Source organism: Phodopus roborovskii, unplaced genomic scaffold, assembly GCF_943737965.1.
Source record: "Phodopus roborovskii unplaced genomic scaffold, PHOROB, whole genome shotgun sequence".
Lineage (NCBI taxonomy): Eukaryota > Metazoa > Chordata > Mammalia > Rodentia > Cricetidae > Phodopus > Phodopus roborovskii.
Window position 1 is genome coordinate 3,327,660 of NW_026126442.1, and position 60,948 is coordinate 3,388,607.

The 60,948-nt window shown below is 46.7% G+C and overlaps 2 protein-coding genes and 1 non-coding gene across 3 annotated transcripts; 2 read left to right on the top strand and 1 right to left on the bottom strand.

The window, feature by feature from the left end:
* Positions 1–10,901: 10,901 nt before the first annotated feature.
* On the top strand, positions 10,902–12,237 carry Foxe1 (forkhead box E1). The gene has a single exon (XM_051187744.1). The coding sequence runs from the start codon at positions 10,902–10,904 to the stop codon at positions 12,030–12,032; it is 1,131 nt and encodes a 376-aa protein (XP_051043701.1). The 3' UTR covers positions 12,033–12,237.
* Positions 12,238–43,723: 31,486 nt separating this feature from the next.
* LOC127224648 (small nucleolar RNA U3) lies at positions 43,724–43,939 on the top strand. The gene has a single exon (XR_007834732.1). It is a non-coding gene; the product is annotated as a small nucleolar RNA U3 (small nucleolar RNA).
* Positions 43,940–47,786: 3,847 nt separating this feature from the next.
* Positions 47,787–59,083, bottom strand: Trmo (tRNA methyltransferase O). Its single transcript, XM_051187743.1, has 5 exons — positions 58,958–59,083; positions 57,408–57,582; positions 56,609–56,766; positions 52,233–52,850; positions 47,787–48,144 (listed from the first exon to the last, which is right to left on the bottom strand). Exons 1-5 carry the CDS (start codon positions 59,031–59,033, stop codon positions 47,885–47,887), a joined length of 1,287 nt encoding a protein of 428 aa, XP_051043700.1. The 5' UTR covers positions 59,034–59,083; the 3' UTR covers positions 47,787–47,884.
* Between the last annotated feature and the right edge of the window lie 1,865 nt (positions 59,084–60,948).

Below are 60,948 nucleotides of genomic sequence, written 5' to 3' on the forward strand. Positions count from 1 at the left end.
TGTGTGACATCAGCAACTTTAAGATTTGCTTCGTCTTGTGTATGACATCAATTCCTGAGAAGGCTCCAGACCAGATCTTTGAAAGGTGTAGAGACTGACCACTAAAGATGCCTCTAACTGGTCATCTTTGAGGAGGAGCATCAACTGTGTATATAATATGTTATCAGATCTACGCTGTGAACAAACCCTGACAAATTCTGACCTCCTTCCCTTGTTTTCACAAGTATTTGCATGGGTTTATCTGACCCCTTTTTGTTTCCTCAAATTTTGTATTTCACTGATGATATTCCAATGCTACCAATCCTCACTTCATATCTACTTCCAGAAAAATAATTGGTAAAAATAACTGTGTGAAAAAAAAGAAAAAAAGAGAGAGATCTAGGGGAAACTGGAGAACTGGAGAGGAGGACTAAATAGGGAGGGGAATGTGGGGGCAGTTTAGAGAGAGAACTACAGGGAAAGACAACTGACACTAAAGACTCCCATATATTTTAAAGGATTGAAACCATTCAAAATATAGTCTGTGGCTCCCACAGAACTAAATTAGATGTCAGTAACAAGAAGATTTACAAAAATAAAGAAATGTGAAGACTAAACAATATGCTCTGAGATAAATCAAGAGCCAAAGAAGAAACCACAAGGACAATTTTCAAATACTTTGGAAATGAAAATTATATACTAAAAATTATGTTACATTTTAAATATTTTAATTGTTAAAGTGTATATGTATACATATGTGTCTGTGTGTGGCGGAGGGTGTGCTGGCGCATGTGTGCTAGAGAAAGTGTCAGATCTCCTGGAGCTGGAAATATAGACAGATGGGCACCAAACTCAGGTCCTCTGCAAGAGCAGCATGCATTCTTAACCACTAAGCCATCTCCCCAGCTTGCAACATGTTGTATTGTTTTTAAAAAAAAAAAAAAACAGTTTCTCCAAGTCCTGTGGAAATGGAAGAGATTCAAAACAACTAAAATAATCTTCAAAGGAAAAAAGGAGTTTACTTCAAAACTTAGTGACGATCAGTGGGTGAGAAGCTATTGCAATCTGAATGTAAAATGCCCTCCACACACTTGGGTATTAATGCTTTTATTCCTTAGCTTAGCACAACTTTGTGGTGTTGAGTACTGAACTCTGGGCCTCTGGAAGAACAGGAAGTGTTCTCAAACACTGAGCATCTCTCCAGTCCCCAAGAAAAAAATATATTACATTATGTATTTCTCAAAACACACATGCACACAGACACACCACACACAGAAACACAACACAAATACACATGTACACACATGAACATGAATAAGCACACACAGAGACATACACACTCACACATACAGTATTGTATAACACAAAATAAACCCTTCTACATACTATAGGTTTTAGTTAACAAATATATCCATGTAGTCTTATCATGTGTAACAAATGGATTGCTCTGCTCTAGAGGTTAATAAGGAACTATGTGACAGGGAAGGGGTTACATGGACACTGTATCTCTTCATTGATCTGAAAGCCTAAAAAGATTCTAAAACTGCAAGTCTTTTTTTTTTTTTAAAGAATAACTATCTTAGCCAGGTGGTAGCAGTACATGCCTTTAATCCCAGCACTCTGTAGACAGAGGCAGGTAGATCTCGGTGAGTTCCACGACAGCCAGGACTACACAGAGAGACCCGGCCTCAACCTGCCTCAAAAAAAAAAAAAAAAAAAAAAAAACTATCAGTGTAAGCTGGACATGGTGTGTCTGAACCCTCTACTGCTCAGAAAGCTGAATTCCAGGAGTCATCTTGTATTCTAGAAGTAAATTATTTAAAAGAAATTAAGACAACAACTAATGGTTAAGAGCTCTCTGGCTGTCCCTGCAGAGGACCAGGGTTCAATTCCCAGCACCCATATGGCTGTTCACAGCTGCCTGTAGTACAGCCATCTGAAATTCCAGTCCCGGGGGATCCGCGCCCTCTTATGGTCTCCAAGGGCACTGTACAAACACAGTGCACAGACATACATTTGGGGAAAGCACCCAACCTACACAGAGTAATAAAAAAGTTTAAGACTGAACATGCGTCAGTGGGGAGACAGAGCAGCTGGAAGTCCTGCACACTGTGGGGGATATGAAAGTTTGCTCAATAACCTAATAGTTATTTAAAATGCAAACCCACACACCATAGCACATGACATTCCAAGAGAAATGAAAGCATGTACCTACACACAGATGTTGCACAAATGTTCACAATACTGTGTTTGTGGCAGCCAATATTGGGAACAGCCCACCTGTATACAAATGGAGACATATTTATATGAGAGAATACCATTTATGCCAGTGAAAACGAATGGACATCATACCACAACATGGATGAATGTCAAAAAAAAATGTACTAAATGAAAAACAGTAAGATGTTGCACTATTTCGTTCTATATACTTCTATAACATGCAAACTCCTCTATAGCAACGTAAGGTGGACCAATGACTGCTTGCAGTTAGTAATGGGATGACTTGGTCACAAAAGGACAGCAGGACACTTTTAGAGGTGACAGATGTGTTAACTACCTTGATTGAGATGGACTGCAAAATATACATAAAGACATTCTGGTAGCATTGTATTAAGAACCATAAAAATGTCTGTGACAGATTGCCTGAGTAAATTGGGAGTGGGGGGTAGGTGATGGGGAGAGGGGAGAAGGGGAGAGGTGAATGGGGGAGAATGTACAGCTCAATTCAAAAATAAACAAAAAAAATATCTGTGACCCCATAGATCTTGTTCTTGGAAATTTCTCTTGAGGATATTTCAAAAGAAAAAAAAAGCTCCTTGTACATTTTCTTGTCAGCATCACCTATATCAAAAACTACTGCAAATGACCTAATTGCCCAGCTGCCGTGCAAGTGCTAATAGACCAACACTGGTCAGTTTCATTCACAGTTACAAATGAAAAGAAAGCAAAGAGCCAGGAGTGGTGGTGCATACCTCTAGTCCCTCCTGCTGAGGCCAAAGCATCATGAGTTCAAGGCCAGCCGGGGCTACATCGTGAGTTTGAGGCCAGTTTGAATTCCATAACAAAACTTAGCTTTAAAGGTAGAAGCCCGTGGTGGTGGTGCACACCTTTAATACCAGCTCTCAGCAGGCAGAGACAGGCTGATCTCTGTGAGTTCAAGGCCAGCCTAGTCTACAAATCAAGTTCCAGCACAGCCAGGGCTACACAGAGAAAGCCTGTCTCAGAGCCGGGGAGGAGAGAAGTAGAGGATCTGTCCTAACAGTTCACTGGATGAGGTGCTTATGTGCCCTGTAAGCACAGGACCTGAGTTCAATCCCCAGGCCTCACAGATATCACTGGAGTGATGGTGTGCACTTGCTATCCCACTGCCAGAAGGATGGAGAAAAAAGCGCCCTGGAGCTGGCCTAATAAATGAGCTCCAGGTACAGTGAGACCTTGTCTCAAAACACAAGGTGGACAGCAACAGAGGAATGAGAGCAAGTGTGCGCACACACACACACACACACGAGATACTTTACATTTACGTTTATTTATAAATGTACTTATATTTATAAAATAGTACAAACACCCTGTGTGCAGAAACGACAAAGTTACACCTACACTGTGGCAACCCTGTGTGAACCCTGTGTTCCTTCCATGCACAAGAACGCAAAGAGGGGGGAAACACGGAGGAGAAATGCCGGGAGATGAATGACAAGTTACTGGCATGTGGGGAATGTTTTCTTCTTGGTTTGTCTCCTGTAAAGTTACAATGTTTTCATAACAGCTTTTAAATGACTTCGTGTTGGTTTTGGCTCAGTCTCTCCACCTGGGGATTACTGCCTTCTGGTCTGTCAGCTACCAGCATCAGCACCTCAGTGTGGTCAGCCACAGCTCAATCAGCTTGCCTTGTAGCCATTGATAAAATGCTGACGACCTGCATGGTGGTGAGGACACCCCCTTTCGTCCGTCCCTTGGAGTAAACCCTCCATTTCTGCCCATGTTCTAGTGACAGGTTCGAGAGACCCAGTCTCCAAAGGAGGAGGACGGGAAGGTGGGTCAGCAGAGAGTGTCTCAGAGCCTGGACCATCTTGGTCATTGACCGGCTGAAGCTAATGTGAATCACCTCTGACTGGCAGGTGCCCCGAAGGTGACACAAACAGAAGCAGGGATACAGTGGATTATCTAGGAAAGGGTTAAGACCTGAAAAGGGACAGTGACAGAACCTTGCAGGGGCTGTTGTCAGGTGAGTCAGCAACTAATTGTCAGGTCCCTGCTTCCAGTACAGTCCTAGGACACTAACACCCAGTGTGGCAGCTAACTAATAGCCTTTCCCAAAACCTGCCATTTCTACCTCCTGCCTATCTCCAAAGAGTTTCCCTCTCCTCCATCACGTCTCCACACAAGTCTTGTATTACTTTATTACTGTTACTCAACTGACCTGAAGCCAAGCTCTAGCAAACCATTTGCCCCACCCTCTGGAGGTAGTTGACTTGGCCAAGGTTCAGGGACAGTAAGAAGCCACACAACACCCACCCAGGCTGAGGCCTCCTGAAGGGACCCCAATACCAATCTCTTGCCTTCCCTCACTCCTGAATTATGCCCACACTAGGAAAGAAGGCTGTTTCCCTAACTACCCCCAGTGGAGACCTACCTTGCTGGTTAATGGGCATAGGGTGTGTGTGTGTGCATGTGTGTTTGTGTGTATGTGTATCTGTGTACCTGTGAGAGTGTATGCATGGTCTCTATTCCTGAACTGTGCTAGTCACCGGGGCACCCAGTGGCATGAAGTCCTACTTCCCATCCTTAGCCTAGAAAATCGGGAGATCAAATATTATCTCTCCCCCTTCAGGGAATCCTTCTGAGTCTACCTGGAGGAGGCCAAACACCCTGGCCTGCCCCAGCTTGTCTGAATCTTTTTTCTCATGTATTTGGTGGGATTGTGGTTACATGTCTGCACTTTTCTGGAGCTCTTGGAGAGTGCTCTCTTTAGACTCTGGGAGAAGAGGGCTGGAACCAGTTGGTAGAGTGCTTGTCCAGCTTGCAGAAGCTTCGGGTTTGATCCCCAGCACCATACAGACCAGATGTGGTGATGCATGCCTGTGACCCCAGTCATCCTCAGATGGTGACTCTGAGACCAGCCAGGAACACTTGAGACTCTGTCTCAAAGACCACAATAAAAAATGTTTTATTTTAAGAGGAAGGAAAGATCAGGGGAGAGATAAATGTGGAAAGGGTTTGTGGGAAGGGCTCTGAATGGCAGGCCCAGCAAAGCACCCTTGACCTTCAGTTGCCTGGGAAAGAATGACGCCCCTTGGGCAACCAAGTCAACCTGGGTTGTGCAGACTGAGGAGGCCCTCTGGGGAAGGCCATTTGGAACCTTGGATACATGCAAAATCTGGTACCGGTACTCCTTAGCCTGGATCATGCCCCTCCTCACACAGCAAATGATCCAACTCCAAGCATTCTCCTGGGCAGATGTGGATAGACATCCATCTGCCCTGCTCTTGCCCCTCCAGGAGGTGAGAGGCTGGTATGGGCCTTAGGACCCGACTGACTTTCCTCTTCCTGTCCCAAGTCAAGAGCCAGGAGTGGCTCTGGGGGGACACTAACAGGTATAATAATTGAAGGTGATGTCAATACACGCATGCACCCCAGGACTCCAGACAAAAACAAAGCAAACACAAAAATCTCAAAAGGCAGGCGCAGAGGATGGGTGCAGACACCGACCCAGACAGCACCCACCCCACCCCCCACCATCACCACCCAGGATATCCTAGCTCAAATGTCTTCTGGCCTCAGGTGCTACCCACTCTTTTCAGCTGGGACAGAGCTGCAGTGAGCAGCCCTGGCCACTGGATCAATTGGAGGCATCAAGGACCCAAGAAAAAGGGGTTGGTCGAAGCATCTTCCCGTGCTTCTGACAAGAGCTAGCATCTAGTCTGGGTAAATCTCTCCTGAAGGGGAAGTGGGTAATGTCTGGTCATTTCAAGACTATCTAGTATTTCCACAGCAAAAAAAGACAAGCTGCAAAAATGTTAGCCTGTGCCACTGTGGGCGGAGGTGAGCCACTGGCATTAAAGAAGTACCAAGTACTTCTGTATGTTTTCTGTAGCCTAGCTGAGATTTCGAGTCTCCGCAGGGGCCTGCCAGTGTTCAGGGACCTAGACTCGGGCTCCCAGGGGAGTGTGGGGACCCCTGAAGCTGGCTTAGCTCATTCATTTAAATAATATAAACAGAATTACACTCTAAAGGGAGTGGGATGCTGGAACCAGGGCCCAGGGAGCAGACCCTGCCACTACCTTAAAGAAGTACCTTTCTATGGGTGCTGTGTAATTAAGTAATTAAGTTTATTTCCTCTGAAAGAAAGACAAGCAATCATCCCTGCAAATTCTGGGCTTTGAGGAGTCTCCGAGCCTCACACAGAGTTCCATCCCAGCCCTAGAAACTAAGAGGCCGATCGCGTAGATCGTGTACCTAGGATCCAGGAATTGAATCAACCTGCGAAGGCGCTGTCCACCCCACCCTGTCCCTCCCCAGTCTGCGGGGTGTGATGGAGCTGACGCCTTTGATGTCCTGGGTGGAAACACTCGGAGCCGAAAGCGTGGAGCGCCACCCTAGGGCGGGAGCGCCCTCAAGGTCCAGGCCTGGATGGCCTCTGCGCCTCTGCCACATACATGTCATACAGAGCAGGCTGTATGATGTGAGCCCACTCTGGGTCGCCTGCTCCTTCGCAGCAGCGCTGCAGAGCTCCTAGCTGATCCAGGCAGCTTCTGCTCTCCGAATCCGCTCTGTAGAATCCCAAAGCCCTTGGCCCTGTGGCTGGTGTGGGGCGAGGGCTTGTGGCACTTGTAGAAAGGCGCTTCCATAAGTTAGCGGCGGATCCGCTTCCTGGACCTCGGTTCCTGAATCCCACTCCCTCCGGAGTGATAATTCTGTTCACAGTATTTAAGTGTATGAGCTCTGGGAAAAAGCTTTTCCTAAGCCAGCTCCCAAGGGTCCCCACACTACTCTGGGAGCCTGATTCAAGATCCCTGCACGCTGGGGGCCCCCGCCGAGACTCGAAATCCCTGCTAGGCTACAGAAAACATTTTACTTAATTACTTGGTACTTCTTCAATGGGAGCATCTCACCAACGCCCACAAGTGGCACAGACTGGAATTTTTGCGGCTTGTCTTTTCTCTGCACCCGTGTTTCAACCTGAAAACAACATAAAAGATGAAGAAAATGACTGCGGGGTGACTATGAATCCCAACCCTATCTTCTCAACTCTGAGGAGAAAAGACAGAGGTAAGGGAACCCTCATTTCACCCAAGGGGAAACTGAGGTCTCATAAGGCCCCAAGCTGGCTCCCAAGCACTGGGCCTCAGAGGAGTGATCTGGGTTGGGGCAACCATACTGAGAGGTTTTGTTTGTTTGTTTTGTGGCAGCTCAGGGCTCTGTATGCTCTCTGGAGCCATATGACCCAGTGAGCCTGGCAGACTCCCCTAAAATAACCTGATAATGGTGGCTGTGTGGCTCTGAGATGTACAAGCATCTCCTGTTGCTGCTGAGTGAATCAGAAGGGCTAAAAGAAGCAACCAGAAGGGTTGACTCTGGAGAACATCAAGGGACCACCCCCTTAGGTAGGAGCCAGAGGCCTGTACCTCCCGATCCAGGGTCCTTGCCTGGATCAGGCAGGGTCTCCCTCCAGCCCTAACCCCCAAGAACTCTAGGCAGAGACACATGAGTCAAGGAATATGGAGGAATTTCCCATGATCCTTGGATTTCATTTACAAACCCTCCTGGGAGCTCCAAGTCTAAGAAAGTCAGTGTTGCAGAAGACTTCCAGGTCGTCTGTGATACCTCAGTAACCAACACACATACACACACATACACACACACACACACACACACACACACACACACACACACACACACACGAGCGCACGCATTAATGGAGTAAGTTTCCCCAAGGGGTGTTGGAGACACTTGTGGTTGAACACTGGAAAGAAATAAACTGGCTTATCCTCAGCTACGAACCCCCACCTCTGCTTGACTGGGAGAATGATTTTCAAGTCACAGAAATCCATCAACCCCTAGCATTCAATAGATTGCCAGTGTGGAATCTGTGGCCCCACCTCAAGAAGAGGGGACTTAACCATTACCAACCTACCCCTGCATTTAAAAAAAAAAAACTGAGAAGGCAAAAAGGGGGGGGAGCAAGGAGGAAATTGTTACATAATGACCTTTGTATTAATCAAATAATTGGAATTTTGCATCATGGGTGGAATCCTCAACCTACAGGATGTAGAAGTGCATTATCTGAATAAAATTTTATGTGATCGAATCTCAGGAATCTTTTGTTCATCAAATATGGCAGGCCTGATCTTGAGAATTGGAATCCCAGAAGGCCAAAGCACTGCCCTCAGCAAAGGTGCACGAAAGAGGAGATGGAACTCTAGAAGAAAGAGGCATACTCCACCAGAGCCCTGAGACTGGGTGGCTTCTAGCAACAGACAGAGGAGCTGGGAAGTTGGGGGGGGGGGGTTGTCAGGAAGTGGTAGGTCAATTGTCAAAGCATACTGTAACGAAGATTAGACAAATCACAAGAATGAGGTTCTTTTTAGTCCAGTAAAAGATAGCCTATCTGCTACTCACATTTTGGAAGTAAGGAAGATAATAATTGTGGATTTACTAAAATCCAGATCTTCAAATAAGACATCCCTGGGTGTGATTTCAAGTTAAATATGATAGAAAAGAAAAGAAACCAGAGAAATAGCAGCTTCCAAAAGTGGAGCCAGTTCCAGGCACAAAACAAAGTCTAATTCTAACATCGTTATTTATAGTGGCCTTCTATTTTTGTTTTTGTTTTTGTTTTGCATGTGCGTGTTGCTCTAGTCCTGGCACAGGCACACACCCACCTTTTTGTACAGGACTTCATCCAGGTGTCTGTCTTTCTCAGGTCCTCAGACTTTGTGGAAAGTCCCTTCACCCGCTGAGGCACCTTGCATGCCTCTTAACCACCTTTTAGATGCTTACCAGATATTTATAGCCACAAGGATATATAGAATCCCACTGAGATAATGGCTCAGGATTTAAAATCTGGAAATGCAAATCTTGGAATCTTGGGAATATGGAGAACCATTAGTTTAAAATTTGCTTTGGGAAAAAGAAACAGGATTATCCCAGCCTCTTTAGAAGAAGGGAACTTCAGGAAGGGAGGGACGGCATCAAGTGGGAAGCCCCTCTGCGTTCACTGGTACCCGGTCAACTGAGGGAGAGGGGATCTGGGCTCTCTGCCTCTTTTTTCCCAGTGTACACTGAAGAATAATAAAACCAGAAGGCCGGACCACCCACATTAGGCTTCAACCCAGCACAGTGTTTCTCTTCCCAACAGAGCACCTTCTAGGCTCTGTACCCACAGTTCCCACCCCTAGGAGAGGTCCTTCCTGGCTGGTGTGTCTGGCTTCAAGGTCAGAATCTTAAGACTCAAGCCTTAGATTCTTGAGATGGGAACGGAACAGGTCCCAGAAAGCGAACTAGCCGGTGGGGCTGTACCACTGGGATTCTCGTTCTAGCACTCACTCGCTCGAATCCTGCCAGAGAATGGCAAAAATCAGACACCTTAGAACCGTCTTACCCTCTGCAGCGGAGTTGTGAACTGCATGCAGCAGCCTTCACTCTCAGGGCTCTGGAGCGGCTGGCCCACTCTGACCTGCCGTGTAGAAGAGAGCTGCCTGCTAGAGTCAGGAACCAAGTGGCCTCTGCCTAGGCAACACTCTCCAAGATATAGAGAATGATCCCAAGCCGCTCAAACATGGGTGCGGTGGGGAAACTCTTCTAAACACCTTTAGAGATACTAAACCTCCGGATAGCCTAGGAACCTGGATCCAAAAAGGTGAAGTGACTACCTGTGGCACATTCTAAAACCCGCGCATGCTGCTGGCGTCTAAGGGCAGCGACGTTGCTGTGGATCTGGGAAACCTCTTCTGAAAAAGAACTGGACCGAAGGGAGAGTGGGCCGGCCGGGTTAGGGTTGGGAAAACATCCCAATAACTTCCTATTTCCTCCCCACAACAAATAAACGCGCCCCACCCTCGCCCAGGTCTTACCCTCTCTGGACAAGAAAATGCGGTGAGCCCTCTTTCCACCTGAGACTCCCAACTTTCCGCAGAGACCGACCGAAATTTGGATGTATGAGCCAGACACCGAGATCTCCGGGACTCGCAGAGCCTCAGTCTCCCGCTTGGCGCGCAGAGAGGGCCGCCCCCCCCCCATCTCCAGGCGCCCTCTGCGCTCTGACGTGTGTGGGGCTCCCGCTGAGCCGCCGCCGCTACCTGGAGAGGTGTGCCAGCCGGCGGAGGGGGGGCAGTCGGGGGCGGGCGGGTAACCGGTTACGCCCCGTACTCGCTGGCGCCTTTAAGGAGGAGAAGCCGGCGGAGGGAGGAGCTGGCCCAGGTGTGTGCAGGAGAGCGCCTCGCCCGCCCGCCGAACTCCGGGCTGGGGGACAGGGCTGCAAAGCGGAGCAGCCGCCCGCCCTCTGGCCGCTGGCCTCGCCACTCTGCCTCGGGCTCGGACTGTCCCTTCGCCGCAGGGGTGCGGCATGGGCGGCCCCGGCAGGGGTGTGCGGCGCCCCCACTGATCGCCCTACTCCGGGACCCCAGCCCGCAGTCTCCTCTACGCGCGCTGCCTCGACGGTCGTCCTCGGACCCGAAGGGATTCCCAGATAGCGGCCTCGGCCCCGGAGCCACGTCCGGACCCCCCGATCGCCCGGCACCAGGCCACCAGGGCCCCACCGCCAGGTGCCCCAGACGAGCCGTCGGTGAGCGCGGCGCGCCGGGCCCCGAGGTTCCCGTGCCCGCGGCGCTCTCGGTGCCAGCCGCGAGAGCCCGGCGTCGGCTCCCGGGGTTCGGGGTACCCGGCCGGCGCGGACGACGGGGGGCACGGGGGACGGCGGCGCCATGACCGCCGAGAGCGCGCCCCCGCCGCCGCAGCCCGAGGCGCTGGCGGCCGTGAAGGAGGAGCGCGGCGAGGCGGCGGCGGCGGCGGCGGGCGCGGGGGTCCCGGCGGAGGCAGCGGGCCGCGGAGCCGGCGGCCGGCGCCGCAAGCGCCCCCTGCAGCGGGGGAAGCCGCCCTACAGCTACATCGCGCTCATCGCCATGGCCATCGCGCACGCTCCCGAGCGCCGCCTGACCCTGGGCGGCATCTACAAGTTCATCACCGAGCGCTTCCCGTTCTACCGCGACAACCCCAAAAAGTGGCAGAACAGCATCCGCCACAACCTCACACTCAACGACTGCTTCCTCAAGATCCCGCGCGAGGCGGGCCGCCCGGGCAAGGGCAACTACTGGGCGCTCGACCCCAACGCCGAGGACATGTTCGAGAGCGGCAGCTTCCTGCGCCGCCGCAAGCGCTTCAAGCGCTCGGACCTGTCCACCTACCCCGCCTACATGCACGATGCCGCGGCCGCCGCCGCCGCCGCCGCCGCCGCCATCTTCCCGGGCGCCGTTCCCACCGCGAGGCCGGCCTACCCCGGAGCCGTCTACGCGGGCTACGCGCCGCCGCTCGCCGCGCCCCCGCCCGTCTACTACCCCGCCGCGTCGCCGGGGCCCTGCCGCGTCTTCGGCCTGGTTCCCGAGCGGCCGCTCAGCCCGGATCTGGGCCCCGCGCCGTCCGCGGCCAGCGGCTCCTGTGCCTTCGCGGCGGCGGCGGCGGCGGCGGGCGCGGCCGGCACCGGGAGCTTCCAGCCCGCGGTGTGCGCGGGCGCGCGGCCCGTCAACCCCGCCGCCTACGCCGCCGCCTACGCCGGCCCCGACGGCGCGTACCCGCAGGGGGCGAGCAGCGCGCTCTTCGCCGCCGCCGCCGCCGGCCGCCTAGCGGGACCCGCCTCGCCCCCCGCGGGAGGAGGCAGCGGCGGCGTGGAAGCCGCGGTGGACTTCTACGGGCGCACGTCGCCGGGCCAGTTCGGAGCGGCGCTGGGGCCCTGCTACAATCCCAGCGGGCAGCTCGGAGCCGGCGGTGGAGGCGCCTACCACGCCCGCCACGCCACCGCCTATACCGGCGCGGTGGATCGGTTCGTGTCTGCCATGTGAGTCGGAGGTAGGCACGATACCTCACAGACTCCAAGACGGTCCGAGAGACGTTAATTCCCCCCGGAACCGGCCGAGGGGACTAAAGAGTGTATTGGATTGAGGCTCACGTGCAAGGCCCCTGAGGAGTGTAAGGGCCCCATGTCTTGCACACTATTCGCAGACCCGATTTGTTTTGGGTGTGGGCGGACATGAGGAGGCTACTGCTGCGTTCCGACTGGCGCAAGGGACCCTCGGCGATGATGATGGTGATGATGATGCGAAGCTCCCAAAAGCTTGCCTTTCTGCCTTTTACTAGGGAGGGTCGTAGACTGTAAAGGGTGGAGAGCAGCACAGTTGTCTACACCAGAATGTAGGATCCGAACTGTGGTGGCTTCAAAATATGCTGTGCTACACCGAACTCGGGCTTTCTACAATCTGGGCCTCTTGTATTTTTGACTACCTTACTACAATAAAGGGCTCGGAGAGTGCCTTTCTTCCTAAACAGAGAAGAGAAAAATTTTGCAAAAGTTGCTTTAAAAATAAAATAGTTCTGTTCAGTTGGGCTGGTTTTACCTGTCTCCAAGGACCAAAAGCCTAACTGCTGAGACACCGTTTCCCCAGTGTGATTCAGCCCCAGCACCTGAATTTTCAGTCTGTTACACTGTTACACGGTGAGATTTTACCCTCTCGTTTTTAACCCCCTCCCATATCTGTGTGCCATCAGTCCATAATTGGCAGCATTGGTGAGTCAACCAGGGCTTCCCGGTAGCCATCCAGGGAATGGGAACAGATCATTGAAAAGTATTTTACACAAAGTCCCGGGACTAGCTCCAAGAAGAGAATTATGTCCTAATTATTGAATCTTTTGAGTAAGATGTATTGGTCATTCTGTATCAGTCACTATCCAGTCAAAAGTCTGGTTTTCTGATAAGGAGGATGTAAGGGGGGGTGACCTTACATTGACTGGGGCTGTCTGTTCTGTTTCCCCTGCTCTCCACCATGCCTGCCTCAGCACCCTCCTCGAACAAAAAGGAAAGAAGATGTAACAAATTGGATGATTAACAAAGAAAAAAAGGGGGGGTTCCTTTAACTTCATTCTGTATCTTGTTTATTTGAGGCAGCAGAATCGTGGAAATAGAGCTCAACGTCAGGAAACTCCAACCTGTCTCCATCTTTCTGTGAGGTTTTAGAGCGAAAACATCTAACATCCCCTTCAGACAGCATTTAAAAAAAAAAAAACTGACTGATTTAATAAAAATCTGTGAGCAAGTGAACACCAGCAAGAGAAACCCGGATTCTTTCTGTATAGTTAACTTGGTAAGGAAGACAGTGGCTGTGAAAAGATGCCATGAAAGTATTGATAAGTGTGGGGGGGGGGGAGGAGAAAAAGGGGGGAGAGAGAAAACTTGTACTATCCAGTTCACAAAGATATGTGAATTTAGTTCCTATCAGAGTATTTATCTAATTCGTACATCCAACAGAAATACAGCACAAGCCACAAGTGTAATTTAAATTTTTCTAATAGCTACATTAATAAAATGGAAATTAACAGGTGAAATTAGTTGTGATCGTAGATTGTATTTAACCCAATATATATGAAATATCATTCCCACATACTCAAGATAAAAACCGATAAAATGTTTCCCTCTTTTTTCATCTATGCCTTCAGATGTTGGAGCTATGTCAAACTTTTCAGCTCTAGCATCTTTAGTCCAGTACTCAATAGCACCATGAGCTTTGGGGCTTTGCGGTGGTAGATAGCCATCTGGAGGCAGGTGACTTTCAGCCCTGTGACTCTGGAATAGTCCGGGTGTCGAGGTCCCTTCCTCTCCTGGTGGGCTCCTCCAGGCATGAAGTTGAGGGTTCTATGCCCCGTGTCCCTGCTGTACGGCCTTGAAGAGTGGAAGTTGACTATCAGCGCGGGTGCGTTCTCCTCTGGGCTGAAAAGGAGCAGTTTTTGCCCATATTAGTTCCGGAATTGAGCCTTTGTTTCCTAATTACCAAATTGGGTGTTTCCACAGCACCATTAACCTTGAACCCGCCTTTCCCGTGTCCTCATTTACGAAATAGGATTTTGTGATTGCTACTTCAGATGGCCCTCCAGAAGTTAAAGGAGGAGGGAGAAAGACAAACGGGCGGGGGTGGGACGGATGGGGGTAAACGAGATTAGAAAAAGAAAAACAAACTCCTTACAACGGATTAGAAGGGGTAAAAACTGCCTTATCGTAGAAACCTAGGGTGTCCTGTTGCCATAAAGCAGGAGGAAGACGGACCGGACCGGAAGGCTTGGTTTTCGCGTAGGCTTTGGGTTTTGGTGAGATGCTGCCCAAGGAAAGAGTCGGTGTTCACGAAAAATGCTGCTCCGAGGGAACCGTAGGCTGAGGACAAAGACAGCCCTTATTAGGTCTGGGTAACGATGCCCAGAGCAGCCGGGTGGTGGATGCTCTCGCGTGGTGAGAACATTTCAGCTCATCCCCCTCGTAGCTCTCCTCCAAATGAGGACTCAGACCCTCGGGCTCCGGTTTTAAGGTGCTCTGAGATCCGAAAGCGCCTTCCTGTTGAGAGACAGTTTGCAAGTGAGCGGGGCCTAGCACCCCAGCATCGTGCAGGCGCCGCGGGCTGTGTGTAATTAGATGTTTTCTTCCCTAATTGCCGGAGGCTCGTTAGAATTCTCCCCAGAGCTGTAACATTTATTTTCTTTCAAATTAATTTTGCTTTGCAATTAAGATGAGGAAACTAGCAACAAAAGCTGACTTTGCCCTGGGTCCTTTAGTATGGTTAAAGTGCTTCCTTCCTAACTTGAGCTGAGAGATAGATACCAAAGGTTAAGAGCAGAGAGTTAGCCTTGGTCTCAGCGGCTCCCCTCCTCACCCGCCACCGCGTTCCCAGAAGAGTGAAAAGAGGCTCAGCCACGGAAGATTTCAGGCCAACTTCTTCACAGGACACGAATCTGCAGCTTGCGATTGCAGTTTACTAAAAAACAACCCCAATTCTCTACGAAATATGTGCAAAATTGTTTTTGTTAAAATCGGTTTTCCTTGTTATAAAGTCAGAATGTTTGTTATTGAAAAGGATGTAAGAGAAAGAAAGAAAAGGAGAGTGGTGGCTCATACGTGTAATCCTAGCACCACTGAGGCTGAGGTAGCCTGACTACGCAGTGAGTTCCAGAGCAGCATGGGTTCCATGGCTCTGTCTCCAAAACGAAACAAACAAAAACACAGAGGGTCCTAAAGTTGGCCCACGGGTAACTGGGCAGTCCCTTTTCTAGATTTGGTTTTGGTTTTGTTTTCCCATTGTAGGAGGCCAGAATCTTGACTGCTTGTGTTTCTGCTTGATTTTGTATTGTTGGTGTATATGCATGTGAGATGTGCATGTGCCTACCGTGTGTCTTTATACAGGTGTGCACTCAGCATTTGTAAGTACATGAGTATGTCTGAGAGCCATAAACCTGGGACTCATGGCTCAGCTAGGCTTGCCAGCCTCTGAATTCTTGGTACAGGGCCCCATCCATCCCCCATCACACACACACACACAACACACACACACACACACACACACACACACACACACACCATGTTCTCTAACTCCTCTTACCTTGCTCATTCCAATTCAGGGTGCACTTTTGTGAGGCCCAGGACAAGCTACCATGTTTCCACTAAAGGCCAGGGCTTCCTCAGCACCCTTGCCACCCACCCCCTTACTCCCCACCTCCCACCTCCACTAGAAATGTGTGATCTCAGGCCCCATTGAATTCCACTGGACCAGAACCTGTCATTCAACAAACTGTCATGGGCTCACAGGTCCTAGCTGAGACAGAACTTTGAAAACAGAAGAAACTATCTTAATAAGAGTAGAGACCCCCCAATATAGCTTCCAGGAGCCCCATTTCTGATCAAGAACTCCAGAGCACCCCCAACAACATTGCCTTGTGGGAATGTCTGCAGAGAAGAGAGTTCTGGCCTTAGAGTGCACCCCACTCTGTTTCTAGTTGCTCTGCTGACAATGGCATTCACTGAGGATATACTTGGAAGCATCTTTTCAAAACACTATGGGCTAGAGTTAAGAGCACTGGCTGCTCTTCCACAGGGCCTGGGTTCCATTCCCAGCACACACACAAACTCAAACACACACACACACACACACACACATGCAAGCTCACAACAGAACATAACTCCAGTTCTAAGGGATCCAGTGCCCCCTTCTGACCTCCAAACATGCACGTGGTACGCAGTCACACATTCAAGCAAGTCACTCATATACATAAAACATACTATACTGTATTATACTACACACATACATACATACATATATACACATATACACATGCACATATATACATATATATATGTATACACAGCTTTTTTCTTAGGGCATAACAGCAGGCATGAAGGAATCCCTGTCTCTCAGTGTGGACTAAGGGTCCTCTCTAGACAACCAGAATTCTCTGGATGCCCTAAAGAATCTACACACACACACACACACACACACACACACACACACACACACACCACATATGCGTGCACACACACCCATTCTGAGGAACTTGGGCTTCAGTGTCCATCCTCTTCCTAAGAAATGCTGCCTCCTGGGTGGGTGTTGCCAAGACAAAATGTCTGTGAAAACACTTCTTGATGAAAAGCAATTTTGATGGCATTCTGTACCATGAAAGACAGGCTGGGGCAATGCTGTTCCCAGGATCACATTGCAGCATACAAAAAAGTGTGGGCTCACATATCTCCGGGCTCACAGGTCTCAGTTCACACTTCTCACTGCTCACACTTCTCAGTGCTCACATGCCTAATTATGAGTGTGTGTGCATTCTGTGGAACCCGGAGATGCGAGAGACCTTCCCACAATTTCACTGTCATTGGTATCTGAGTGAGGGAGACTCTGTCCATCCTCCTAAAAGAAGACTTTGAAAGTAGAAGGGGTCGGATGTGACAGGAGATGGGAGAGAGTGAGGGTTGTTGGTTTGCAATGGAATGCAGCTTTCAGGGCTGGGAGCTCCCCTGTTAAGGCCTTCATTATATGGTTGGATACACTAGGCAGTGGCTGGAAGAAAGAAAAAAAAACCTAAAAACACAGGAGGAGAAGCAGAAGCAGAGTAGCTCCATTTCTCAAATCAAATGGAGTAGTGAACAGCATGGAAAGCTAAAGTGGGGATGTGGCTTGGTGAGTAGAGTGTGCTTGTTGGTATGCTTGAAGCCCTGTTCCCTCCTCAGCATCTTATATACCAGGTACAGTGGTGCAAACCTGTACCCTCAGCACAGAGGAGGTAAAGAGAGGATCAGAAGTTCAAAGTCACTCTTGGCTTGGTACGTTCAAAGCTAGCCTGGGATACACATGACTGTTTCAAAAATAGCATTTTTCATTAAAAAAAAAAATAAGGAAAACTGAGATGGATAGCAGAGATAGAGTGGGAAGAGGCAAGTCCTTAATGAGCTGGTGCAGGTCTTTTCAACCCTTGTCCTTTGTCCTGCAAGCCATTTACTTGGTTGACACCAAAATGGTCTTTGTAGTGGAGTGGCCCTCATTGCTTGGCATATTGTCTGCTTCCTGTAGAGTTCAGACTGCATGGTGCCAGCCCCACACCCCATCCCTTCTGAGAGTCAAAGCTCAGATTTCCAGCAGAACCCAGCAGGTTTCCTAGGTAAAAGAGGACTGAGTCTGAGAGGTCCAGGGATCAGGTACCAGACCCTCTCAAAGGGTGGAGGGTATGGGGAAACTGAGTCAGGATGGATCTCAGGCTAGTGATCTCAATACCTGGGAATCTGGAGCAGCTTCTCAGTGGGGTGGGCAAGGCAGGACAGCTATGGTTCTGCAGGCATGAAGACACAGAAATAAAACATGAAGACCACTCTTGACAGAGCTTAGCACTCCTGAGACTTCAGCAGCTGACAAGGGTCCCAAGAGTACTCCTGCCTCCACTCTGCTCCCAATGCCAGCTGGAAGCTTGTTTCATGGGGTACAGCATACAGCTCCAGCTTCTGGCCCTGTCTATACACCCTCTCTCTGCCCTCATCCCACATAGCTGCCATGCCTGTACCCTAAGCTTCAGTCACTATGGCATTTGGGATTTCCAGATACCCCATCCCATGAGTCCTGTTTACCATACTCAGAACACTCCCTCTGCAAACCACCTCACCCTGCATCCTGGCTCCATCCCGGCTCCATCCCATGGGAGCCCCTCCTCTCTCTGAGCCTGTTCACCAGGCTTCCTAATGCCTCCCCATCTGTCCATCCATCCTCACCCAGCAGCCAGTATGCAACCCAGCTCAAACTGAACTGGACCAGTCCCTTTCAGGGAAGGAGTCTGACCTAAGTCAAGCGAGTTCAGAGAGGAATCACTGTGTCATGAGGAGCCCTCATACTGTGAGAAAACCGCATTTTATGTATTTTCACTTTGCTTTCTCTAACTACAATTATTCACCAAAACTTCACCCCACTATTCAGCTTTGTGTTAAAGATCCTCACCTTCCCTGGCCAGAAGTTCATGAGGATGGGGCATGGCCACAGGACTGTTTGAACCCAGGACTTTGTGCATGCCAGGCAAGTGCTCTGCCACATCCCAGTCCAGAGCCCTTCTTCTATTCTAGGCTTTTAGTGGCATAGGTGGGGGTGACCACATACAGGACAATGATACAGAGTGCTTCTGGGGACAGAAACAAAACACTCCATCTTCTCCGTGGTAAATTAAAGGGGCAAACAGCCAGCCAGCTACCTTCCAGCCTTCTTTGGTTCAAATTTCGGTTGATCTCTATTTTAGTAGCAGTCTTACCCGCTTGGGGTACCCATTAGTTAAATATCATCCTTTCTAGGGTGATAACTCCACTCTTGTCTCAGATACTTCCTGGGCCAGTGAGATACCCCAGACAATATGTTGGAGGCAATATGTAAGGCATTTCTTTGATTTTAAAGACAGAAAGACATCAACAGTATTTTCTTTTAACCTTTGGATGTTGAGTGTGACCCCTGGAAACATGGCAGCCGTGTGAGGCTTAAAAACACAATAGCCTGTCCACGGTGACCTGGAGCCTGAGAATATCACCAAGCTGAACCGATGCTGGAAGCCTCCATTCTACCTGTGGGCTCTGTTGTTGGAAATAAGTCATATCTATCACATTTAGACTGTCCTTGAGCCAAGTGTATGCCAAAAGATCCTCACAGGGTCCGGTGTTGTGGGTCAGACTGACCCTTGATTTATTTCCCTAAGACTTCTCTTTTGCTGCTCTTATCACCAAACACAGCCAAAAAAAAATCCTGTGGTCTTACACTTAACTGCAAAGAGAGCTAGGCAGACCACAGCTTCTCTGTGAATTAACACCAGGGCCCTTCCCAGCTGTGCAATAGTCCCTAACATCACCACAAAGCCCACTGCCATTGGGGTTTGCAGGATGTTTAACCTCTGGATTCTCACAACAGCCCTGAGGTGGACCAGGTTTCTCATGTTCTTTGGGCAAGGAAAGTGAAGTGTAAGGAGGCAGGCTCTAGGTCACGCGGTCTCTTCAGGAGCTGGACTGACAGCCTAGATGAACAGAGAAGTCTGAGGAATTCCCCCGCCTGGATGTGCAGTCGGGACACTTGCAAGTTAGTCCTGCCTGGAGCCTTCTCTCCTAGGGCCTCTAAGCTTGGCGACTCCACACGCCCATGACTTATCTCCACAGGGCGTGTGAGGCTTAAAGATGATATATGTGGATCTAGTTGCTTCAGACGGTTAGTGCCAAAGCTGGTGCGGACCGGCTTTTCTAAAAAGCAAGCCTGTCTTCCAGGGCTGGTGTCCCGTGGTGGATCCTCCCAGCTTCAGCCCACCTTGGTCACACCAAACTGCAGGAAAAGCCTGGTGATTTATACAACACCTGGAGAGGTTGTGGGCAGGTGGGTAATTTCCAAATTAATTGTGGGAGAAACCTAACAAAACAATCTGCAGGGTCAGCACCCCAGAGCCCCGCCTCCAGGGAGACTGACTGACAGCTTGGAATCCGGAGAGTTCAATGCCCAACCACAGGCAGGAGGCCCTTCCTCCTATGGGGAGGAGGCCTGACTTCCTTCCAGCATAGGCGGGCCCGGGCCTGCCACGGGGCCAGAGGAGAGCAAAGCAGGGAAGCAGCTTTCTACCCAAACTGTGATTCGAATATGTGCTTTCTCAAGGAACTGCCCCGCTCCTGCACCACTGGCTCGCCAGGGACCGCACGGCTCCTGCCCTGCTGGCTAGCCAGGAACTGTTTTCTGACAGTTTCTCAGGGAGAGCTGGCAGACTGCCCCGAGGGCTGCCTTCTTGAATTCGTTGTCCAGAGACAGAGCCCTTACCATTGCTGCCTGCACACCACACCAGCAGGAAATGAACCTGGCCTCCTTGCAGTCTCAAAATGCAGCCGGCTCCAACCTGTAATGTGAACTTTGCTATTTTCCAAAGGACTACCTGACTTCAAGAGAACAAGCTCCAATCCTCCTCAACTTCCCCAGCAATAAAATGGAAGCACCTTCCCTTCCTGGTTCTCAGAATGTCCAGCCCTCACTCAGCTTCTATGTGGGTTCCAGTTATCCATGGCCTCAGTAACCCCCGCCCCACCCCATCTGAGCAACCCCACTGAGAGCAGTTTCTGAGGCACTTACTATGGGCAAGGTGCCAAACCAGTCATGGAGGGAGATCCTGAACCCAGGTGCAGGGATGCAGTGAGATGGCTGGGCCTGGGGTCCAGTGTGGTCCTCTCAGCTTTCTGGCTTCCTTTCCCTGGACTTGAGTTGTCTGTGATACAGAGTCAGTGTGGTAAGGCTGCCTCATCTGTCCCCTTGTGGGGCTAAATGGAAATTTCATAACATGATAACATGGGCTTTGAGGACTGAGGCCATGTGCCCTGGAGATGGAGCTCAGTGGAACAAGGCTATCATGCTATGCATGATACTCTGGGTTTGATCCCCAACAGCACAAAACTCCAAAATACGCGCGCGCGTGTGCGCGCGCGCACACACACACACACACACACACACACACACACACACACACACGAATACTGGCAGCCACGCATGTGAGCCAGGAAGCTGAGGATTATCAGGTACATCTCAAGATGGATGTAGGCTGTGGGAGACCCAGAAGAGGACCCAAGAGACCCAAGCCATGGAAACTATGAGATGACAAATGCTGTTCTTGTATGTCACTAACTTTCAGAGTAACTTGTTATGAAGCACCAGCTGACTGAATCATGGATGGCTCACTCATACCACAGTCTCTGACCAGGATGCCCAAACACACACACATACACACACACACACACACAATATGGGGTGGGTAGGAGGGCTCTGACCTCTGAAATAGAAGATTTAGATCCTTCTTTTGGTGTGTGTGTGTGTGAGAGAGTGTTTGTGTGTGTGAGTGAGAGTGTGAGTGAGTGTGTGTGCGAGTGTGTGTGTGTGTGTTTGAGTTGTCAGAGGACATTTCAAGAGTCTGTACTTACCTTGCACCTTGAGGCAGGGTGTCTCTCATTTCTGCTGTTGCACTGTATACTCAGGGTTAACTGATTCACAGGCTTCTGGGTGATTCTCCCATCTCACCATAAGAGTGCTGGGACTGCAGTTACCCCCCTCCCCCGCTGCCACATCCAGCTTTCTCAGTAACTGAACTTGGGTCCTCAGACTTATGATGCTAACAGTAGTGACTTTACCTATTGAGTCATCTTCCCTGCTGCTCTTTAGGTCCGTCAAGGTCGGCCAAGACTTCTCTGGAGCAACCTAGAATCTGGGGGTCCCACCTTCTGCAGTCAGAGGGAGCAAAGGGACTGGGAAGTCCCTAAGTTGACAGGGGAAGCATAGCCAGGTGAGCTGACCCTCCAGCCAAGTGGCATTGAGTATTTGACAGTTTCTGTGGACAGAATCCAAGTCTCACAATTATCCAAATCCACTTTGTAGCCTTTGTGAAAATGACTGTGCATGGTATCAATAACTGCAGATTCAACCTGCTGTCTCCTGGCTGTTAACTCTGACATTAAGATTGGAATTAACTGCTCCCAAAAGAAAATGAGTAACAGCCATTACAGCGTGAGCAGAGGCTTACTTTTAGAGGCCTCAGCCAGCCCTAATCTGGGCTGTGGCTCTTCCTGCTCCCAACTATCTGGATGCCTGGAGAGCGATGCCAAGCTTCCAACAGGCCCTTCTTCTGTGTGTTCACAGCCAACACGACAAGGAAATCTGAGGGTAACATTCTTCTGAGTGTTCTGTAGCAAAGTTAGGCAGGTTCTGCTGTCTTTAACTCGAGCTATAGATGCAAAAAAGAATAGGGAGCCAACTAGGGAAGGGAGGATGGGAGGAAGCATGTGTGAAAAGAGCTTAATGAGTACTAAGCCCTGTGAGTCAGGAGAGGCAGGAGTGTCAGCAAGCTGCCTTGCAGCCAATCTTATTTAAGGCTACATTTTAAAAAGTAGGGTCCAGAGTGAGGAGGGGATGGTCCTGCCTGGCTTTGACCTTTTCTGAGTGCCTGGATGGCCTGGCATCTCATACTTGTTGGTGAATATTGTTTAACTGGAACTAAATACCCCTGCTGGGGTGATGACCTAAGTCCTGGGGACATGAGCTTTATGCTGCCTCAAAAAAAGGCAGTCTGGGGCGCTTCTCCTGTCTTAAGTCTGTGAGGAGCCTCCTGGGCAGAGAAGGGGGAGTGGGGTACATAGAGAGGATCAGTGCTGGGTTGCAACAGATCCTGGCTAATAGGAGAAAGAAGTGTTTGGAGGCAGTCAAGGGTGATGACTCCCCCACCCCCACCCCCACCCCCTGTGGCATCATTTGCTTCTGGAAGGGCCTCTAAGCAATGCTGAAGACAGTCAGTAGAGATGTTGTAAGAGAACCCACTCCGTGGGTGGAATTCCCCAGGATTTCTAATGACTTTTCCAGCCCCAAGCCTCTGGGATGTCACACACCCACTGAAGACTAAAGCACACACACATTTCTTGGTTCCACATCCTTCTCACAGGGACCTCTTTTCCCACAGCACCATCAGTCAGAATACTCTGGCTGCAAGCAACAAACTCAACCCTACATAATTAAGCAATAGCAGGAATGTAACAGAAGACAAGGGATAGTCCACAGGCAGTAATGGAATGGACAGTCTTGAAAAGGCTTTGAAATTCAGGACAAAGCAAGGACCCAGATCTAATGGATGGACCCTTCTGACTAAAGCAAAAGCCAGGACCCAGTAACAATCTCCTGAATTCCACAGTCAGTGTGCATGAGGTAACTGGTCTGGTCACTGAGCCACCAAGAGTTCACAGCCCAAAAAATAGGAAAGCAGTCTGTCCTATTTCTACAGAATCATATTCACTGTGACCAGCAGGGGGCAGGCTATGCTGACCAGAGGGCGACACAGCAATCCTGACACAATCCAAGGACAGAGGGGCCTCCCCAAAGCACAGTCAGGAAGTGGAGGCCAGAAGAAAGGAACTTAACACCGGGTAGCACAGACCTGATCTCAGTACCTGGCCGAGGAGCCAGAAGATTAGGGGTTTGGGATCATCTCCCATAAGAGGTCTGGCCAGCCTGTGTACATGGCCAGCCTGTCTCATAAATTTAAGGATTGAGAGACCGGCATTTAGTCTTGGGAGACGTCAGGCAGGAATGATGTTCCCCACAACTATCATTGTCTTTCCCTTGCAGTGGCCGCAGTGCACCCCTGGACTCTGGGAAAGGCACACAAAGCAGGATTTGTGCCCATTGCTGGAGCCCAGCACAAAGAGTTCAAGGTGAATAATTTATATCCTTTTGCCCCCAAATAACTCAGCCTTGGAGCTAAAGGAGTCAGTGATGGGAGATGCCATTATGTATATATGTTTCTCATACTGGTTAATGAATAAAGCACTGTTGGCCAATAGGAAAGGAAGATAGGAGGGACTAGGAGACAAGGAGGAAAGAGGAAGTGGTAAGGAGGGGTCAGCATGGAGAGTCTGGGAGACCAGACGCCTGCCGCACTCCCCGATAAGGAGACCACGTGGAAATACATAGAAATGGGTTAATAATTAAGACAGAGCTAGCCGATAAGAAACTAGTAACGGGCCAACAGAATTATATCAAATACAGAGTCTCGGTGTGTTAATTGGAGCTGGCGTGGCGGGGGGAACCAGACCAGGCGGCGGGCAGGAAAAAACGTACTCCTTACAAGTCAGCATTTCTAAACATCTCAGAATACAGACCCTCAAAGCCTCCAGTGTCCAGTCTTCTTTAGCAAGTGAGTGGGGAGGACGTTTCTGCCCTGCAACAGGCAAACCACTGAAGACTCTCACCATACCCACAGCACTAGCCCAGGGTGGAGACTAGACCCAACTGTGTGCCCTCGGGATCGGTTGAGTGGTGGTCCCCAGAGATGACCTCTGTGGAGGTTATCCTAGGCAAAAAGACTGTGTGGGCAGGACTGGGTTATCCTAGATTATCCAAGGAGCCCTAAATGTCATCACAAATGTCCTGAGAAGCAAGCAGAAGCATAGATGGACACAAGAAGAGTGAGGATGAACCCAAGAATTTGGAGAGACCTGGCAATGGCTTTACCAATTGTTTTTAGCTCACAGATACTGATTTTGAACCTCAAACCTTCAGAATTGTCAGAATAAATGTGTCTTCTCCAGGCTTGGTGGAGGCTAAAGCAGAAGAATGGCAAGCTCGAGGTCAAACTGGGTAACTTAGTGAGGTTTTGTCTCAAAATAAAGAATACAAATGGGTGGGGCTGTAGCTCAAGGTAGAGCACTTGCCTAGCATGTGCAAGGTTCCAGCGTCAATCTCCAGTGCCTCCAAAAGTCTTCTTTAAGTCACCAAATTTGTGCCTTGGTGGCCTTAAGAAACTGACATAGCTGTGTTGGGAGATATTTTGATCCCACTCTGACAGTCCTGAGACTGCAAATTAAGTTTACTTCGAATCAGAGGGCGGAGCTAGCCACTAGTCTACCAAAATTAGCTATAGAAAACCCAGAACATATAGAGGGATTGAGGAAGAGAGAGGAGGTCACTGGTCGCTTCTCTGCTTCTCTGATCAATCGGGGTTTTACCCCGATATCTGATTCCTGAGTTTTTATTCATAAGGAATAATTAGATAAATCTTGAAGAAAAAATTCACAAGTAAAATTGGAGACTTTGAGACCGGCACTGTGGCCCATGCCCATAGTCCCAGCACTTATGAGATGGAGTGAGGAGGATCAGGAGCTTGAGGCAAGTTAAAGGTAGGTGAACTATATATATGACCCCTTGTCTCAAAAAAAAATAGTTATTTAAAAATATAAAGCTGTTATAAGTCAGGACTGTGGCACACACATGCCAGCCTTCCAGAGGCGGAACTGGGGTGTCAGATGTTCAAGATCATCTTCAGCTACACAGGAAGTTCATTGTCAGACTGGGCCTTAGACACTGCCTGGGGGGTGAACACCTGGGTGTGGTGGTGCCCACCTTTAGTCCAGCACTCAAGAGGCAGAGGCAGGAAGATCGCTATGAGTTTGAGTCTCTACACAAGCCTCTGTCTACTCAGTGAGTTCCAAGCTAGCCAGGGCTGCACAGTGAGAGCCTTGTCTCTGAGAAAGAGACGGAGAGAGAGAGAGAGAGAGAGATCAGAGATTTCAGCATGTATCTTTCGACAACTGGTTGAACAATTAAACTGAAAAGCAGGAAGGATACAGAATTCAACAAAACCAGCAAAAGGCTCTGTCAATATTTCTAGACTATTCCACCCCACAATAGCAGAACACACAGGTGCGTATGATTCATGTACCAGAACGCACCACACGTTGCACCAGGAAGCAAGCCCCCAAAACTTAAGAGAACTGAGATTCTACACAGTGAATTCTGAAAAGTTCTCAGACTTTCTCTGAGAAAAATAAAATAAAAATCTTGAGAGATGACTCAAAAAAAAAAAAAAAAAAAAAAAAGACAGTTCTTGTAGAAGATCAAGTTTGGCTCCCAGCTCCAGGTATTTTTAAAACACCAAACACTGGGAAATATGCAACCCACCAATAATAACAGTCTACGGGCAAGGTAAAATATCAGTGATGGCTCCCAAGAACAACTACAAAAGTGAATGAAAATTAAAAGACAACACCTGTGGGGGCCAGCTGATGTGTTCTGAGGGGGACCTGCCATGCTACACGCACACATCAGAAAAGAGGAACAGTCTCAAACCATTAGCCTGAACTGCCTAAGTGAGGAAAATAAAGCTGAATCAAAGAGAAAAAAAATGTGTCAATGAGCAGAAATCAGAGTGGCTGAAGACTAAAGCAACACAGAAAGTCAAGGAGCAGATTCTTGGGAGAAAAAAGAATAAATTTGACAAACATCACTCAAAATAAATGGGGGCAACAGAATCAGGGGTACGGTTACGCTGTCTGTAAGACAGCAGAGACAACTCCTAATGGCAAGGGATCCTAGGGACAACTCACCATGTAATGAGACAGTTTATAAGATAACTCACCCCTTACAACATAAACTACCTCAATTCACATAGCAACTTGAGGGACCCTGTAACTATTTTAAAAGTTATAATTAGTTTTAAATATTCCATGGTAGAAAGATGGTTAAGAATGCTTCTCATGCAAGCATGAGTACCCAAGTTTACATTCCCAGCACCCAGTCATAACCCCAGGGCTGTGATGGAAGTGAGCAGGAGGGTGGCCCAGCTTGTTGGCTGCCAGCCTAGCTGGGAAACAGTGAGTCCCAGGTCCAGAGAGCAGCCAAAAGAAGAGCTGATCTCCCTGGCCTCTGCTCATGTGCACAGGCACCACCACACATGAACACACACACATAACCACCACATATGCGCACACACCCATAACTACCACACATGCGCATACCCCATAACCACCACACATTCATGCACACATAACTACCACACATGTACACACACATAACCACCACACATGCACACACACAATCACCACACATAAACACAAACACACACATAATCACCATACATGCACACACATATAACCACCACACATGCACACACACATACATAACCACCACACATTCATACACACACACACACATAACCACCACACATGCGCATACCCCATAACCACCACACATGCGCATACCCCATAACCACCACACATGTACACACACACACATAACCACCACACATGCGCATACCCCATAACCACCACACATGCACACACACACATAACCACCATACATGTACACACACACATAACCACCACACATGCACACACACAATCACCACACATAAACACAAACACACATATAACCACCACACATTCACACACACACATAACCACCACACATGCACACACACCCATAACCACCACACATGTACACACACACACATAACCACCACACATGCACACACACACATAACCACCACACATGTACATACACACACAACCATATACACACCTACACATAACCACACACACACATACATAACTACAAACATACATAACCACACACACACATAACCACACACATACATAACCATACACACACAGACATAAACACACACATACACAACCACACACACACAACACACAATTTTCTTTAATTCCTAAAACAAAATGTCTCCAATTGTATGGGGTTTCTTGTGAAATTCTATCAACTGTTTGAAGAATTAACTAACAACAATTACACCATTTCTTCCAAAAAATAGAAGAGGAGGAAATACATCCCATTTTATTTTGGGAAACTAGAATGACTCAGACACTGAAACTATGTAGGGTCAATGAGAAGGCTCAACAGGTAAAGATACATGTTTCCAAGCCTGACCACTGAGTTAGATTCTCCACATTATCAAAGGACAGAACCAGCTCTTGCAAGTTGTCCTCTGACCTCCACACCCACATGCAGGTAAATAAGTAAGTAAACAAATAAGTAAATACAGACCCATTCTCAAGTATGTAAAAATTTTTAAAAAGATAATATAAAACTAGAAAACTGAAATATCCTAACTCCTCATAGAATCAAATGGAAAAGCCTTAACAAAATATTTGCAAATAGGATCTGGCAATATGCAAACAATTGTACACTATGATGGGTCAGAGCTTATCTCAGAGATGGCTGACAAACTATCTCAAGCTGGCTCAGTATTAAAAAGAAAACAAAAATCAGCTGGGTGGTGGTGCATGCCTTTAGTCCCAGCTCTTAGGAGGCAGAGGCAGGCAAATCTCTGTGAGTTTGAGACCAGCCTGGTCTATAAGAGAAAGTTCCAGGACAGGCTCCAAACCTACACAGAGAAACCCTGTCAAAAAAAAAAAAAAAAAAAAAAAAAAAAAAAAAGAGGAAAAAAATCAATCAAATCGTAGTTCTTCTGGAGTGGTCATTCACTTATAACTTGTGTACAATTAGGTCGATTATAATGGACTGCCAGCAATACTTGCAGCCAGTCTTCAGTATGAAGAGGAAGAGGGATACAGTCCTGAAAACGCTGAATCAGATTAAACCGTGGTCAATTTAATTTCCTCTTCTCACCAAACAAGACATTCATAATGTAAAACAATCAATATAATCTACCATATTAACAGATACAGAATATTACATGATTATATCTATGAACTGAGGAAAAACATTTCATAAAGTCATTGCCTATCATGAATGGGGAAACCCCTCAGAAAACAAGGAAATGGAGGGGGCTTCCTCAACTTGATAGCGAATAGACACAAACCCCACAGCCAGAGTTCTATTGACTGTTGAAAGGCTGGCAGTTCTCATCCAGTGTCTCAAGGCAAAGATGTCCACTGTTCTCCAACACAGTGCTGAACCACCTATTCAGAGCAGAAAGAGTCAGAGTGGCACTCAGATTAGAAAGTTGTTGTTGAAGCCTCTAAAGCCGGGGTGTGGTGCTTACACTGGTGATCCCAGCACCCAGAAGCCCAAGGCAAGAGGATTATGGGAGCTTGAGGTCTGCCAGTCTCCAAAGGGAGTCAGTTCTAGGCTAGCCAGAGCTACACAGAGAGACCCTGTCTCAAGGCAAATAAATGCCTTGGTAGGTAACTGCTGGTGAGATGACTCAGTCAGTGAAATGCCTGCTGAGTGAGCATGAGAACCTGAGTTCAGAACCCCAGAGTGTATGCACACTTGCACACATACTTAAGCACACCCACACCAGCAATACACACATACACACTCACACACACATACTCAAATACATATACTTATACACAAATACACACACATACACAATGTATATACATACACATGGAGAAAGGACTATTAACTAAGTCCAGAAAGGTATAAGATACAAAATAAACATGAAAAAATAAAAATATAAATCTAGTCAGGTGTTGTGGCACGTTCCTGTAACCATGGTATCTGGGAGGAAGAAGCAGGATGATCAACAAATTTCTGAGGCCAGCCTGGACTACACAGGGAGTTCCAGACCAGCCTTGGCTACATAACAAGACTCTCTTTAAAAAAAAAAAAAAATTTTTTTTTGGAAAATAAAGAAGTAAATAAATAAAGCAAAACCCTTTTCAATTACTCAGACAAACAAAAAACTGCAGTGTACAAATCTAGCAGAGGATGTAAGAACTCCTAAGCTGAAAACCACACAGTGCTAACAAAGGGCATCTAAATGAATGGAGACACACCATGCTCAAGCTTGGAAAATCCAACACATAAAGGTATGAGTTAATACGCAGGGTGAACATAATCCCTATCAAAGTCTTAGTGAAAGGTTCTGCTGATGTGGGGGAAGATGATAAAAGGGCAGAGGGACTGCTTTTAAAAGAATGAAGAGAGCCAGGCGATGGTGGCACACGCCTTCAATCCCAGCACTTGGGAGGCAGAGGCAGGTCTACCGACTGAGTTCCAGGACAGATAGAGAAACCCTATCATGAAAAACCAAGGCAGTGGGGGATCTGGAGAGATGACCTAGTGGTTAAGAGCGCTCTGCTCTTGCAGAGGATCCAGTTCAATTCTCAGCACCTACACAGAGGTTCACAACTCCAGTTCCTGGGGATCTAATGCCCTCCCCTGGCTTCCATGGGTAATACACAAGGCATACGTACATGCAGGCACAAAAAAAAAAAAAAAAACAAAAAACAAAAAAAACAACAACAACAAAAAAAAACAAAACAAAAACAAGCATTCCCACTAGAGGACAGGTAGAAGACAGAGATTTTCCATCAAGAGGATGGTAAAGGGCACGTGAAGAGCACCGGGGAGGTGCAATTAAAACCACAGATAAAAGCAGTGACGTCAACAGAAGCTGGCAAGCAGCCAGAGACTGCTCACTCACACAGGGCTGTGGGGGTTCAAAGTGGGAAGGCCACTCGGCTTGGCAGTCCCTGGAAGCCAAAACGGAACCACCATATGACTCAACATTCAAACTCCTGGGCATTCATACTAGGAAGAAAAAAAAAAAAAAGATTTGTTCACACTAAAAACAGTTCATGAGGACTGGAGAGATGGCTCCATAGTTAAGAACACTGGCTGCTCTTACAGAGGACCCAGGTTCAATTTCCAACACTCATATGGCGGCTCACAGCTGTCTCCAGTTCCAAGGGATCCAATTCCTTCACACAGTTGTACACCATGCGGGCAAAACACCAATGCACATAAAAATAAATAAATATTTTTTTCAAAAAAACAGTTCACGAATGTTTGCAGTCGCTTTATTCATATCAGCAAAATGACAACAAAAAGAAAAAAGAAAGGAAGGAAGGAAGGAAGGAAGGAAGGAAGAAGATAGTGGGCTAGAAGCACTTTCTACTTTTCCACAAGAGACCAGTTTGGTTTCCAGAACCCAAGTTGGATGGCTCACAAGCACCTGTAACTCCAGCTCCAATGGATCTGATGTCATTTGCTGGTCTCTGTGGGCATCTGCACAACCATGGAATTCACTCATACTTATGCATTCATATAAATAAAAATACAAATATTTTTATTATAAACTTTCTTTTTATTTATCTTTGTGTCTTTCACATCATGCATCTCAACCCCACTCATCTCCCATGCATTTGTGTCTACCCTCTGCCCTTGCAACCTCCCCACCAAAGTAAAGTAAAATAAAATTTAAGAGAAAATAGAAAGGAAGAAAGGAAGGAAGGAAGGAAGAAAGGAAGGAAGGAAGGAAGGAAGGAAGGAAGGAAGGAAGGAAGGAAGGAAGAACAATCTCATCATGGAAGCTGTAGTATGGCACACTGAGTCACACAGTAAACCCTTTTGTCCGTGTATCTTTACTTGCAAATGTTCATTGCAAAGAGTCATTGGCCTGATTCAGGGCCTCTGGTTTCTGCTACACTACTGATACTGGGCTCTCACTGGGGCTCCTCTTGGATACTCTATTGCTGATCTGTGTCCTGGAGACCCTGCTGCTTTGGATCTGCAGGACAGGCCCCTTCACGTGCTCCAGGAGGTCACAGAGGGGGGTGGATGTTGGGGTGGGCCACCTGATAGCCCTGCTTCTGGACCTGGATAGTTAATAGATAGTTTTTAACCGAAAGAAAACAATTTGAGTTCTTCAACACAATATCTAAACTATGGAACATCCTTACCACGGAACATTACTCATCAAGAAAAAGGAATATTATTGACACACGATTGCCTGTGACTTCTAGAGAATAATGCTGACTTTAAAGGCCAGTTCCAATAGAACACATACTTCACGAATCTGTTTACAAAATGTCTGTCTGCCTGTTTGTTTTTTTTGAAACACAATCTCCATATGTAGCCCAGGCTGGCTCAGACTTGGCAATCCTCCTGCCTTAGCCTTCCAAGTTCTAGGATTATAAGTCCATGACACACCTGACTTTACATGCTTTTATTTTATTTTTAAGCATGTGTCTGTGTATTGTCTGTTGGTGTACACACATGGGGTGCCTGTGGAGGTCAGAAGAGGTTTTCAGACTCCCCCAAAGCTGGAGTTACAGGCAGTGGTAAGCTACTGGGCACAAGTGCTGGAAACCAACTCTGGTCCCGAGCAAGATGATTACATGCCCTTAACTGCTGAGTCACCTCTCCAGCACTCATAAAACATTTTTTGCATTGAATCAAGTATTTGGATGGAAAATAATTTAGTGACTACCGAGGGCTAGGAAAGGATAGGGTGGAAGGAAGTGGAGATGGATGGAAAACAGTGACCTGAGAGGCCTTCTCACCCTGGCCTCGCCTTTGCTACCACCTGCCTCCCTTACCTGTCTGTCACCCTTGTGCTTCACTACTCTGGGAAAGGCTGGGTAAAGAACACACAGGGTCTTTGCACATTTCTCCTTATAAGTCACAAAAGTGTTGAGTGTAAACAGCGGGCACTGAAACAGTTATGGCTCTGTTAATTAAAGCCCAAGACAAATGACACAAACTGACACCATCCTTTCATGGAAGCTACACTTCTGAGAGTGATGTTAGAAAGATCTACCGACTAGTTCAACCCTCAAGCAATCAGGGTGGGCACCTGCTCTAAACAGCACTGAGCCCAAGGAGCTGAAGAATGTCTGTCCTCCATACCACGAGGTGGGACTCTAAAGAAGTGCACAGATGGATGGCAGGGTGTAAAGCAGCTCAGGGGTGAGCACTTTCCCAGAATGTAGAGGTCTTGGGTTCAATCCCCAGGACTGCAGATGGTGATGAGGAGAGGAAGAAAACGATGCAGAGGAGGAGGATGACGATGACGACGACCACAAGTAGACAGGCAGATGCTTGTCTGGTGCTTGTCCACTGGTCTAGGCTGGCTGTCCAGTGAGGGCCCCAGGAGTCCCTCATGCTCAAATCACAAGTGTTTGTCACTGTGTTGGGCTTTTTAAAGACATGGGTTTGGGGATTGAATTCAGGTTCTCACACTGTGTGACAAACACATCACTGACTGAGCTATCCCCCCCCCCCAGGCCTACAAATAAATATGTTTGAGGAGATACTCACCCACATAAAAGAAGGAATAGACACATCACTCACCACCATCACCATGTAAACTCAGGTTCCCGGAGAAAGAGTCTCCTCCACTGACTGACTGGAACTCCCTAACTGTAGAGGGTTGCAATGATACAGATCCAGACATCTTTGGCTATCTTTAGTCCCACCAGTGGCCACTTAACATCCACATTCTGTGTCTGACCTGGTGTCCTTTCCACTCTCACGTGAAACCTTTGAGATGTATTAACTCCGCAGGCACCAGCGTCCCTGACCCCAAAGCTGAGACTGTCATCTGAAGCCCAGAGCAGAGTGACTCCTCTTTGCTCTGACTGCCGACCTGCTGTCACCTCCAAGGCATTTTGTTCAGTGCCTTGTTTTCTGGATTTTTTTTTGTCGTTGTTGTTCTATGACTATTAAACTTTTGTGTAACCAATTCCACACCAGATCATGTCATTCAGAACAGCCTAATCTGTGTTCCCGGACTGTGGTCACTCGTGATTGGCAGAGTATGAACCACCCCATATTCCCTTTGAGAGTTACAGCTGTGTTTGGTTGACAACTAGCATCATACAAACCTTCTTTTAAGATTTGTCTATTTTTATCTCATATGTGTGGGTGTTTGCCTGCATGTATGTATATGTTATGGAATGTGTGCAGTGCCTGTGGAGGCCTGAAGGGGGCATCAGGTTACCTGAAGTTGAAGTTGATAGCTGCTATGTGATGCTGGGAACAGAGCCTACATCCTCAAACCCTCTCCTCTGCTGAGCTATCTCTCCAGCCCCAGAGGCCCCTTCCTGAACTCACCACCCAGCTTAAGCAAAGGCAGCACAGACTGATCTCTCCCATGTTTCTTTCTCATTCCTTCCCTGTGGACACAAATACCAATTAGTTGGTACTAACCAGTTCTTTCTGTTCTTAAAATAATTTGTTTATTTTCATTATGTGTGCATTGGTGTATGTCTGGATCTTCTGGAACTGGAGTCATAGACGTTGTGAGCTGCCATGTGGGTGCTGGGAATTGAACCTGGGTCCTCTGAAAAAGCAGCCAGTGTTCTGAAGTGCTGAGCCATTTCTACAATCCCAATCAGATCTTTCTTTCTGCCTGCCTACCTGTTGTCATCATCATCATCATACCCTCTCTCTCTGTTCTCTCTAGTTTTTTTGTTGTTGTTTATTTGTTTGTTTGTTTTGTTTTGTTTCCAGACAGGGTTTCTCTGTATGTAGCCCTAGCTGTCCTGGAACTCACAATGTAGTCCAGGCTGGCCTCGAACTCAGAGATCTGCCTGCCTCTGCCTCCTGAGTGCTGGAATTAAAGTAGTTTGACACCACCACCAGCTCCAGATGTCTTTTCATCTCCCAAATATTTCTTCCACGGGTGCTATCATCCAGTCAAACTACCCAAATAAATTGACAGCAGAAAGGGAAAAAAAAAAATCCACTTTCTAAGTCAGAGTGGCCACCTAGGGAAACTCTTGTCTCCTACACATTCTCACGAAGCAGCCCACCCTGCAACCTTACTGACAAGGCAAAACCCAGGGAGAAGGGCCAGGTGGGGTTTCAGTAGTGTGTGATTAGCACAGGACCCCAAGGACCCCAGCCGCCTGTTTCAGGCTTGCTGCCCTGCATCTGTCCACCCACCTTCCCGGAAGCAGCTCAGGGAACCAGTTCTGATGCCACGCCCCGAGCTGGAGTTCTTGACACCTCTTCTTGGATCCAGGCCCTTTCAAAAGGAGCATTTCAAATAGCAGCCATCAACACTCGCAGAGGGTGGGTCTTAATCCACAGAGGATCATTAACTTCACCCAAGTGATGGGTTGTCCGTCAGCACCTCCCGTTCTTCCACCAATTATCTATCTGCTAATTATCTGGGATTAAGAACTGACACGGAGCGACATGGTCATTAACCACATATTTGCAAGGCTTATTCATGTTAGGAGGGCAGCTCAGTCTCACCGAGTCTAATTGAACACTCCCACAATGCTGCAGAACACAGTTCCATCTACTAGGCTGTCAGTAGCCCGTGAAGGACAAGCAGGATATTGTGTGACTTCTTAAGGGGCTTGTCCCTGCACAAGAGGGTTTCTTTTCTTTTTTTTTTTTTTTTCATACTGGATGCCTTGGCTTTCTAGCAGGACAGATGACAGCTTAACTGTGAACGCACATGTGATCATTTGTCAAACAGTCATTAGCTAAGGCACCGTACCAGGCACAGATTTGGCCCCAGAGGGTTTTAGGAAGGTGAAAGACACACCATTTTTATCAACCCTCAGGTTTCCCTTTAAGGGAATTACAGGCAAGCAGAGACCGGAGCTGGGAGACAGAGAGGAATAGCACGCGGAGGTGCTGTGCCACCAGAGAGGTGATATCCTCAGACCGTGTAAAGAGATTCCATGCTGAAGACACAGAGAAAGGTCTCCAGGATATGGAGCAGCCAGCAGAACCAGGAGTGGCCTAGATGGCGGACAGAGAAGGTATGAATGGAAAGGAGGCCTGAAGGGTTGTAAGCATATAGGAGAACTTAACCTGTTTCCAGCTTTGCAGCATTCTCTTCTGCGCATGCGCCCCGGAGGAAGAGGCGCGTTCTGTCTGTGTGTTTATGGAGGAAGTGGATCTAGTGAGTTTCTATGGAAGTATGAATGATACGTGGCAGAACTTCTCAGAAACTGACCACATCTATGGAAACAGCAGCCAGATAAGGAAAGCAATCATCACTAGGCAACCTGGAATCCCAGCGCTTGGGAGGCAGAGACGGGAGGGTTGGAGTTAAAAAGGCCAGCCTGGGCTACATAGTGAGGCTCTGGGAAAGGAATGGAGAGCTGGGGTGGGGGTGGGAGAGGAAAGAGTAAAAAGTAGATGTTGGGGCTAGAGAGATGCCTCTGTGGTTAGGAGCACTGGCTGCTCTTCCAGAAGGCCTGGATTCAGTTCCCAGCACCTACATATAACCATTTGCAACTCAAATCCAGGGGATCCAACACTCTCTTCTGACCTCAACCACCAGACACATAAATCGAGGACATACATGCAGGCAAAACACCTATACACATAAAATAAATTACTTTCTTTTGTTTTTGATACAGAGTTCCTCTGTGTAATAGCCCTGGCTATCTTGAAATTTGCTCTGTAGATCAGGCTGGTCTCAAAGTTACAGAGATCTGTCTGCCTCTACCTCCAAAATGCTGAGATTAAAGGCATGCACCACTACTGCCTGGCAATAATTTTAAACACACACACACGATACAGTTGTTGGGGCTAGAGGGATGGCTTTGAAGTTAAGAGAACTTGTTGCTCTTGCTGAGGAGCAGAGTTTTTGGTTCCCAGAACCCATTTCAGGCAGCTCACAGCCATCTGTAACTCCAGCTCCAGGGGATTGGGTGCCCTCTTCTGGATTCAGAGAGAACTTGCACTCCTGTGCACATAGTCACACACTCACATACACACATAATTTTAAAATAATAAAAATACTTTCTAAAAGATACAAATTATTGCTAAAACTCCTGAAGGTCATGGTGGCCCCTCTCAGGAACTCTATACACACAGACAAAGCGCCATCCTGGCCACACCAGAGTCTTTCCCCTGTCTTACCCTAGTGACTTACAGTACATACAGGTCAGGTTTCTTCTTACTGCTCTGTAACATCCCATCCATGGACAGCACCTTTCTGCAGTGCCTGCCCTGTGATGCTCTATCTAGTGCAGTGGTTCTCAACCTTCCCAATGTGCTTCGACTCTGTAATATAGTTCCTCATGTTGTGGTGACCCCCAACCATAATATTTTCATTGCTACTGTTGTGAATCATAAAGTAAGTATCTGTGCTTTCCAACGGTCATAGGTGACCCCTGTGAAAGGGTCATTTGACCCCCCCAGGGGTCGTGACCCACAAGTTGAGACCGCCCGCTGTGTATTTGCTGGGTTCGAATCTTGCAGTAGTCTCATTGGGCCATAATTATGCATCTCCCTCTTTAATAGGTGCAACCAATTTTCCAGAGTTGTTTGCCCTTCCAAACAGCCACCGGGATCTACACCAAAGCTTGGGTGGCCCTGTGTCCTTGCCCACACTTGGTAATGTTTGTCTTTTTGTGCTTTGCACTTGTTCATAAGGGAATGTCTGGTGGAGGCAGTATCCCACATCCTCTGGGCAGTATGAAGAATACGGTGCATGGATGAATGGGAAGTAAAGGAAAACGGGACCAGTCACTTGGCCAAACATTAGTGGCCAACACATTAGCAACAGAATTGCCAGTGGTGGAGTTGGAATGAGAAAAGCCCAGAAGCTGCACCATGAGAGGACATGTGGAGGCTTGAACACACATAGAAACGAACGAGGCTGGAGTTGAGAGCCCGTGTCCGATTTGAAGGCAGAAGAACAGACCCCTTCTGGATATGTGTGTGAGATGTTGAGAGGTGATGAAGATGCTGGGTCCCCAGATGGCTCCGTGGGCGAGGGGCTCAGGAATGAGGTCAAGGCTGGAAACAGCTTGAGATCCACAGGGTTGAGGGGTTGAGTCAGGGGTGTGGCTGAGATCTCCCATAGAGTTATGGCTGAGATCTCCGGGAGAGTTATGTGTAGTCAGAGGGAGGAGAAGAGACGCTTGCCTTCAGGGGTCGAGCAGAGGAAGAAGTGGGGGAGATTGAATCGCTTCCCTCTAAAATGCTGGCATGGGCTGAGAAGCGTGAGTCAGGCACTTCCAGCTCCAACAGCCCAGGGTCCATCTCAGCAGCCTGGACTTTCTCCTGAAGGAGCTTGCATCACCGACCTGAGAAGATGGTTGTGAAATCCGCATCAGGTTGCGTACCTCTGGCAGCGTCTTAGGGACAATGGGCACCAAAGACTCATAGCATCTTGGTGTTAGAGTCCTCTTCGCCTCCACAACTTTGCTGCCAATTACTTATTCCGCACCCCAGACAGGGAACTCACAACTTCCCACGGCAGCCCACTCCAATCCTGGGCACTCAGAGATCTAAGAAAACCAATCTCAAACACTTGGGAAGTCAAAGGGAATGGTAAAGCTGCTTCTATTCCAGCGGGAATGCCCTGGATGGAGTCAAAGGTCAAAGACAGAGTGGAAAATATTTTTCTACGTCCTTCCCCTTTCCCCTACACACACACACACACACACACACACACACACACACACACACACACACACACACACACACACACAGAGTACCTTCCTGCTGGGCTGCGGGTTACAGCTCCTGGCTGCCCCCAGGAAGCAGCGGTGATTGCATCACCATTTGCACACGGCCCCGGAATGCGCTCAGCCTTGCAGGCATTCTTCTGGCTCCTTCCAGCAGGGCCTACACCGCCTGGAATGCAGCCAGAGTCTCAGGGCTGAAGCGGTGCGTGCTGCAGCGCAGATCCACTAGGTTGGACACGTGGGAGGGATGAGCGGCCGCGGATGAGAACAGACCCGCTGCAAGCCGCTTCAAGCTTCCCTCCCTCGGTGTTACCCGCTCCTGCCCTGTGCTGGGCTCTGAGAAAAAGCTGGGCGGATCTGATTTCAAAACGGCCCCTCCAGGCAATGGATGCTTTGAGAGACAGGCTCACAAGAAGGGTATGTGGGTCTGTTTTCTTTTGGCTTCATTTTTAGAACTTGGCAAGGCGTTTATTCAAAGTAATACCATTAAGTAGGTTTTTTGGTTTGTTTTCAATAAGACTGTATTAAAAGCTTTTTCTGGCCGGAGCCTGTGTCCCTTGACCTACCTTGAATCCCTCCCAGTCTGTCCACAGAAGCTATAGGAAACCAGCTGCCTCTTAGATTAACTGCTATGTTACATTTCTCAGCCAGATGCTGGGTCAGGGGTGACCAGACTTCTCCACAATTCATATTCTCCACTTTCAAAAAGTTTCCTCCTTATTTTGTGTGTATGAGTGTCTGGTCTCCACTTCGTATATGCACCACATGACTGCAGTGCCCCAGAAGGCCAGAAGAGGTATCAGTTCCCCTGCAACTGCAGTTACAGACAGCTGTGACCCACCATGTAGGTGCAGGGAGTCGAACCCAGTTCCCTTGGAAGGGCAGCTGCTCTTAACCACTGAGCCATCTCTCCAGCCCCGTGGGGGCAACTTGAGGTATTATCTTCAAGAACTTCACCCATCTTCTTAGAGATTTACTTTCAAGTAGGATGGTGCCCACCATTTTCATTACTTACTTGGGTGTTCTACACTGACCCCTTTATGTGAACAATGAGAATTTGGCTTACGCCATGTTCTTTGCCTCCTTAACATAGTCTTATCATAATTTTTGTCCCAGTGTTCAGTGTCTCTGACAATATCACCATTTAACAGGTTTTGGTTTTTTCTTTAAAAGAGGGTCTCCTTAAATAACCCAAGCTGACCTGAAACTTAAGATCTTTGTGCCTCAGCTTCGCCAGGGATAGGGGTAGAGTTGTACACCACCTTGCCCGGCTAACACTTCCCCCAAGAACCTGGTGACACTCTCCTACCCCTGTACCCCCCCCCCCACTGCAACCCCATTTTCCAGTTATATTCAAGTCAGGGCTTAAGTGGAAGGCCTGGGTGGGAGGGGCATTTCATTGTAGTAGGAGCTGATTCCATGGTACTCTACTTTTAAAAAGGATCCTCTCCTGTTGATATCCTCCATCAAACCCTTTCTCTCCACCTGCTCCATGCCCTTCCTACTATCCACCAACCTCCATTTTTGTGCAGTCATCTTTTTAGCTTCCACAAGAGTAAAATACATGACGCATTTTTGTGCTTAGCATCTATGTTGGTTTGAAAGAAAATGACCCCCATAGGGAATGGCACTATGAGGAGGTATGGCTCTGTTGGAGGAACTGTGTCACTGTGGAGGTGGGCTTTGAGGTCTCCTATGCTCAAGCTACGCTCAGAGACACAGTTGCTTCCTGTTGCTTGCAGATCAAGATGTAGAAGTCTCAGCTCCTTCTCCAGCACCATGTCTGCCTATTTGCTGCCATGTCTCACCATGATGATAATGGACTAAACCTGTAAACCATAAGCTAACATTAATGAAATGTTTCCTTTATAAGAGTTGCCCTGGGGGCTAGAGAGATGGCTCAGAGGCTAAAAGCACTGGCTGCTCTTCCAGAGGTCCTGAGTTCAATTCCCAGTAACCACATGGTGGCTCACAACCACCTGTAATGCGATCTGGTGCCCTTTTCTGGCATGCTACATAATAAATAAATAAATAAATAAATAAATAAATAAATAAATCTTTAAAAAAAAAAAAAAAAAAAAAAGGAGTTGCCCTGGCCACAGTGTCTCTTCACAGCAATAGAAACCCTAGACAGGAGTTTTTTTTTGTTTTGTTTTGTTTTTTGTTTTTGTTTTTTTGTTATTTGAGACAGGGTTTCTCTGTGTAGCCCTGGCTGACCTGGTACTCACTCTGTAAATCAGGCTGGCTTTGAACTCAGAGATCTACCTACCTCCTGAACTGTTGGGATTAAAGCCATGTGCTACCAGCAGGCAGGTCTTTTGTTTGTTTGATTGGTTGGTTTTGGGCAGGGTCACATAGCCCAAGATAGCCTCGAACTCCTAACCTCCCAGCCCCACCTCCCAAGTGCTGAGATTACAGATGTGTACCAGACCTGGTTTAAGACTTTACCTGTTTTGGTGAATAACAAACGCTGTGTTGTACATATATTAAAAGTTCCTTAGTCACCAAAATTTTGTTTAGCTTCATAGCTGAACCAAAGGGCATGATATCTATTTTGTATTATTGTTCTTTCACAACCTTCTTCACAGAAATTCATCCTTATTCACCATTTTAAGGATTTTTTTTTTTTCTGTTAATCACTCCTGTAAAACTCCAGCCTTCCACTGCATTCTGGAAGGTAGTGCTAGATGTTCAGCCTAACCTTTTCTTCTAAATAGCAAACAACCTCAAAATTTAGTGGTTTAAAACAATAAATATCAGCCGGGCAATGGCAGCACTTGCCTTGACTCTCAGCACTCGGGAGGCAGAGGCAGGTGGATCTCTGTGAGTTTGAGACCAGAGTGGACTACAGAGTGAGTTCAAGACCTGCTGGAACTACATAGTGAGACCTTGTCTAAAAACAAACAAAACAAAACAAAAATCTCAACCTATAAACATCTCTCCTTCTTCTTCCTGATTGTTTCATTTCATTTTTGTTTCGTTTAGTTGTGCCTTGGCAGCTAGGCCAACTCAGTAATGGATGGTGTGAGATGGCCTCCCTGACATCCTCAGTTACAGGACTAATGTACCCAGAGACTTGAAATGTCATTGCCAAGCAGGCTGATCTGCAGAGGGCCAGTGCTGATGCACAAGCTCCTCCCACCTCACTTTTTGTATGACTCCCCTCATTTCTCCTAATTTAACTTGATGTCACTAGTTTTCCCTTACTGCCCCTCATTGCTTAAAAGTGCTTTTTTTTTTTTTTGTGATATATGTGCACAGAAACCTGAGGAAGGCATCTAGTAACCCTATTCCTCTGAGGCAGTGTCTCTCTCTGAACCCTGAACTCTTGTTTTCCAATAGACTGGCAATCAGCAAGCCCCAGTGATCCTCCCATCTCTGCTCCCCAATGCTGGAGTTGCAGGCACATATGGAACCATGTCTAGTTTTTACTGGATCCTGGGATGCAACTTTGGTCCTCATACAGGTACTCTTAATGGCTGAGTCATCTCCAGCTCCATACAAGTGCCAGAAGTATTTTCCAATGTCAGAGAGCATGCATCTTGGCAAGAATAGGAAGGCAGGAAGGCTCAATCATTAGAAGAGCTTCCTGTTCTTACAGAGGATGCAGAGGATGCATGCTCAGTTCCTGGCACCCACATGGTGACACCTGTGTAGTTCCACTTTCCAGAGGATCTGACACCCCCTTCTGGCCTCAGAGGGCACTGCACACATGTGGTACACTCACATGTATCCAGGCAAAACACTCATACACACACAATAAAATAAATTTTTCAATAATGATAGGAAGTTAGGAGAGGAAAAAAAAAAAAAAAAAAAAAAAAAAAAGCCCAGAAGAAAATTTCCCCGGTCTCCCTAGTGTTCCTAGACTGTATCTGTCTTGGCTCTACCATTTCTCTCAGATACAGACTCCCCCATCTCCAAGTCTGTGGACAATCCTACCGCATACCACACACAGGTTCTGCCCTGCCAACACAACACTTGCCTAGCCTTTCTCCTGCCCCCCCCCACACACACACCTCAGCATAGACACTCACTCAGTAAACACAGCCAGTCTTGGATTTCAGAGTGGGTTTTTATTGTTGACTCAAATGACCAAGCTCAGGGCTCCTAACCAGACAGAGGGCAAAAGCCAGCCATGGGGACACCTGGAGAGCAACCTCTGCAGTCTTTTTGTAGGCGAGTGCTCTACCATGCAAGTACACAGAGGGCCAGTAGATGGCGACAAGTGCCACTCAGTCCAGATGGGAAGGACCACTTTGACTATTTCTGGACCAAGGAGAGCTGGTGGCTCAGACCTCAGCCAGCAGCACCATGCACTGGAATGCCTACTTCTGAGAGACACAGGACTATGTCTGAAGGTCTGCGAGAGCAGGAACATAAGGGAACTTATGTTCTCAGGGACATAAGTTCCACAATAAGGTGTGATGTGGGTAGGTTCCAGCTTCGTGATTCACAGGTGACATGGCAGGAAAAGCCATGTCCATTTTTCATAAACACCCCATTTCAGAGGGCAAGGTAGGAGTGTTCTACTGAATTAGATGTCAGTAGACACATGTCAGATCCACTCCAACTGGAATGGGGGACATTTGCCTTATGTTCCACATATAAAAAGAACGTGTGCTTCTGGTCAGAAAGAATTCACAGTAGACACAGTAGAGAATATAGCCTTTCCCAGTGAGTCCCAGAGAACCCTCTGAGAGGCACCATTGGGCTAGAAATGTGACTCAGAAGCACAGCACTTGCCTAGCCACAGCACCAAGAAAAGAAGTAATACTCACGACTGTGTGTCCATCCTTCCAGAACTACCTCACACAATTAAGCATGGATTTGTACAGTCTTATTTTGCACACATGGATGGGAAATATAAAATAAGATACAATTTACCTTTTACTCCACAAATTTTCTGTTAAATAAACCCTTTTCAATCACAAAATGTATCTTAGCATTCATGTGATAACATGAAAATTTCATTTACAAATAACTTATTTGGAACTCAGGCACCACTTTAGAGAATCAACATTCTAGGTCAGTGGCCCCAGTCTTTCTGAAAAGGACCAGTTAACCAATATTTCCAGCTTTGTTAGCCAACCTGTGTCATGTGTACTTTCTTTTGCTTAGTTGATTGAGTAGTTTTTGATTATATTTTTCCTCTGACAATGTAAAGACGAATCGTAGCACCAGCCAGAAAAAGAGCAGACTTTGGGGAAAGGGGTACTGAGCTGGCTCAGTGGGTAAGGGCTCCTGCTGCCAGGCCTGAGTTCAATCCTCAGGATCCCCTTATCCACTTAGGAGGAGAACCCATTCCAAGATTCCAAGAAGTCGTCCTCTGACCTCCGCATACGAATCTACACATATACATGAATAAAACAAATTATAAAAGGAGAGTGGGCTTTGGGTCACTGTTGGCCACAGAAGTCTGTGGACAGGCTGCAAGATAGCTAGCTCCCAGACACACAATCTAAAATACTGTTGAGATGCCAAATGAGGCAGAATTTTTAAACTTGTTTTATAAATTGCAAAGTTGAATGAAAAGAATTATTACACAGCCAGGCAGTGGTGGCACACACCCTTAATCAGGAGGCAGAGACTGGCGGTCCTCTGTGAGAAGCTACACAGAGAAACCCTGTCTTGAAAAAAAAAAAAAAAAAAGTGGAATATGGTACTCCAAGCCTAGTGAAGGGCCCAGGCCATTGGAAGTGCACTATTGTTTTGCTAATTGGTCATGCTGTCAAACTGCCTTCTGAATATTTACATTTTAAGACTACACTTTGAGGGATCATTTCTATAGTTCCTTGCTAGAGAGCAGTTTCTCTAGTAGAGTACCCAGGACCACGAGGAGGATGAGACACAGCGTCCCCACTCCCCGCCCCCACCCCCCATCGTGAAGCTGGCTCTAGGCTCTGCTTTCTATTGTGCTGCAGCCTCCTCTTCACTGATGATCATTCTCTTCCTTTGGAAGAGTGAGGGAAAGGAAAATGTATGCCTTTATGTTCATAGCCACAGATCTGCTGTGCTCTCAATTTTCTACTTTATATATCAGGGAACAGAGCACAAGAGATTACAGAACTCAGCTCTGAGGAACATCTGTACCACACCCATTCCTCACGGTTCACGGATCTTTACAAAAGAGGGGATGTAAGGAACATAAGGCCAGAGATGAGGGATGACTACAAGAAAACAGACAGCAAAGCAGCTGCACATATGAACCCACAGTGGTTTGACAGCACACATGAGACTTGTGTAAACTCCAGCCACCAAATCACAGCATGGAGATGAGAGGCATCAAATCCCATCCCTAGCCATGGAACTATTGGCAACTGTTAGCTGCTGGGAGAGGAAGGGACAGTTTTGTGTAAGAGTACAGCCCTTGAGAAGACAACCATGCCCTAATGAAAGGTTACACACCAAACTGGTCTTGATGGGTTTAAAAAAAAAAAAAAAAAAAAAAAAAAGCCATAGGTTGGGTGGGTAGGTCAGGGGGACTTGGGAAGAGTTGGAGGGATGAATATAATCAAAACATGTACAAAACTCTCAAAGAACTAATAAACAGGTCTTTAAAAAGATAAAGAGAGGCTGAGGAGAGAGGCTGAGTGGTTAAGAGTATGTTCTTGCAGAGGACCAAGGCTTGATTCCCATTGCCCACATGGCACTCACATCATCTGTAACTCCAGTTCCACGGGATCTGACACCCTGGTCTGACCTCCATGGGTGCCAGTCATGAGTGTGGTTCAGATACACACACCAAAGCAAAACACTCCTACACATATTTAACACCTACTGATCTTAGAGAGGATCAGAGTGCAGTTCCTAGCACTCATGCCAAGCAGCGCACAATCTCCCTGGGTACCTATTCTCACATGCAATACCCACATACAAACGCACACATATACATAACTAAAAATAATAAAATAAAATTTGAAAAAGGTAAGGCACATGAATTACATAAGAGGATATAAAGCTAATAGTTTTTCTAGTTCTAATTCTGTCACAGATCTTGTGTTTTGGTGGTGGATAAGAGTATAAGCAGAATAGTGGTGCCTCACACCTTTAACCCTAGCACTTAGGAGGCAGAAGCAAGAGGATCTCTGTGAGTTCAAGGCTAGCCTAGACTACAAAATGAGTTCCAGGACAGCCAGGACTGTTACACAAGAGAAACCCTGCCTTGGGAGGTGGGATGAGGTGGGATATGGGACTCATTTAAACTGGGCATGGAGGTACAGGTCTTTAGTCCCAGCACTTAGGAGGAAGAAGCAGGCAAATATCTGTGAGTTCAAGGCCAGCCTGGCCTATATAGTGAGTTCCAAGACAGTAAGATGATGTCTCACAAAAACAAAACAAAAAAAACAAAATATATTAAATACTGAAAATGTAAAACTTAATGTGAATTTCCACAACTTCCACTTAAATGCTAATTCTAACTCTATAGATGTTCACTGAATTGTAAAGACATTAGATCTAAGTTTTGGTTTTTTGTTTTGTTTTGCTTTATTTTGGGGGTTTCTTCTTGTTTGGAGGATGATTTTTGAGGCAGGGTTTCTCTGTGTAGCTCTAGGTTTTTTCATATATATATAGTTTTTGTTTTTCAAGACAGGGTTTCTCTGTGGCTTTGAAGCCTGTCTTGGAACTTGCTCTGTAGACCAGGCTGGACTCAAACTCACAGAGATTCACCTGCTTCTGCCTCCCAAGTGCTGGGATTAAAGGCGTGAGCCACCAACGCCTATATATATATATATATATATACACACACACACACACACACACATATATATATATGTATATATATTATGTAGATACCTACACACAAACACATGCACATATTAACACAATATACATCCACATGAAAAAATACAGGAAAATGCATCAGAATCAGACTAAAAGATAGGCCCTATCAATAACATTTTAGCTATAATACTGTAATATAGTTTTTATGTTTCCACCAAAAGAAGCCAGGTAAAGGCTAGAAGGGACCTCTGAGCTATTTTTACAACTGTATTTTTACAATCTGTATTTTAAAAATCGAATTTAAGATCTTGTCCTTGTAAGTAATGTCAAAGGCAACAAACAGCTAAAAGCAGACTAGCTCAGGAGTGGAATGTCATCAGCCACAATGACTAAACAAGTTTGCACAGGTCATGAGGTTGTTTCCAAACCATGATCAATCAGCTCTGAGATCTGTAGCTGTGATTAGGAAAGAGTGTCAAGTTGACAAGTATCTAACTTGACTACACCGACCATAAATCTTCAGTTATCTCAGACCATCTCATTAAAATCACCTACAGGCCACACATTCCTATAATCGTTTCCTACATGGCACAGAAATGTACAGTGTTAATTAGTTTATTAAACTGTAACACACTAAGTCATTTATGCCTACTTCCTCCACAAACCACGACTTGTGGAACAAAAAGCATCTTGAGCCAGGTGTGGTGGGTGGTACAGGCCCAATATTCCCAGACCCAGGAGACTGAGGCAAGAGGATCAAAGTTCCAGGCCAGCCGGACCACATGAGAGTGCACCTTTTTCTGCCCCATGTTTTGTTCAGCTCATGCTAACACCGAAAGCTGAGTCATGGCCACTTCTTTACAGTCACAGAGTCAGAAACAAACCAGTAAGGACTTTCTTGAGGTGGGGATGGTTTTCCTTCCTCACTCAGGTTATTCAAAGCAGCTCAGAGTTTTTATTTGCAGGTATGTGTAACAAAGTCCCTCAAATGCAGGAATTTAATCCATAAAGATTTCTATAGTTACTTGGTTTTATTTGTTAGTCACTCAAGACATTATAACTCAGTATGATTTACAATAGAGAGGTCAGGCTTCTGAGTGGGAAAAGCCAATGTGAACTGATGATGAATGGATCAGCTTTATGTGAAAACCAGTTAGTGTTCTATGTCAATGGGCGGTGGTTGCCCACGCCTTTGATCCCAGCACTTGGGAGGCAGAGGCAGGCAGAGCTCTGTAAATTCAAGGCCAGCCTGGTTTACAAAGTGAGTTCCAGGACAAGCTCTAAAGCTACACAGAGAAACCCTGTCTTGAAAAACCACATAAACAAATAAGAATGTTTTCTGTATCAAGCACCAAGAGTAGAGTGTTTTCAGGCAGTCACCCACAGCAGCACTTTGGGAGTCTTCAGCACTGGAGCAAAGCACATGGTTAAGTACTCTATGTAAGGATTCAGGCATTAGGCTGGCCTGCCCGTCACCTGGCAGGATGCACTCAGGCAGTACTCTGGTCAGCCCAGGGTTCCATGAGTACTAGTCTGCACTCAGGTGTAAAGGACCCCTTTAAAAGACAGACCCCGCCCACTTACAATCTCCTTTGCTCTTCTCCTCACCTCTTTCTCCTCTCTTCTGTTCTGTTCCCGGTGACCCTATGTCTCTCCCCCCCATGCCCCCTTTTAAATAAACTTCTAAATAAACTTCTCACTTAGGCTCTCTCTGTGCCTGATGTGTTATTCCCTCCGCCTCCGTCACCCTCACCTGCTATGGAACCTGCTATGCTCTCCCACATGGTCCCTTTCCTTGGGACTCCCACTCAGGACACCGCCTCCCTTCTCCAGCTTTATCCTATAACTGTAATAAAAGAACAACACTCTATTATATCTTACAGCTCTCAGGGAAGTTTACTAACACACATTTCCTTCACCAGGCTTGATGGCACACATTGGAGGCAGAGGCAGGTGGATCTCTGTGAGTCTGTGGTCAATCTGGTCCACAAAGGGAGTTCCAGTTCTATGTAGCCAAAGCTACATAGAAGAGTATCAAGAAGAAGAAGAAAAAAAAAAAAAAAAAAAAAAAAAAAAACCCAAAACCAAAACTAAAGCATTTCCTTCAAATAAATATTTTTAAAAGCACCACCAAAGCAGTAAAAAGACAAAATCAGGTACATCCAGCTAAGCTGTCTAAAAACACGGTGGGGCTCCTCAAGACCCCAGAGCCACCAACGACTCCTCAGGGTCCCTCATCTCAACAGGCTCAGAAGCCAGTTTAATCCGCAGAACCTCAGCAAAGCCATCGCCAAACCAGCATGTGACATGTGCTATGTCGACAGTGAAGAAAAAAAGGCGGTCCTGACAGAGCTTCCGTCGGTACACAGATCGAGGGTCTGCTGACAGCAGGGCCTCGATGGCACGCTTGGCTTCCTCTGTGGACTCAAAGTATCTGAATGACACCTGACCAGCACCTGCAATGAGAAAGACACGGCCTGTACTTACAGTCACATAATCAGACTTGGAGTTTCAGCATGAAACGTGGCAGCTCCACACAGCACATGAAAGGAACAGGGTCTGGAAGCCCATTCACTTCACAGACTTGTACCTCCAAAACTTCTCTGCTACTGAACAAAATATTCAAGGTGTATTTTTCACAGGTCTCCAAAACAGGAGAGGCAAGCTTTCATTTCTGTCCACCAAATGCCATTCTCTCTATGTTCAATCTGTACTTCAACTTAAAACTCTTGTCATTTTCCTAACAGAAGAAACAGTGTCAAAGAAATAAGTGGCATTCCCAGTATTCTCAAAGCTGCCCACCACCCACCCCAGGCATCTTTAATTGCAGCACTTGAGAGGCAGAAGCAGGCAGATCTCGGAGTTTAAAGTCAGCCTGATCTACATAGTAAACTCCAAAAGCCATTTAATGCAGAGGGAACAAGGGAAGGGTAAGGGGCAGAAAACTAGGCATCCAAACCCCACTGCTAGAAGCAATGCCACATTCCTAACAGATGGAGAGTCCAGTACAAAACTTCAAAAGACCCATTAGAAGCTCGGCATCCTCACAGAGGCCCAGTCATGTATTTCAGGAAGCAGATGCTCAACCTTTCAAGTGACAAAATCTACCACGTGTATGCATTCTTTAACATATTTCAATTTAAAAAAAAATAAAGTATATAAGGGCGGCTGGAGAGATGACTTAGTTAAGAGTACTTGTTTTGCAAAGGACTCAAATCCAGTACCCAGAACCCATATGACAGCTGACAACCACCAAAAATCCAGGGATCTAACACTCTCTTCTGTGCAGGCAAAAATAATCATATGCATATAGTAAAATAAGTATCGTTCGTGTGTGTGTGTGTGTGTGTGTGTGTGTGTGTGTGTGTGTGTGTGTGTTTTAAGGGACTGGTGAGACAGTTCAATGAGTAAAAGTGTTTGTTGCCAACCCTGACAACCTGAGTTCAATACCCAGTGGTAAGAAAAAAAGGATTGACTCCTTCATTTTCCTCTGAAATCCACACAGGCACTATGGTGTACACAGGTGCAGCACACACACACACAAACAAAATGAATGAATGAACGAATGGATGAACAAACGTTTGGGATCTTTTTGATTTTTGTTGAGATAGGGTTTCTCTGTGTAGCCCTGGCTTGCTTGGAACTCATTATGTAGATCAGGCTGGCCTCAAATTCACAGAATTCACCTGCCTCTGCCTCCCTCCCAAGTGTTAGGATGAAAGATGTGTACCACATGCCTAGCCAAATGGTTTTCTGTTTTATTTGTCTGTTTGTTTGGTTGGTTTTCAGACAGGGTATCTCTGTGTAGTCCTGGCTGTCCTGGAACTTCCTCTGTAGACCAGGCTGGCCTTAAACTCACAGGGAATTGCCTGCCTCTGCCTCCTGAGTACTGGGATTAAAGGTATGTATCCTAGAGGCCAAATGTTTTTTTGTGGCATATAAAACCCCATGTGGCCTCATGCCCTTGCTGTAGCCTCTGAGACCCTCCACAGTTCATTGTGCTACTACATGACCTGTCAGGAGCCACACACCCTTCCTCTTGGTGCCCTGCAATGGCCCTCCAGAGGCTGGCTTCCTATCCCTGCTCAAGTTGACTCACACCATCCCCTTGGTGTCTGCTTTCATGTGTGTCCTCTGAGGCCTCCTCTGCCATCTATTTCCAAATGCAAGCCCTTTTCTTCATTACGTCCTATGCCACCATTACCGTCTAACAATGTACGTTTCCGTGTGCTTTACACAGCAGCATGCTGACTTCCTATGCTTTGAGCTTATGTCTCTCCACCCATTAGGATGCAAACTCTGCAGAGGCAGAGAGTTTCTGACCCCCTTTCCTCACTGATGTTTCACCCCCATGCCAGAACAGTACTGGAGAGGCTCAGGGAACAACTACACAGTACCAAGTGCATTTCCCTCTTCCCATGACCATGCTGGCTGTTTACTCTCAACCCTTTGGGTATCTGTCATCTCCTTGGAAATCAGCTATTCTTTTGCTAGCATCCTCATTCCCACCTCTTAACAGCTACCAGCTTCCTTCATTCTCCATCTGCTGTGGACTGGGGGAACCAAACAACACATGCTAAGAACCATGTGTTACATGGGCTCCAAAACAGAGCCCTGTGGCCCTCCTTTGGCAGGAAGTCCATGTCCTGTGGGGAAAGCACTATAGCAGGAGGGTCTTCTCTGCCTGCCAGAGCATGGGGTTCCCTGACAGAAGTAAACAGATACCCCTTTAGCCACATAGAGAAGCAAGTAAGAAATTGAGCATATCCAAGTATAGACCAAGCACAATCCACCATCTGAATGCTGTTAGAAAAGTGAACAGAATCAGCTAACCCAAACTACTGAGAAATTTGTCATACTCAGGTCTGACAAATGGGGAACCTGCATAAGATCGAACTAGATTCCCTTGACATAAGTGACAATGGTGTGACTGGGACAATATATGAGGCCACTGGCAGTAGGTCCAAGATCTAACTCTAATGTACAAACTGACTTAGTGGAGCCCATTCTATATGGAGAGATACCATGCCCAGCCTAGATATGGGGGGGGGGGGGTGCCTTGGTCCTGCCTCAACTAAATGATGAGACAGACTTAGTAGACTTCCTAGGAGAGGTCTTAACCTCTCTGTGGAGCAGATGGGAAGAAGGGGGGACAAGAGAGAGGGGGAACTGGGATTGGAATGTAAAAAAATAATAATAAAAAAAGAAAGAAAAGAGAACAGAGAAAGGCAAGCAGAGCAGGAGAGATAGCTCAGTAGTTAAAAGCACTCACTGCTCATATGAAGGATTTGAATTCAGCATTTATTGCCCATATAGGACAGCTCACAAATGCCTGTTAACTCCAGCTTCAGGAGATCCAAAGCCCCCCGCCTCTGTTTTCCACCAGCACATACAAGAATACATAATCCCAAGACTGACACATATACATACATGTGATTAAAATAAAATATATATTAAATAAAAGAATGAAAGACAAGGACTGCAGGTCATGGGTGTCTCCTGAGGCAGCAGCCACTTTCCACAGATGCCTTCTGAACACTAGGACTAAATACCAACTAAACAGCAGTAAACAGACTGAGTCATGTGATGGGGCACCCAGAGTTTATAAACCAGAGGCTGCAGAGATGCTCACTGGTTAAGAGCACTGGCCACTATTCCAGAGGTCCAGAGTTCAATTCCCAGCAACCACATGGTGCGGCTCACAGCCATCTATAATGGGATCTGGTGCCCTCTTCTGGCCTGCAGGTATACATGCAGATAGAGCACCATATACATAAAATTTAAAAACTATTTAAAAAGCTGGGCAGCAGTGATGCATGCCTTTAATACTAACATTCAGGAGGCAGAGGTAACCTCTGAGAGAAGGGTTCCAGAGCCAGTCTGGTCTCCAGAACGAGTTCCAGGACTGGCTCCAAAGCTACATACACAGAAAAACCTGGCCTTGAAAAACCAAAGGAAAAAAAAAAGGGGGGGGGGTAGGAGGGACGCTGAAAGATGCCCCAGTGGCACTGACTGCTCTTCCAGAGGACCTGAGTTCAAGTCCCAGCACCCACATGACAGCTTACACTGTCTGAAACTCCAGTTCCAGGGGACCTGACCCTTACACAGACATACATGTAGGCAAATAAATATAAAAATAAATTTATATATATATATAAAATGTATATATCAGTCACAATGACAGGCAGTGGAGTACTCCTTTAATCCCAGCACTCAGGAGGCAGAGGTAGATGGATTTCTGTGAGTTCGAGGCCAGCCTGGTCCACAGAGCGAGTTCCAGGACTGACTCTACAGCTACTGGGAAACCCTATCTTGAAAAACAACAACAAAAACAGTCACACTGACAAATATTCCATATATGTAACTGTTTTCAGAAGTATCGATCCTAGCTAGATTTCATTATGAAGAAAACTGTGTCATTTGACTGGATATGTAGCTAACATGCATGGCCCTGATCCCCAGCACAGTAAGAACAGATACAAAACAAAGGAAGGAGAGCTCATCTCTCACTCAGGCATAGGAGACCCCGGGTACCTTAGCTTACCTCCTGGACTGAGCTTCCTCAGGTCCAGCTCCGCATGAGGAGTAAACCGGACTTGTAAAGAGGCTGCAGGGGCCTCCTTCACCCAGGTGGGGATGACACTGTAGGACACTCTGTCAGCTGTCCTGGCACGGCAGGAAGGCGACCGGTTCTCTGTGCTGCTCCCCTGCAGGACCGAGGCACATTCCACATTCCTTGATCTATCTGTGCCTTCATCCAGAAAGCTCTTCAGATCCTGTGGGCCACGCTGCTCTTCAGCCATACCCATACTGCTTGATTCCAGATTCAAATCCATTGTTCTCTCTCTGTCCTCAGGCAAAGTGTGCTGGCTTTCTGTGCTATCTCTGGACTTCTGGGAGTTTTCTTCAAGGCGTTTCAGTTTGTCCTCAGTGCTAAGGCTGTGCTGTGCTTTCCCACACCCTGAGAGCAGCTGCTGGTCATAACTATCAGTGGTGCCATCAGACTGGGATGCAGGTTTCAGCTGATGGTGGTTATTCTGCACACTCAAGTCCTCCAAAGGCTCCTCGCTCCGTGGTGAGTCATAGTCAGCAATGTAGGGCTTTATGTCTAACACAGGTGTGCCATGTATCATGTCAATTCCAGACAGGTATACAGTGCCACCTGAAAGTGGATAAAGATCCTCTTATGTGTTTACAGTGGATAGTGGTACAGGCAAGATTATCCCCTAAGTCTCTCTCCAAACGCCTGCTTGCATCTCATTGAGCCCACTTACACTGTTCTGACACCATCATCTGCTAAACTCCTACTCCTCAAGGCTCACACAGAACACATCACTTACAAACCTTCCTAGCACTTTCTTCTGAGTCTCACAGAGGCATAAGTGTCAAGCCTTTTCATACAGAAGGACAATGGCTTACCGATGCCTCTGTGCCTTAACAGTGAGCAGGCTCCTGGAACACATGTTGTGGTTATTCATCTTTGCATCACTCCTAGGAACATGCCAGTCCTCAGCATATCACCAAGACCAATGTGTATCTCCACTGTGGCAAGCAGACTTTAGGAGGCCTGACATGCTCCCCAACTTGATGCTCATGCCCTGTGTAACCCCTTCTCTGAGTTCAACTTAATCTAAGCCAAAAAATATGGCAAAAAAAGAGTTCTGATACCTTCCAGTGATAATTTCCACACAGGACTCCTTGCTGGCCACAGACTCAACCTGACTAATTCTCCCTACAGTCCAATGAAGTGCACAGGCATGCCAGGAAAGCTCAAGTGCCAATCAGCCATGAGATACCCTAAGAATGTGGGCAGCCTGAGATCTACAAGGATGATCCCAACTACCAATCTAAGCAACAGTAGAGAGTCATGAGACTGATGACTATATTATATGCCATCCTACAGCCCCCATCCAGTAGCTGACAGAAGCAGAAGCAGACACCTACAGCTAAACTCTGAGCTGAACTCCTGGAATCCAGTTGCAGAGAGGGAGGAGTGATAAGCAAAGGGATCAAGATCAGGCTAGAGAAAACCACAGGAACAGCTGACCTGAACAAGGGGGAGCTCATGGACCCCAAACTGTTAGCTGGGAAACCAGTATAGGACCAACCCAGACCCCCTGAATGTAGGTGTCAGTTAGGAGGCCTGGGCAGTCTATGGAGCCTCTGGTAGTGGATCAGTATTTATCCCTAGTATACAAATGGACTTTGGCAGCCCATTTCACACAGAGGGATACTCTCTCAGCCTAGACACATGGAGGAGGGCATAGGCACTGCTCCAAATGATATGACAGACTTTGAAGGTGCCCCATGAAGGCTTCACCCTCCCTGGGGAGGAGAAAGGGGATGGGATAGGGGGTGGGAAATGTAAATGAATTAAAAAAAAAAAAGAATGTGGGTAACCTTCAGGACCTGAGGATAGCTCTAGACAATACCAGCAAAAGGTAGGGCTCTCGGTCCTACACCTATGAGGAAATGAATTCTGTAACAATCTCTCTGCAGAGGACCAGCAAAGATAAGCCCATCTTGCTGACTCCTGGAAAAGTTTTAAACATATCATCAAGGTGTGCTGTGTAAACGGATATACTTTGGGTCATTTTCTTACACAGAACTTGAATTACATCCATGAAGACTCAAAAAAGTCAGCAGGGCACAAGGCCCTGTAACTAAATATTAAGACATGTCTCTGCTGTCACACTTGCATAGTTGTTGTCCACTTCCTGCGGCTGGCACAGAGCCTCACTATCCTGACTCTTGGAACTCTGAACGAATGAGAACCAAAACATATGTGATCACACTGATTCTGAATCTACTTAAGAAAAACATGACTGCAAGAATCCGAGATGTCTGAAACATGCTATGTGCAAGGCTGGGCCTGGGCAAAGATGACACAAGACTATCTAAATGATAAAATTCACAGGAGAACCCAAGAGTTCATAGCAAACTCCTATGCTGTTTGTGGTTCCGGGTTGTCCTTCATTCCTGTGCATGAACATTATTTATTATGCTCTTCACTTATCAAGTGGTCTCTGACACAGGAATGACTGGCTCATGACAGGTAGAAAAAGAAGCACTCCTGTCTCCACCCCTACATTATTCATAATTGATTAGTGTTTGCCCGTTCACTTTTTTGATTTCACTTCTCTCAACAGAAACTAAGTTCTGTGTACAGGAATTTTTATCTGAGCCAATCATTAACATATCTCTATCATCTACAAAGCCTGACACAAAGTCAACATCAATTAAAAAACAAAAACAAAAAAATATGTGTAGTGTGGTGGCTTGAATGAGAATGAGCTCCAAAGCCTCATATATCTGAATACTTACTCCCCAGTTGGTGAGAATGTTTGGAAAAGATTAGGAAGCATGGCCTCGTTGGAGACGGTGTGTCAGTGGGGGTGGGCTTTGAAATTTCAAGTCTATGCCTTTCCCAGTCAGCTCTCTCTGCCTCGTGTTTTTGTAGCTCTCAGCTACTGTTCTAGCACCATGCCTGCCTGCTGCGATGCTCCCCACCATGATGGTCATGGACTACAATCTAAAACTGTAAGCGCTGAATAAACACTTTCCTTTATAAGTTGCCTTGATCATGGTATCTTACTACAGCAACAGAACAGTAACCAAGACAACAGTAACCAAGACAAACAATTTGCATGAACAGAAAATGTTCTAATGCTATTGTCCAACAGGATAAGCCAAATTAAGAAAACCAGGTGGACAAGCAACTGAATATGCTGAAAACCCACCATACAACTGAGCACAATTCAGCAGAGTTGAGGGCCTAAGAAGAACAAAATAGCATTTTGACTATTTAGTCCAATGTCTTGAAGAGCACTGAAGATCTGCTGTGTATGATCCTCAGCAACCAAAGCTCTCCAGAGTCAGAGAGGCAGGCCCCACACTTCCACCCACTTCAGGAGCAAGAGATCAAGATGCAGCCCAGAATGGGCTCCCGACTCCTATCCATATGTTGCCATCTTCTGCCTTTCTAACAAAAACTTGGTCCATCATTCCAAAGTGAGAAGCTCTCTGAGCGTGGGTGGAACTCTGCTGGTAGAGTGCTTGCCTACTACTATGCACAAAGCCCTGGCTTCAACCCCAGCACCATGTAAACTGAGTGTAACCACAGAAGTTCAAAGGCATCTTCAGTCCTATATGGATTTATGTGGATTTGAAGGCCAACCTGGATACATGAGACCCTGTTTCAGAAACAACAAAACAAAAACCAGAAGCTCTCTGAAAAGGTCTGATTAGGTTATTACCTGAGCACAGTTAAAACCAATCCCATATTCTACATGGCACGTCTATAGTCTGATAGATGCTAAAGCCTGTAATATAACCATCCCAGGCCACTAACACATAGCATAGCTAATGGCCTACACTGCAGCCCAAATGTCTCTTTCCTTCAGGCTGCAAAGAAACGATATCACTCTTCCCCTGCGTTCCAGAAACGCATGAACAATTGGGCACTATGCATCACAACTGAAAATAGTCAATAAATTTTAATCATCTTGTATTTCCTACATCCCAAGTCTTAAAAAAAGTTATTACTAACCTAATGACTACAAAATCTTTTGAGTTTTTAAAAAAAGCACTGATTTTTTAAAATATCAGAATGACAATAAAAACAAGCTCTGAGCACCTTCTAAGATCTGATCTTGTAGTGTTTCCAATGCTGACACCCTCAATCACCATACATCCCTAAGTGTCTGAGGGTTCTCAAAAGTAATGCCACAGTGTTGGCATGAACAGCAGCTACCCGTGAATTCTAAACTGATTTCATAAGACTTTTAAGAGTAAGACAGGAAAGGTCAAAGTACAAGTAAATGAGTGACCTTCCACCTGTGTCAGTAAAGTAGAAGTGAGTGAGCAACCTTCCTCCTTGCCCAGCGTGGCCGGCATTATAGAGTAAAATGAGTGAGTTACCTTCCACCTTCTCCAGTTTGGCCAGGGTCAGTCCTATTGCATTAGGGCGATGTGGGCTCCTTGTGGAGAACACGCCAGTCTTTGCCCCATTCAGCCTAGGCGGCTGCACTTTTGCTTTGTAGTTCAAATGGCCGTTTTTGTGAAAAACAAACAAAATCCTATTGAAAATAAACCAAACCACTTATTTAAAAAGAGGATAAATTATTTTAGTATAGTGATCTCAGAAGGGAATGTAATCTCCCACTAATTAAAAAAAAGAATAGTTTTTATTGGCTGGGTGGTGGTGGTGGTGGTGGTGGTGCACAACTTTAACCCCAGCACTCAGGAGGCAGAGGCAGAGGCAGAGGCAGGTGGATCTGTGAGTCTCAGGCTAGCCTGGTCTACAGAGAGAGTTCCAGGACAGGCTCCAAAGCTACAGACAAACCTTGTCTGGAAAAAAATAAAAAGAATAGTTTTTGCAGAATTTACCAATCATGGAAAATGAGCCCTCCCTCTGTCCTTGTGGGAAGAGCGGCATCTCTACAGGCTTAGTACTCAACACAAAGATGGGCATACAGCAGGAACTTAACACACTTATACACAGCCAAGTGAACACCACTTCCAAGTGCCCACTGTTTGCCATGTAGCATGCTAACATTTTCCAAATATGCAAACAATCAAATGCACAAATTGAGTATGGGAATCCATACATAATCCATAATCATACAGATAAAAGTGGCAATGATGGAAACCTCCAAAGTTGCCTTCAATTGGCATACTTCCTCAGCACCCAAACTATACTTCTAATTATAAAACTTACCAAACATGAGAAAACTGTTCTAGGCCCATCAAGGAATGATCTGGATTATTAAAGATGCTCTTCCTGATCTTCAAACAGGCTCTGGAGTGGCTACAAATGGAAGGCTGCCTTGGAGTACCATTCTTGGCTGAGAAACATGATTCCAAGTAGCCTATTGGGTCAGTTAAAAGATTTCCTATGGAAAAAAATTGGGTAAGACTACTCAAAAGGTCAAAGATGTAAGAAAACATGTTTTCTTCTCATGTATTGATTTCATAGTTCTAAACTCTAGGTACAACATAACTACTAAAAACATGTTTAAATACAGAGTCCTGCTAGTAGCTCAAGTCAGCCTCTAACAAATGAGTCTCCGGCATCAGTCCCATCCCCCAGCAGCTGGGATCACAACTGTGTATCAGCATACCCACCTCAATTTTTATTTATAATTACATAAATATATAAATTATTTTAACAGTGTGTTGATTATATACTGAGGTAGAAATTAAAATTATAATTTAGATTTATAATTACTTCTTTGTATGTTCTTTGAAGAGACACTCAAGATCTCCATTTAACCTCATTTGTATTAAATATGTCTTATTAGCACAACCAATAAGACTACTAGTCTGGCCAAGTGGTGGTTGCGAATGCCTTTAGTGCCAGCACTCTGAAGGCAGAGGCAGGAGGATCTCTGTGAGTTTGAAACCAGCCTGGTCTACAAGAGCTAGTTCTAGGACAGCCTCCAAAACCACAGAGAAACCGTGTCTCAAAAATTAAAAAATAAATAAATAAATAAACTACAAATCTGGGATTGTCTCACTGAACATTTCCTTACTTTCTATTTATAAAAACTCTTTTACTTATACACAGAAAAGATTATATGCAGTACGTAAGTTAATGTACAATACACCCACCAGTCATACCAACCACAGTGCCACTGTTTGCATCTGTGTAGACAGCTTCCAAGGAGCTGCAATCGGGGTCTTTATCTCCTTTCAGAAACAATCTGATCATATGTACTTCTGAGTCTAAACAACACTGCATTTACTCTGGATTCTATAAAAGCAGACACCACACTGTAAATCATCTTCTTAGACTGGCCTTCTCGGTCCCTCTATATTGTGTATGTTTCCGATAACTCTTAAGTTTTTTCTAAGAATATTTTCGGGTACTGCTGTATTACTTTTGTATGTTTGGGTTTTTTGTTGTTGTTGTTTTTCGATCCTCATCCATGATCCTGAGGAAGAGGATTAAAGACGGGAAACTAGGGCCAAATGACAGCAACAGCTACACACATCCAAGCTCTCTGTAGATCCCTAAGAAAGAGACCATAAAACACACGTGGCCAACCTAACTGTGCTGGGACTAAAGCCAGGGCACACCCCGCTAACAAAAACGTAAACGTCACTCCCGTTGGACTTGGCACGTCACGTGACCGCAGGAACACATGACCCTCACTTTGGCGGCAAGGACAAGAACACCCATCCGGCAATTCGCGTTCTCGGCGAGGAAGCCGGCCGCTTAGCACGATGCTGCTCCGGGCGCAGCGCGTGCGGCTTACTGTAATTTACCTGTCTCCAGGGAGGGCTGAGCACATCCGCACGGGGCCGCAGGCGCGCTAGGGCGCCGCTCCGCCAAGCCGCGCATGGCTGCGAGCCTCTGAATCGTCTACGTGCCGTGCGCAGCTTTCCGCTTCCGCCCTGCAGGCTTGCGCGCCTGCGCAGTAGTCGTTTAGTGCCGGGTCTGGGAGAACACCTTCTATGGCGGCCCAGCTGCCGCGTGGTGGCCTGTGCTGGTCGCGGAGAAACTGTGCGTTCAGCCCACCTTCCACCCTGTGTGCGGCGCTGGTGCACATGAGACAGCCTGCAGTGTGCCCTCCGAAATGGGACACTTGGATAGAGATGTACACGCAAAGATACCCTTGAATTAGGAGCGGACTCCATGACCAGACGATACCCAGAGCTTCAAAGGGAATTGACACGTAGCAAAAGAACTGGAGTTCGGGGGATTTTTTTCACATTTATGTGGAAGCCAGATGACAGTGCAGGAGCAGGTTCTCTCCTTTCACCGTGTGACTCCGGGAATCAAATTCGGCTCGTGTTAGCGGGTTCCTTTCCCCGCTGAGCCTATGAACTGGAGGTTAGCGTTCTCAGACGTGGGTTGTATTTTTGTCACTCTGCTCCACTTTTTCAGTGGTAACTATCAGGAAAGAAGCCCAAGTGGATCAAGGTGGTGATGCATGTTACAGCCAACGTAGGCTGAGTTAATAATCGGGGACGTTTCTTGAGCTCCAAACCACCGAAACCAAAACGAGAGTAAAGAGCCATCACGCACATTGGAAAGCTGGGGCCAGCAAAAATTGTACTTTAATCTCACGCAATATCCAGTTGTCCCTGCACCAACTGCCTGTGCTTGAACCACTTGTAGGAGTCTTTTTCAACCAAACTGTTTCTTTGTATACATGATTGTTTCAGAAATTTCAAAATCTTGTTGGTTTAGAAGAAAGGGGGGCGGGGAGACCCACTCACATTACCCGTAACATAAACACTAAAAGTATACAAGTCTACAAATTAAAGGCTTAACCATGAAAAAGTTTCTTCTAAATGTATTGCCACTGGCTAGCAAGTCACTAGTATGAAATAAACAGTAGTAGGAGCAGGTTTTTAAAGAGAGGGTTTCTAAAAGCTAAAACTGATACTGTATCCTCAGGAGTTTTGTACATGAAACTTGCAAAAGACTTTCTTTTAGGGACATACTGGTCTAGCTGGAGAAACAAGTTCGAGAACCCTTGGGTAACATCTGCACGCTTCAAAAATGAGCCGTATAAACAGCAATTGCCACTAGTCGGCGCTGTTAATACGATAAAACTGAAAAGTAAAAGGCATCTATCCTCCAGAAACACATGGTAGTTAGTCACTTGATAATCATATCAAAAGTGTATAATTACCAACTGTGCCAACTATTGAAAGTAGACTTGGAGCACTAGACCTAGGAATCTGCCTTTAAAAACGAACGAAGAGGAGCTGAAGCAGTTAAAAATACAGGCAGCTCTTCCTGAGGATTCCCAGCACTCATGTGGCAGCTCACAACCAGCGGTAACTCCACTTGCACAGGATCTTATGCCCTCTTCTGGCCTCCACAGGCACCTGCACACATGCATACGTACACACAAAATTAAAAGCTGGGCATGATGGCTCATGCTTTTAATCCCAGCACTGGGGAGGCTGAGGCAGGCAGAGACAAACATACACTTTTTTTTTTTTTATGTCTTCCAATGTAACTCGGACACATGCAGACTCCTTTCTGTCACAGGAAGAGGGCTGCACAAAGTGGAGCTAAGGTGGGTTCTTGGAAAATTCTAATGCATGACCTCAAAGCACTACACAAACAGGAAAACAGCAATAATTTGATTCACAAGGTGTCTGGATGTAGTTAAGAAAGTAGTATGAATGGTAGAAGGGAATAGGACAAGGGCTTGGGAGATGGCTCAGTAGGCAAAGCACTTGCCATGCAAGTGAGGGACTAGAGTTTGGGTGCCAGCACCCACATAAATGCTGGGTAG

Excerpts from the sequence above, each read along its gene's own strand:
- Foxe1 (XM_051187744.1), top strand. The coding sequence starts at position 10,902 with ATGACCGCCGAGAGCGCGCCCCCGCCGCCGCAGCCCGAGGCGCTGGCG.
- Trmo (XM_051187743.1), bottom strand. The coding sequence starts at position 59,033 with ATGCGCGGCTTGGCGGAGCGGCGCCCTAGCGCGCCTGCGGCCCCGTGC. Across the intron at positions 57,583-58,957 it reads TCAGCCCTCCCTGGAGACAG|GAAATCTTTTAACTGACCCA; the intron begins GTAAATTACAGT and ends TTTTTTCCATAG. Across the intron at positions 48,145-52,232 it reads GAGGAAGCTCAGTCCAGGAG|GTGCTGGTCAGGTGTCATTC; the intron begins GTAAGCTAAGGT and ends TTCTCATTGCAG.